Source organism: Pelobates fuscus, chromosome 4 (genome assembly GCF_036172605.1).
Source record: "Pelobates fuscus isolate aPelFus1 chromosome 4, aPelFus1.pri, whole genome shotgun sequence".
Taxonomy (NCBI): domain Eukaryota; kingdom Metazoa; phylum Chordata; class Amphibia; order Anura; family Pelobatidae; genus Pelobates; species Pelobates fuscus.
In genome coordinates, this window is record NC_086320.1 from 83,635,001 (window position 1) to 83,707,089 (window position 72,089).

General features: G+C 42.6%; 2 protein-coding genes across 3 annotated transcripts; one reads left to right on the plus strand and one right to left on the minus strand.

The window, feature by feature from the left end:
• Positions 1-6,200: 6,200 nt before the first annotated feature.
• ADHFE1 (alcohol dehydrogenase iron containing 1) lies at positions 6,201-41,904 on the minus strand. Of its 2 annotated transcripts, none has more exons than XM_063451347.1 (15): positions 41,811-41,904; positions 37,235-37,351; positions 36,619-36,656; positions 36,008-36,045; positions 30,006-30,059; positions 28,920-29,074; positions 27,095-27,291; positions 25,832-25,909; positions 22,718-22,823; positions 19,834-19,986; positions 17,118-17,216; positions 14,275-14,353; positions 10,032-10,128; positions 7,279-7,436; positions 6,201-6,469 (listed from the first exon to the last, which is right to left on the minus strand). In XM_063451347.1, the coding sequence occupies exons 2-15, from the start codon at positions 37,288-37,290 to the stop codon at positions 6,386-6,388; spliced, it is 1,392 nt and encodes a 463-aa protein (XP_063307417.1). In that variant the 5' UTR covers positions 37,291-37,351; positions 41,811-41,904; the 3' UTR covers positions 6,201-6,385. The 2 variants fall into 2 exon arrangements, with proteins under 2 accessions (XP_063307417.1, XP_063307418.1); XM_063451348.1 differs by lacking the exon at positions 41,811-41,904 and adding an exon at positions 39,053-39,324.
• A 13,521-nt stretch (positions 41,905-55,425) lies between these two features.
• Positions 55,426-57,199, plus strand: RRS1 (ribosome biogenesis regulator 1 homolog). The gene has a single exon (XM_063450404.1). The coding sequence runs from the start codon at positions 55,481-55,483 to the stop codon at positions 56,540-56,542; it is 1,062 nt and encodes a 353-aa protein (XP_063306474.1). The 5' UTR covers positions 55,426-55,480; the 3' UTR covers positions 56,543-57,199.
• The last annotated feature ends 14,890 nt before the right edge of the window (positions 57,200-72,089 follow it).

Consider the following 72,089-nt stretch of genomic DNA (forward strand, 5'->3'; position numbering starts at 1 on the left):
TAGTTTGCACCAAACCTTTTTACAGTTCTGGCTCTCCAATTATACTTAAACTTAGAATCTAGAGGCAAAAGGATGAAGGGTGACAGAGAGAAAGACAGAGAAAAAAACAAACCACTCAAATGTCCTAATTTAGCAAGGTTTCTTGGATTATGCTGTTTATCTAGCTTAGTGTGTGCACCTTAACATTCTTGTTATATATTGTACAGGAAAAATGTGACATGCAAGGCCCCACAACAGCTACCTTTGGCAACCAAAAAGAGTTTGTGATCAATCTGTGTGTCTGTCTTTCTCTTTATCTATCTCATGCACAGGGCTGGACCAAGAGGAAACTGTTCTGCCTGAGTCCAAGGATGAAATGCTGCCCCCACCAACAAAACTATGTGCACCAAAACACTTCAACATCCATTTTGTTATGTTGTGTGTGTAGTGAATGCAGTGTGTGTAGTGAATGCAGTGTCTGTGTAGTGCATGCAGTGTGTATATTGGGTGCAGTGTGTGTAGTGAATGTATTGTGTGAGTGTGTATAGTGGATGCAGAGTGTGTATTTGTGTAGTGTATGCACTGTGTGTAGTGGATGTGTGTCTTGCATGCAGTGTGTGTAGTGAATGCATTGCGTTGTGTATAGTGAATGCATTGCGTTGTGTATAGTGGAGGCAGAGTGTGTGCTTCTTTTTCTGTTTCACCTCCCCTTTGTTTGTCTCTTACTCCCCCAAACCCTTTGTGTGTGTCTTTCTCCTCCCAGCCCTCTGTATGGATCCATGGACGGGCCAGCCCGGCATTCAGTGTATATACGTTGTTATATTTTACTGTATAAACAGAAGAACCCAACCACTTTCTAACCCGAGAGCCATATCCCTGTACACCCACCTTTGCATGCATCTGCTATAGAGGTTGGTGATTCTTGGGTGAACTCAAATAAAAAGTGTTTCTCTATAGCAATAGTACTGATTAAACTTCTAGTAATTAACAGATGTAACATATATGACTTCGTAATGATTTTCTACGAGAGAGATATTTAGCACACACAATACCCACTGGCACAGACAGTAGGAAGCATGCTGGAGATGGGCCTATAGCAATTAAAATAATAAAAAGAGTGAATGGAAACATTTAACGAAAATTCCTTGCACCATAACCTCATCAAGAAATACACACTATTATGGTGTTCGTTTAGAGTGTTTGTTTATGTTTAATATTGTTTACAGAGTGAGACATAGCATTGTAATAAATGTACATCAGTACAATTTACAGCACACGGGCTCACTGACGTTACCCAGAATTAAAGGGAAAATCTTACAAAATGCATATTTTAATGCAAATGGTTAAGACATTAATAAAAAATATAAATTTAATGCAATTAAAAATAAAACACTGAGAAAAAAACAAAAAAAAACAAGACTAAAAACCAAACAAAATATGTTTTTTTGCCCAACACTAATCTCCAAGTTCACGTCAGGCATTGTCCAATCAAATGCTTTGCACAGAGAAGCAGGGATGACAAATCACTCATGCAAAGCCATATGCGAGATTGACAATGCTTCCTGTAAAGAAGCCAAGAATTGTCTACCAAGCAATCTCCGTATCAAGTTGTGCAAAATTGAGAAAATCCTAAAACTTGCAACGGCCTTACAAGTCCTAAAGACTGTTTACTTTGCTATTGAGAAATATGGATAAAACATACTGATCTTTCCTGTAACTAGTTTTGTGGCTCTCTGACTGACAGCCAAGGGAGGTGGGGCAAGGGAAAAAAAAATTAAGAGGCCAAATATCAGCTAAAATAAAACTAGTTAATTCAATAGACAGCAGGGATAGGATCTATGCACCATAACCACTTCAGTTAGCTGACCCTTTAATATCACATCAACTCATTCTATTTTATTAATGTATTACTTAATTTCTTTCTGGATATATATTCGTTGCTTAATGTTGCCATTTTCATTAGGCATTTCATTCACTGCTTCTGATATTAAAAATGTATGTTAGTTTTACAGATTACAAAAAATAGATTTTACTACCTTATAAAAAAATGATTTAGATGATAAAATGTAAGGTGGAATTTACAGTAAATAGATGCAACACATTTAAAAAAAAAAAAATATATGAAATTGCTTTTACTGGAAAATCTGTTAATTCAGTGGTATTATTTAAAGCATCTAAGGTTCCATTATGATGGTTTTATATGTCACTAAATCCTCACGGCAATATGTGCTCTATACTTTGTGCAGAAGGTACAGATAATTCTGCATGAAACATAATTCTATTGTAAGAATCAGCTCCATGTGTTTAGCAATTTACGTTCTACGCCTGTAGTGTTTAAGTGCTCCTCCCGAGGCATTAATTAATAAGCTGTGGTCATATATCACATTTAAATTATTTCTGCTTTTAGCAGATCTTTTAGCTGAACTTTTAGATCTCTGCTATCAACATGTTCACAAACACAAAAGCTTATTTTGAATCACCATATTCATTAAACAGCGTTTGACAAATGTAGGATAAAATATCTGAATTGGAAAAACTCCCACTTTATTAACAGTTTTTTTTCCAACTCTTGGTAACTTGGCTATAAATTTATACTGGTCAGCTATTAACTCGAGAAAATTAGCAATTTTTGTGAATTAGATCCTAATAGAGAAAAATGTGGATTATATAGTAGAACATGTGGAATAGTAGTACTTAACAATGAGAAAGTGAATATTTTGTTTACTATTTTATATCATCTATTGTCCTGTAGTTTCTCATATTGTTTTATAATTGATCAGAGTTGATCTGCTGTTAGAAAAAGAATCCCCCTTGGTCTTTATTCACGAGTGAGTAGATGACATCCATCTTGAATGACTGAAGCCAAACTGGATATTTATTGTCAGCTAATTTGTTCTACATTTTATAAATATGTTGTTAAGTCATAACAGTTAAGCGTTTTGTTTATGTTATGCTAGATACCTTATGACACTGGAATGTTAAACTTGTTTTCACAAGGAGACATATATGTCGATCCACTTTCTGTTTTTTAATAGAATGCGCTCATTGCTTTCTTTTTGTTATTGTTTAGAAATCGCCGTGGTAACAGTATGATTTTGTGATTTCAGGTGTCTTCCGATGTGAATAAATATTTTTTTAATTTCTAAGGCGTTTTTTTTTTCTATTTCTAATGAATGCAGCAGTTTTTCCCAATTCAATGAATGCATCCTCTTTGTGTGTTTTTTTTTAATTCAGTTTTTTTAAACTAGAATCCATTTTGCGCCACGGAAAATTAGAAGAATAAAAATGAAAATAAATCGAAACCTCTTGTTATACCTGAAAAAATGTCATATCCAATACAAACATTTTAGACGGTATTCTCTAACAAAGTCATTCAAAATGACTGAATTCCGACCGCATTGGCAAATTGCAGATTTACTAAAGTCAAATATGGTCAGAATTCAGTCGGTCTGTCTGATTCTGTATCATTCATTCAGAAGCGTTAGAAAATTCATTAATATCTGCATGGGAACCAATATGAAGCACAGGAATCTGGCATTCAACAACGAATGCATGGTGACCGAACATGAACTGAATGCATCTGGAAGGATGCACATTCACAAATCGATCACTTGCTTTTTGCAGGTGAAATGATCATTTGAAAAACTATAGTTAATAAACCTTTGGCAGAGTGCAGGTTAATTATGTGGTGGCCATTAATTCCTCCTCCTGAGTATTAATATTAAGGCCCCCACCTGTCACCCATGGGAAGGTGCCAGGGGGGCACTAAGACCCTCCCCCCGTCCATGGGTGGAGGCTTCCGGGAGCTATTTTACATGGAGATTTTTCCAGCGACTAGACAGCAATGGCTACTTTTAACATGTAGTTGATATAACTCCTCATATAATTTCTATTTATTGATTTATTTAATTTTGGCAGCTGGCAAGAAGCGCTGTCCAGCGCCACATTGGTCCTCATGCCGTGAAGGCTTTTTAACTATTTGGATTTGAAACCTCCGGGCCTGGATTTAATAAATTCGGTCCAGTTACAGCAGTCTGTTAGCGTTCATTCGGTCTGGCTAAAATCCAAGCCCGTTCAGGGACTGAATTACAAAATCCAGACAATGTTGGATTCCATGATCAATGTCTAGATTTGCAGTGTAAATGGCCTCGTATGCATCTGGATTGCTTTGCCCACTTTGGTATGGGGCTATTTGGACTTCAGTGAATAACCCTATAAATGGATTACTCTCATTTTTCCAAACCCAACTTCAGATTGTTCTAAATTAACATGGAACTAGTAGCCATCTGCTTATGGAAATTTGCTAGAAACATTTAGTGCCTAACTGCAACATAAACTTAATAAATATACACTTAAACCGCAATTTTATAAATTAGAGCGTGTTAAAAATAATAAATAATATGATAAAACATTTTAGAGATTATGTGATATCCCTCATAACATATTTTGGACAGGGTGTGACATACCAGAATACCACATACAGTGTATGACAAGAAATAGATCAAATATTTTGCTTGAGGGTAGTTACAAGAAACAGTAAGTCATTTTGGGGATGTAATTTTCTAAACATACCACCAAAATGTAATTTGGCAAAATATCCACGTACTATAGGAATAGTTACACCAATCATTAGCTACTGGGGTTCTCATAATCAGTCCAGCACATTACAGTTGGTTAATGGTTTGGTTAATATTCTAACAAGTATTAACACTGTCCATTTAAAACAGTGGTCAGGCTCTCATTAAAGGTCTTGTACGCCCCATCTCTGAACAGGTGCTGCCTAACATAACATTCAATTATGACACGAAGGACTTACTTTTCACGGGGAATATTAAATAACTGTTCTCCATGGGCTACATAATTGAAGGTTTGATTTGTGTTGCTCTTTGTACGTCCAAAATCTTTTGGCCTTAACTAATTACAAAAAAAATGAAATAAAAAATGCCAAATGTAGCACATATTTTTCATGAAAGATAAACCAAAATATATTAATTATTATCCCTTCAATATTTGTATAATGTATATTTTTCAGTCGCATTTTTACTAGCAAGATCCCTAAAATAAAGATTCCCAAACATTGCCTACTGTTCTGCTATACTCTGTATTAAATATAGAAATGGACACATACCATTATAAAATCAAACAGAGAGTATTTTTTATACTTTTGCAAAAATTATTGAAAAGTGGACTTCTAGTTTTGGAGCCTGGGTGTGAACTGCACAGTTGAAAGAATTTGTTAGAAAAAGTGGCACCAGCACAAAGATGGGGACAAGATTGTTAAAGAGGAACAATTATCAGAGGAATAAACAAGAACATTCCATTGGTTTCTTAGGTGCATACCCCCCAGTATGTCATGCAGCCATACATGTAGTTCACATGTGTGAACATATGACCACTGAGCTACTACACCTTGCCAGGGAAGTTGAACGGCATTTTTGGTTAGGTTCATAAAAGTCGCTAACAAAAAGATGGGGCAAAGTAGGCGAAAATGTAGGGGAATCACTAGAATACTTTTCAAGTCTCACACTTAAATAAGGCTCTATACTCTTTTTGAAGCAGCTAGATGCAGTGCATGCTCTGTAGTTGCTGGGATAAAGAGCAAACTAACTGCCTGCGCTAGTGTACCCCAGTTCTCGTCTGTCACTCAGTTGTCTGCAGAGAGAGCCATGAAGACTCTGTGCTGAGAAATGATTATCAGAAAAAGATCTATACTATAATATAGAATTGTACAAAATCTGTATATTAGCTACTAAAAACTATTATCACAAAGAATAAACGATCTTTAAATTACAATTGATCAATGAAATTACCATTGTGGCACATGCCTTGTCCAATGAAGCAGCATGTTATTTCTAAAATTAATATGAAAAAAAATAGATGTAGGTTTCAAAATATTTAATGAATAGGTAATATTGACATGTGAGTCAGATCTGTGTTCTATTGGTGCATTCAGAGATCATATAAAATAAAGGAATCACTTTAAATGAATATAATTTCAGCATTATAAGAGGATGCAGTTTGCGGGTGAAAAACAGAGACAAAATGCTACTTTATAGAGTTGAAATGGATAGATGACGTGTGTGGAAAACATACTACAAAACTTTCATAAATAATGAAAAGTTAAAGAACAGACACATTAATTGGACTATTTTGGGTTTTATCTGCTGCCACAAAGTATGTTTGAATTGTGTAAATGTGAAAAACACGACACATGAGGCATATTAGTTCCATAAAAATCCAGTGGTTTGCTTTATGTTCAGGATTCTTACATTCAACCAGTGGCAGCCATGCCCATTAAAACAGACAATCATTTTTTATATTTCTAATTACAATTTATATGGACATCGAATAAAAATACCACCAACAATATCAGCGGATGTTGATTTCTCAAGTTTTTATGGTCCAGTTAATAGAGTTTCATTGACGCCTCAAATAAGCAAGAAAGTTCATCTTCAGAATGAGATCGTGGAGAGAGCTTTGTCACACGTTCCTAAAATAGAAAGAGGATTTCAAAACACACAAAGCATGTTTCTTATACATTGCAAACTGATGTTTTATAATAATATTTTGTACTGTGAGATTTTTTATCTAATTCATAAAATAGAACATTTTGATATTATTTGTATCTGTCACAATCAGAGACAACGATCATTATGGACTATAAATAGGGCCTCTGCAGTCTGCTACACCACGTTCCTGCATCCCCACCAAAATCCAGATTTAGCGTAATATTAGTCATGTGCACGGTGAGACATTTCCATTCTGGTGAATCACTTTATTGATTTTAAATAAACACTCGAAGCAACTAACCTCCCTTGGCTCAGTCAAGATTATTTACTTAAGAGAGAGTTCAAAATGAATTTCAAATTTGAGGTCGGACTAGCTGAACTGAAAGCATGGTTGAATTCACTTTGAATGGTCACTTTAGTAAATTTTTATAGCATCTTTCCATTAGTGCCTGGGCATTAGATCTCTGTGAAACCTTTTTGGAGAATGGTGGTGCCCAAAATGTAGATTCCCAGATGTTTTAAAACTACAGCTTCCATGATTCTTTTTTATTCGAAAGGCATGCAAAGCATCATGGAAGTTGTAGTTCTACAACGTCTGGGGGTCTACCTTTTGGGCACCCCTGCCCTAAAGTTTTATATTTTACAAACTGTTATAGGCCTTAGAATTGAAACGTCTGCTACTGGAGAACATGCAAGATGATGTACGGTACTTCCGTTGGAACACAGATATTGCATTCTATGTTCCATTACGACTTGTTTGTTTCTGAGTGTGACTTGTTTAATATCTTACCTGGGGCAAAGTTCCTTTTACTAAAGCAGGAATATCTGCTGAAGTGTAGCCAACAGCTGACAAACCATCGTCAACATTCAGATCAAAAAGAAATTTCCGCAATGTGTCTGCCAAGACGAGCCCCGCGTCTTTGATTTTAGCAGTCCGGATGTCAGCTCCTGTAGCCAAATATAAAGAATTAACTGTATTCTGCAGAAGTCAGGAGGAAGACTGCTCTGGATTTAATGTAATCTGAGTCTGAATTATTTATGTGTTCATAAGTGACTCTATTTTTCCTGAGTAAGAGGTTGAGTTAAACCTTCCCAGAATTTTTGTATTTTTACCTACAAAAAGTAAACTATCACAAATAAAGAATATACAATTAACATGTGTAATATGTGACTACTACACTGCTCTCTTTTACAGGGATAGGTATATTAACATCTGCTAATATATTTAGCATATTATAACAGCTTCAATTCTTCAATAACAAGACCATCTATGTATTTGGAAAGTCCATCAAATGCAGAAGAATTTTTAAAGCAAAATTTAGTTTCTACTGACATCTAGTGGCCAAGTCACGATTAAGCATTTGGTTCCACTGCATTTAGAGCAGGAATTCGTTAGGCGCTCTCCAACTTAAAGGTAAACCAAAACAAAGCTGCCATAAACTATGGCTATTTATTAAAAGATTTTTTGTTATGTGAGGACACTGGAGAAGTGGTACATAACATGCCACTAGAGAAATTGAAGAATATACTGATGTTAATTACAATTAAACATTAGGAAAAATATACAGGAAGAAAATATTGAGAATAAACAAAAATATTAAGAATAAGTAAAAGAATTGGTTAAACCATATCAGGGCAGTCAGATGTAAAAAATACGCAGAAATAAAAAATAGTGAAAAAATAAAGGTGGGAGGGAAATGAAATTCGCAAAGGAAAGCCAAGTAAAAAGGAAACAAAAAAAAAAGAGAAGATTAAATTCTAATACAAATGCTAGATTATTAATCTGAAATACAATCTGTACATTTGTTTCCAAGCCTGTTTATTGAATGGGAAGTCACTGATTGGCTGTTCTCAGTCAATTCCTGAATCTGAAAATTCAGAAGACGGATGCCGCGAGGGGAGGAGTGAAAATTACCGCTGGAGACAATTATGGTCAAGAACGGTTTAACCCCTTGAGGTAAGAGTGCCTCCACAGGTTCCTTGGCCCCATAATAAATTCATTTAGATGAAGTTTTTTCGGTGCCTGGAGTGTCCCTATAAGTAGACTTTGCAGACTTTACATATGTCAAAAGTTGGTAATAATGTTCTCATGGACTTTTCATCTGACTTGGGAATTTTAATTGTAGAGCCGCATCGCCACTGAATGAATTTTGCTCAATGTGGCAAAGTGGCACTGCTGCTATGTATTGTGATTGTATTGTGTATTGTGAGTGTGCTTGCTAAGGAAGAACCAGCTCACTTGCTGGTTCTTTGGTAAACAAAGCTGCATAGTGTATTGGAGGTGCTCACTGCTCATAGTGTCAAAGGGGAGCAATATGCATCATTTGTATTGGAAATCCCTGAGAACTGCATGGAAGAAATGATGGTGATATGTTTGATGGATATTCCATGACGAAGCAAAACCTATAACTATTAATACCATTTTGTGTATATAAAGCACTCTCTACTTTTGCATGGTTTTTGTATGATCCATACTTTTGCCGCAGACTCTGAGGGATCATTACCCATACTGTTGTTAAATATTAACAGTAAATTGTTGTTACTACTAACAGATTGAAGCCTATTGCTACTAATGTCCACCTGCTACCAATGTCACCTATTAGTGACTTGAACATAATGCACTTAAAGGCGGCTTTCTAAGTTGTTGCCATATAAATCACTGTGTGCCAGTAAAAAACGCGTAATTCACCTGCGACACAACAGAACAAACAAAGGAGATATTACGTCTATTTGCAGATGAAGTTTGACCTAGCACACGTCTCAGACAGATAAGTACTATGCCAGGTTTGCATCCAAGTTGTCACCATAAAAACAATACAATAACCATAACCACTACACACTAATCTCAGGAGTGTCCTGGCGCCCTCCCATTGCAAAGAGTCAAACCACTTTTGAATTATTTGACTTCTTACCTGGGGTACGCCAGCCAGGCGCCACTCTCTGCCTCCACTACAATAACTAGACAGCCAAAGAGAAACTTCCATTAGTCTTCCTGTGCTAAGGCCTGCTCTGCAGAGCTTAGCTGACTGCATGAAAGCATCAATGTAGTTTAGGGTTTAAATATAATAACTTACATGTAGCACATATTGTTTTCCTACAGCTGTTAACTTCACTTTGTCTCTTTGGATCAGCCTTTAAAATTTTGCTTCTAGTTGGGAAATTAAAGGGATACTATAGGCAGCAAAACAATGTTAGCTTAATTAAGCAGTTTTGGTATTTATAATGCCCGTGCAGTCTCAATGATTAATTCTCTGCCATTTAGGAATTGTAATCAGTAGTGGCTAGTAAAACTTTTGAGAATCAAAACTAAGGACAACATGTATCTCTACCAATTATGCCTTTCATTTTTTTGTAAAGACTGAGCTAAAAAGGTAAATTGCTATTAATATTAATGGTGTGTTTTGTGCTATATGGTGTGATATCTTACTTACTTGAAAAGTGATTTAAACTAATGAAATAAGACTATATAAAATATGTACACAAGAGGAAAAACAAGAGCGAAATTATTTTGAGAAAATTAATATAAAAAGTATGCAGTCTTACCAAGTATTTCTGCTGCCTCTAGGTGGCGCTCTGGACACATTGACGCAGTGAATGAAAACACGGCTGGGGACGTCAGAACAACTGAAAGTCCATGAGGCTGAAAAAAGACAGGCGTTCGGTGACAAGTACGTCAGCAAGTTCTGGATAAGTCTGGCTTGCATTGCAATATAACATACTGCCCATGTTAATTACTTGCTGTTTAATAGCAATGCTTTAATCCTAAGCCAAGCACATTGTTGTGATTCCCTAGGGTAAAACCAAACATGTTATATTTTAGGATTCTAGTGCATGTGCTTTATCTGTAAGTTAACCCCTTTACTACCAAGCATTTTAAAATGTCAGAATTTTTATTTGACGCAAGGGGTGCACAAGCTAGAATATAAACATATTGTGACATAGATTGCTTTGCAGACAAACTTAAAAATATAAATGATATACCTTTTTATTAGTATTTTTTTTTTTACACTTTTTTGCCCTTTCTTTAGGTTTTTATCTTGCATTTTTTCAAACAGGGTCTGACATTTTTGTATAAAAAACAAACAAGACCTTTTTTTTTCATATCCACTAGGTGTGACACAATAAATAAATAAAAATCATCAAATGCGTTTTTATAGGTATTTGCAAGGATCATGAAGACATTGCTAGCAGTGCAACTTACGGAAAATTGCAACAGCATGCAAAAATAATGTCTGCATCTATGTATAATGCTCGTATACATTATTTTAGAAATCTGATTTAACTGCATTTAAAGGCATTTAAAACTGCTATAGCAATCATTATCAATCTCTGGAATGCTAACTTAATACTATCAGTAAAATTGTAAAGTGCATTCATTCCATCTCTGACTGTAGGAATAATATTACCCATTGAAACTATCTTTACTGGTTGAAAGCAAGTTTGCAGTCATTATATTAGTGACGAGTAGCTTCTGGCAGAGAAATTAATTCCTCTACATCAAGCATGTCAAACTTGCACCCCATGGGACGCATGCAGGCCCGCGAGTACATGCTGGTGCTTTCCCCACATTGCAGGTGCCTACTCTGCTAACACTTACCCGGCCGGAGAGGAGGGCCAGCGAGGGAGCTCAGTGTTTCTGCTCTTCACCGCTCCCTCGTGTGCGCCATCTGTAGTGAAGCCGGGCGCGGGAATATGATGTAATATTCCGGCACCCGGCATCACTAAACCGTGCGCAGGAGCAGATAGAAGGACCCCCGGGAGATGCCCCACATCTCCTCCAAAAGGTAGGGAGCAATAAAGTAAAGTATGTGTGTGTGTGAGTGTCTGTCAGTGAGTGTGTGTCTGTCAGTAAGTATTTGTGTGAGTGTGTGTCTGTCAGTGAGTGTGAGTGCGTGTCTGTCAGTGAGTGTGTGTGTTTGTCTGTCAGTGAGTGTGTGTGTTTGTCTGTCAGTGAGTGTGTGTCTGTCTGTGTGTATGTGTGTGTGTGTCTGTCAGTGGGTGTGTGTGTCTGTCAGTGAGTGTGTGTGTCTGTCAGTGAGTGTGTGTGTCAGTCTGTGAGTATGTGTGTCTGTCTGTCAGTGAGTATGTGTGTCTGTCTGTCAGTGAGTATGTGTGTGTGTCTCTGTCTGTCAGTGAGTGTGTGTCTGTCTGTCTGTGAGTGTGTGTGTCTGTCAGTGTGTGTCTGTATGTGTGTCTGTCTGTCAGTATGTGTCTGCATGTGTGTCTGTCTGTGAGTATGTGTGTGTCTGTCAGTGAGTCTGTGCGTGTGTCTGTCAGTCAGTGAGTCTGTGTGTGTCTGTCTGTAAGTATGTGTGTGTCTGTCAGTGTGTGTGTATGTCTGTCAGTGTTTGTGTCTGTCAGTGTGTGTGTTTGTCAGTGTGTGTGTGTGTGTGTGTCTGTCTGTGAGAGTGTGTGTTTGTCTGTCGGTAAGAGTGTCTGTTTGTGAGAGTGTTTGTCTGTGAGTATATGTGTGTGTCTGTCTGTGAGTATGTGTGTGTGTCAGCGGGAGGATCAGATTTGGCACAGGGTGGTAGAGGGGGGTGCTGTAGTTTAGTAGAGGGGGATGCTGTTTTTCTTTGATACTGTACTTTTTAAAATAAACCTACGTTACCTACGTTGAAAATGTAAGGTATGTTTTTTTTTGCGGCCCACATAAACTTAAACCTTGTTTGTGTGGCCTCTGCCAGACTTTGAGTCTGACATACTTGCTCTACATCATTCCCAGAGTATAATGAGGGAGAGTGGCTTTATGGACTACATTTCATACTTCAAAATACATGAAAATGTTTACACTCAAATTTGGTAGTAATTTGCACACATCACTAATACTAATCATTCCTGCATTAATCATCCCACTATGTGTTTGTTTTTTGTTTTTTTATAATTTGAAAATATAGGATGCATTGCATACCTAGCACATGGGATTCATAACATATTCTGCAATAAAAAGATTGTAGTTCAAACCTTATGGTTTCACTTAAAAAGATAACTAAATAAAGTATAAGATAAACCTACAGCTTCTAGAGAAAACTTTCTTTAAAGTGCCACTCCAAGCACCACAACTAATACCCACCTGAAGGCTCGCTCACCGTCCCGATTCCATACCAACCAAAGTTGGGAGGTATATCTCAAAGAACAACTATTTTTGATGCTCAAAAATAAAATCTCCAGCTCGATCCTCACTTTCTACCAGGAACTGACAAGGCCCACGCTTCTTCTCCGCAAGACATTCACCCCGGTCACGACACAGCTCCGTGCAGCAGGACTGACCTACCGATGAGGGATAAACAGCTCTCTAACTGTGACTCGGGACGTGACTATGCATATTCTGCCCTCCATGGCGGAAGCATCAACCTTCCTGGAGACCCTGGGGCTACCACACCCGAACGTGCCCCCCACCTTGGGAACACCGTCAGCGGCATGGGATCCCGCATCCGTAAGGCCATTTGACGTATGAACACGCCGACTATGACTGCGAACGACAAGGCCACAGTCAGTGGCATATACTACTCTCCCCCCCCCGCAAACCCCTTGGTCAGGGGTTCTAAACTCGCATGCATACAATGAATACCACCACTTGCACCTTGGGCCATTAGGCTCAGATCCCGCACTATATGCAATCACTCCCTCAGCCTGACATAAGCACGAAAACTGTGAGCATACCCTAATACACGGGCTACTGGGGCGACTAACCTGGGGCACCACACCTAAGGTATGCAGAACCGGGCCAATCCCAGCATGGACAACATAGATGTGTACCCAGACTGGACACCCCTACCCACCACTCTTGACCAAGCAACAAAATACCGGCGCTTGACCCGTAGGGAAGCTACACTATAAATCGTTAACCAACGGTCCCTCATCTAGTGACATCTCAGTTAATACCTAGTCAATCTCGATCCTAGACAGACAGACCGTATGTCTCATTGCAATGTCTTATAATTTTATAAAAATGTGCAATTGTTCCACTGCCACAAGCTTGTACCCTATAAAGTTTTTGCCATGGCTGTTGTGGCTAGGCAAATTGTTATGACATTACCTGCACTCAAAAAATAAAGAATAAAAAAAAATAAAAAAAAAAATCTCCAATGTTAAAGTGTTACTCCTCACACCATGACAGTTTCATTGATTGGAAGTGGTCATGGTGCCTGGATGCTGTAGGTGCAGTCTTTAAATTTGATTCACTCCTCTGTTGCTGTAAGGGTACCTCCTTTTCCGGCAGCGTCATAGTGGTGTCATCGGCCAGCCCAGAATGACAGTCATGAGCAGAGAGTGGTCAGCCAATGAATATCAACCGCTGCAGCTTCCAGCCTTTTGGTACACCCAGGTAAGGGGGCAAACTGTTACTTTAGCCATCACTGTTCTTTGCCACTGACTATTGTTTGAGTGCATGGCTTTATTTTGTGTGTTTGTATTTGCTTCTGTGTTACACAGTCATGTTACAGTGCTGGGGTTTAATAAGAATACCCCTTTCTTTCTCATTAGAGATTTTGCCTTTTAGCTGAAAGCATCAAGGTGAATTGTTAGTGAAGAGACTTGCCTCGACGTGGCATATGAGCTTACACTTTAATGGCCATTGCAGTGGTACTGAAAACCTTGCATATGGATTTGGATAGTGTGCAGGTAATTATTTTGGTTATGTCCCCTGTATTTGACCTGATGAATACTATAGCAATTGCTGCCTCCCAGAAGTAGTGAGAGTTTGAGCGCAGGGCTTATGTTTGTGTGCTTGCACTGACTATTGTAACCTACATTTCGCAAATTCCACTAAATTCCATCAGTTTACCACTATTGGGTGCTCCACATTATAATCCTTGGCTCTGTAGGTCTTTACAAGGCCTGAAATAGGGTATGACATCCCATGACTGGAAAAAAAAAAAAGTAAAGGCAATATATTATTGAGGTTGTACTTAATGAAAGTTATCTTTTATTTGTATATTACATGTGATGTATACATATATCAAGAGTCTAATTTAGTTCTGTTTTCAATACGAAGGTTCTCTGTGCAGGCTGTACCAGAATATACCAGGTTACAGCTGCATTATTTAGGAAGACATCTAGCAAAAGAATACAGTTGTTGGTTTACATTGAGATGACCTCACAGTTTATCCTAACACATTTTGGCATTTCACTTAATACCCATATTGAATAAAGGTTTATTCTTACATGTAATTGCTGAGCAGCACAGAGTGATGTAGTGCAATGATTAAAAAATATATCAGGATTTAGATTGCACTATATGTTGCATATGATGGAATACTGTTCTTTGGTATGTCACTTTAACCCCTTAAGGACACATGACATGGTGCCACGAATAATATACTAGATTGCCTACTTACAATCAGATGAGGATGGTGGTGGGCTCTAGCTGCAGTCTGGCTCCACTTGTCTGGTGTAGAACAGGCTCTCTGGAGGCTGTTTGTGTTCTGGGAGAACGGAAAGCAGCTCCATTTTTTTAAAGGCCCTTTACACAGCTCATGGTCTGGGCCCCAGGGTCCACCTTCATGTTCCACCAAATAGTTTGTTCACAGGAGTAGGGGATGTCCTGATATGTGTGTAAGGAATGCATTGTGTGAATCTGTGTTTGTATGTGTAAGGGCTGCAATGTGTGTTTCTGTGTATGTACGGGATGCAGTGTGTGCGTCTGTAAGGGGTGCATTGAGTGTGTGTAAGGGGTGCATTGAGTGTGTGTAAGGAATGCATTGTGTGTTTCTGTGTGTGTAAGGGATGCATTGTATGTAAGGGTTGAATTGCTTGTGTGTGTGTGTGTGTCTGTGTGTGTAATGCATTGTGTGTTTTTCTGTGTGCAAGGGGTGCATTGTGTGTGTGTGATGGATGTCAATCTCTCCCTCCTCCCTTGTCACTCTCTTCTCCCCCTCTCCCTACCTCGTCACTCTCTTCTCTCCCCCCCCTCGTCACTCTCTTCTCTCCCCCCTTGTCCCTCTCTTCTCTTCCCCCCTTGTCCCTCTCTTCTCCCCCCCTTGTCCCTCTCTTCTCCCCCCCTTGTCCCTCTCTTCTCCCCCCTCTTGTCCCTCTCTTCTCCCCCCTCCCTTTCCACTCTCTTCTCCCCTGCGTGTCCCTCTCTCCCCCCTCCCTTGTCACTCTCTTCTCCCCTCCCCACTCTCATTCCCCCTCCTAACCCCGTCAATTCCACTCCCTGTCAATTACTTCCCCCCACCTTGTCAATTTATTTCCCCCCCCTTTCAATTTATTCCCCCCACCCTGCCTGTCCATTTATTCCCCCACCCTCCCTGTCCATTTATCCCCCCCCTCCCTGTCCATTTATCCCCCCCCTCCCTGTCCATTTATTCCCCCCTGTCCATTTATTCCCCCCTCCCTGTCCATTTATTCCCCCCCCTGTCCATTTATTCTCCCTGTCCATTTATTCCCCCCCTCCCTGTCCATTTATTTCTCCCCCCCTCCCTCTCCATTTATTTCTCCCCCCCTCCCTCTCCATTTATTTCTCCCCCCCTCCATTTATTTCTCCTCCCCCCTCTCTCCATTTATTTCTCCTCCCCCCTCCCTCTCCATTTATTTCTCCTCCCCCTCCCTCTCCATTTATTCCCCCCCTCCCTCTCCATTTATTTCTCCTGCCCCCCCCTCCCTCTCCATTTATTTCCCCCCCATCATTTATTTCTCCCCCCTCCCTCCCTCCCTCCCTCTCCATTTATTTCTCCCCCCCCTCCCTCCCTCCCTCTCCATTTATTTCCCCCCCCCTCCCTTTATTCCCCCCACCCTCCCTTACCTATGTTGTAGCGTGGCCGAGCTCTGTACTGTCCGCGGGTACAGGGAGCTTTTGTTTCCTGTACCCGGCCGGACTAAAAGGAAGTGAACACTCAGTGTTCACTTCCTGTTAGTCCGTCCGGGTACAGGAGACAAATGCTCCCTGTACCGGCGGATCATACAGGGCTCGGCCACGCTACAGTGAGGGAGTGACAGGAGGGAGCGCTGAGCGCTTCCCTCCTGTCAGCCCCTCTCCTCATGCTGCGCCCGGGCGGTGCGCCCTCATGGACGCACCAGCCCGGGCGAAGCTGCAGCCGCCTGAGGCGCTCTACAGAGCGCTCGGGCGGCTGCAGCATTAGGGGGGCCGGCGCTCCTGGCGGCGCCCCTTCCCAAGGGGCGCCTTAGGCGGCTGCCTAGTCCGCCTTAATGGTAGCGCCGGCCCTGCTGCTGGCTTTGGTCCTACCCCTGGTCCGCCTCCTTGGCTGACATCATCAGAATTGATGTTCTCAACCAATCCAATACTTTCCCATAGGTAAGCAATGGATTGACTCAGATTGTCAATTCTGATTATCTCAGCCAAGGAGGCGGGTTGTGGGGTGGAGCCAAATGCAGCACTGACCAATCAGCATCTCCTTATAGAAATACATTGAATCGATGCATCTCTATGAGAAAGTTCAGTGTTGTGCAGCACTGACCCAGGAAGCAGCTCTAGTGGCTATCTGAGTGACTGCCACTGGAGGTGTCCCTAGGCAGCAATGTAAGCACTGATTTTTTTATGTACTTGCTCTGGTGACTATAGTGTCCCTTTAAGACACTGATTAAGGCATTATTGGCATACCAACCCAATATTGAACACCAAATATAAATTAAACATTCTATAAAACAGATAATGTGCATGTAGCTCACCAGAGGTGCACCCCGGCATTTCCAAACCCAATGCCTGCAAATGAGCTTGCTAAGTGCATGGAGAACCGAGCTTCACGATCATCTGGATTTTTTACGGCTCTGTGGATATTTTTAAAAGAAAGATGGTAAATAGAATCTAAAAACCCCTCAAACAATATGGAAATTATAATTGACAATGGTCTTTCGTTTTCTCAAAAAAACATAGCAGTTCTCATATATACATCCTACAACTGAGTGTTTTGGTTTTTTTTCATGGTAAAAATAGGGTTGTTTAAGATTGATTTAAGAAAAACATAAAAGAGCACTTGAAAATAAACTTTGGTCTGCTTCTAGTGAATGTTGTAATATGGAGGATGAAGTACCAGAAAATTTAGATTCTATAAATGTTGCTGAAGACCAGAATGAGGAAAGCACATAATCACACATGCTACGACCGTATGATGAATACAATAACATATAGTAGGTGATCCACAGTGTTAAAAGAATTAGAAACATCAAGAAGAATTGGTATAGAGCAGTGGTTCCCAAGCTGTGTGCACACAGGGGTGACGCGGAATGTTTCCCCGGTGCTATGATTATGGCACCAGGGAAACATTACTGCTAAACAGGGGCCCAGTCAAGTGCCGCGGTCCTGTAAGACCGCGACTGGACCCCTGTACTGTTGGCCGGCTGGGAGGAAATTACAGCCTGTCACTTCCTCCCAGCATCCTGCAGGAAGGCAGCTCCAGACCCCTCACTCCCACCAGCAGCAGGACTCCATCCACCCCCCTGGCACATAAGGTAAGCTGACAGAGGGTGGCTGGAGATATAAAAAAAAAAAAAAAATTGCTTGTATGTGTGTGAGTGTGTGTATGAGTTTGAGTGTATGTGAGAATGAATGTGAGTATGAGTGTGTGTGTGAGTGTGTGTATGTGTGTGTGTATGAGTGTGTCTGTGTGTGTATGTGTGTGACGGTGTGTATGTGTGTATGAGTTTGTGTGTGTGTATGAGTTTGTGTGTGTGTGTGTATAAGTTTGAGTGTGTATGAGTGTGTGTATGTGTGAGTATCAGTGTGTGTGTGTGAGAGTATGAGTGTGTGTATTAGTGTGTGTGTGTATAAGTGTGTGTATGAGTGTGTGAGTGAGTATGAGTGTGTGTGTGTGTGTCAGGGTGTTTGTGAGTGTGTGTGTGTATATATATGTCAGTGCGCTTCTGTGTCTGCGCACACATCCGTGTATGTGCGTGTGTGTGTGAGGGTGTGTCTTTTTATGTCAGTGTGTGTATCTGTGTCATGGTGCGGGCATGTATCAATGTTTGTGTGGATCTATGTGTATCTATATGTGTGTATGTGTCGGTGTCTATATGAATTTGCATTTATGTGCATCTGTGTGTTAATGTGCATGAATGTCTGTGTAAGTATGTATGTATGTATGTGATAGTGTATGTGCATACATCCAGGCAGTCAAACACCAGCACAACATACAAGCACACCCCTGCATTCAAACAAAAAAATAATAATATACAAACACACCCCTTCACTCACACAAATACTTAAAAAAATGTACATCCGCATTTAAAAGTGAACATTACATTCTGACACCCTCCTGTATTAAACCACAATAACTATATACAAGCACCCCTTCAGACACCAACACTGTACATTACACTATAGCACCAGTAAATGCCGCAGCGCTGTATAGATATGCAACCTAGAAATTGTGACTTGGGGTGCCTTGGAAAAATACTGAAATATTAAGGGAGCCTGGAACTTAAAAAGTTTGGGAACCACTGGTATAATTAAATCACTGGTCACGGTAGTTAGAAAGGTTTCAGTAAATAACCAAAATGGATATCAGAGTAAAGAGGGCCAAATAGAGCCTGTGTTTATATAATTAAACAATTAATAGGGAAAAGATTCTTTTATTTAGTGATGCAAATTACATGTGCAAACAACATTTTTTGATCGACGTTTCGACCCTTATAGAGTCTTTTTCAAGATCAATATTGCAGTCAATATTGCAATATTGATCTTGAAAAAGACTCTATAAGGGTCGAAACGTCGATCAAAACATTTCGTTTGCACATGTAATTTGCATCACTAAATAAAAGAATCTTTTTATTAAGACCTGTGAGTGCACCTTATGCACAATTTTTGTTTATATATATCAACGCTGAGGTTGCAACCAGGCAAGAAAATTTATTATTGCAACAGGGTGAGTGCCAAGATTATCTCTCTTTATATATATATATATATATATATATATATTCAGTTTATTAAGTTTTTACAATGTACAGACTGAAAAATTAGATCATTAACAGGGTAACCTGAATAATAATAATAATAATAAACACATATAAACAATATGCACACATATTTAATGCTATAACAGTAAACACATATAACATGTATCGCAATGGGTGTCAGTATAGTAAATTATATAAAGAAGGGTAAACCAGGAAGGGGGTTCAATCCACAGGGTGTGGAGAACAAAGTCAGCTTAATGTGAGTTTTGGATTTAAAAGTTTGTCCAAGTAAGAGGTAACTTAAGGGCTAAACATGCAGATTTTAATAAAATGTAATTAGAACATTAAATATTTTTAACTTCTCTGCACAGAATACATTATACATTGAGTCTATAAATATTTTATCAATATTAATTTTACATTTATAAACTCTTGTATTACACCCATGAAGCTAATTCTGGTTAGTAGTCTCATACAAAGTCGGGAATTGTACCTCTTTAGGTATTTGGCCACAATCCTCAAGGCATGTATGGCCCAGACATCACTGATTGGATTGCTCCCCTGGTAAGTCGGACGCTCTATAGGATTGGTAGGACAGGGGCTGCGCATGTGATAGGGCAGGGCAGTGTAGGACTCGAGTGAGTGGCTAAAAGACACAAAAGGAAAATAAAGTAAGCACTTTTTAAAAAATGCATATAGCCAAAATCTAATATTATGAAAACAGATACACAGCACATTGTGTTGAAGGTCCAGAAGGGTCTATACTCTGAATTCCAAGTTAGGCTACAATGTTTATTTTCAGGGAAATGTATGCACAGACCCAATTCCCAGTAGAGGGATGTTCTAATGTAGCACACCAATATTTCCATTAAAGTCCGCACACGGTAGTAGCTCCAAAATAATGCCACGGTAGGTAATGAAAAAGTGCACAATTTATAAAAAAAATAGAGGAAAAAAAAATATAACAAAAGTCAGCAACTAGTAGCCCACCTTGTCACAAACGTGGGCTGTGGGCCCAGCCGAGACACTGAGGAGAGTGTGGAAGTGAAAAGGTTAATTACACCAGACCCCTGGTTACCTGTTGCTTGTCCCAGCAACCACTAAATTAACCCCTGCAATCCTTTCTATACTAACACCCTAGTACACACTTTACTGCCACCACCAAGACTTTATATCCGGGCGTCTTAGGTTATCCCCCACACAGGAGAATTATACGATCACAACCTTACTTTACTGATCAGACATATATAATTAACCCTTTTGGTAACATGTTTACCTGACCTTTCCTCAGAAGAGTAAACTCATAGAGAACAAAGACACAAGCTGATTAAGTAAACATTTAATCTGCCATGAAGGATTCACAGTGCTGGGTACAAAAATACAGAAACACAGGTAACAAATTGCAAAACAGTCCATAAAATAAAATAGGAGAAAACACAAGAAATTCCTAACATATATTTACCCCTTACATATAATTATTGTGGGAGATTCAGACGTTACAGGTATCCTAGTAGTTGTTAAAAAAAAAAAGGAAATCTTCCCTGGTGGCATAAGAACCTTACTGGGTTATATACAATGAACATGATCCCTAACACACAGATATTTAGTGCATTCGGAAAAAACGTCTATGATTTTGTGTAAATGTGATTTAACCCTTCACCTGTTGGAGGGTTAAATCATTTGAATAACAGATGAGAGTTCAGCATACTGATTTGCAATACACTGATAATCCTATTAGAATTTAAGAGAGCAGTATAAGCCACATAGCCACTGCATGACTCTGTAGTGGTTAGAGTGCCAGCAGAGCGGTTTGATCAATGTATGGAGTGCCTGTGCTTTACCCCTGCTTGCCATATTGCTAATGCAGAAGCTCCAGAAGTTACCAACATCAATTTGGGCCATTCATTGATTGTATGTCCTGTCATATGCTAAGTCTATCCATGGTGCTCAAATATGGACAAAAATGATATTGCTAACGCATATGTGTAGCTTCTGTATTAGTAAAAAGAGAGTAGGACGTCAGTTCACAAGTAACTTGGGGACCCTTGTGGGACAATAGTCACCATCACCTGGAGCTTCAGACAGACTATGTATGTAGGTCCCAGGACTATTCCTATGTTTTAGTCACCCTGTGCCCATTATAGGTACAGGGTGTGTGTGTAATATGTATTGTATAGTGTTTAATGTTTTGTCTGCTCTCCTGTTCTGCTGAGGATTCCTACCAACTGTGGATTTGGCTACGGAGCCTGTATAGCACCCTCTGTTGGTAGCAACAGCAATATGCACTACCCGAATAGCAAGGCTTGTTAAATTGCATAATCAGGTAGGAGAGATATTTTGTGTTAAATATTGTCTTCCCCAGCCCTTAATGAATAAGTCATTGTGTTATAATAAGTTGCTGTATGTTGTCTGCTATGATTTGGTTAATTGTATTTTATTGAAGTGGTCACAGCAATCTAACTGTAAGAAACATATGGACTAGTCCTGAGTTAAAATAAAGTATTGCATGTTAATTCCTTTTGGAACTGTGTCCTGGGCAGATTTTTAAATATCGCAGTGACAGAGTCTTTGGACCTGTTGGCTGGCTGCACAATAAAGGGATAAAGCAAGAGAGCTAGGCCTGAGATCTGCAAGTGCCTTTGTAAAGGCAATAGAAATCACATTGCAGGCAGAGATGGATACCCGCCTGGAAGAAGGGCTGTCATGGAATAGGTAGAGGGGACAATCCCCGCCTAGAAGAAGGACTGCAGTGGGATAGGCAGAGGGTACGATACCTGCTTGGAAAGAGAGTCGCAGTCTGGTCAGATGGAAAAGCTCCAAAGAGACCTCAGTCTATGCGACTGAGGTTGAAGCGCTCCAGGGTCCCTGTAAGTGGCTAGGAAGCGGATTGGACGGAGGTACTCGGTCGGAGTATGGGAGGTCCGTCACACCTTGGTTTTGGTTTTATTGTATGGCCTTACCAGAGGAAGGTTCCCACAGCCCAGTTGCACCATAACCATTACAGCAGTAGTTATGTTATGGATTGTGTAATAAAGTTTAATAATGCCTACCTCATAAAGAACAGAGTTTATGGTGTCTTAGCATCTTACTAATGTAACCGTACTCTCAAACAACCATTCTAAAATTATTCTAAAATAAGTCCATCTCCACTGAGAACGAATTACAGGAGAAACCAACATAACGAAAGCAGCATTTTAAAAAAGCAAAACTAGTGACTGTGATACTATAGAGACGGCTGAACAGAACTGCAATATCTGTAACTAAGTAACATGTTTATAAAATACAGGAGCAGAATTCTGGTCAGTAATAAAAAACAAAACACACACCATTGGTTTACCTTGAGATTTATGTTGCACTTGAAGGAAATTCATACTTACCACAATACATCGAAACCACTATTCGCAACGACTCTTTCTGGCATATGAAGTGTATGTAGTGGATCAATGAGCCCTAAAGTTGGTTTTATAGCTCTAGAAGCAATTCCTAAAAAATATATAAGGTCTGGTTAATTGTATAGCTGAGAAAAATGTTACTGAAAACATCTAAATAACTTTGATTACATCTTTTATATATATTTTTATTGAAGGTGTAACTTATAACTGAGATGTGCATTGTTTTGATAGAAAAAAGATGTGATACAAATATTTATTAAATAATGTAATTATTTATTCATTATGTTTTAATGTAAATATTATTTAATAATGCATATATCTCTGTAAATAAGTTGCTATTCTCCCCACATTTTCTACATATTGCCTTTTAACCCCTTAAGGACACATGACATGTGTGACATGTCATGATTCCCTTTTATTCAGAAGTTTGGTCCTTAAGGGGTTAAATAAAGAGATGCTTAGAAAAGAAAGAAAAGAAAAGAAAGAAAGTTTGCCCGCCTCCTACCTGCTGACTATGGCCCCTTGAAAATTGGTACGTTTAGAGAACTATATTTGGGCATATTGTATTTTATTGTGCGACTGCTGGCCCTTTAAGCACAGTGAATGGTATTTTATTGTACTGCTGCTGGCCCTTTAAGAACTGTCTGGGGACATATTGAGACTTTGGGTAACAATACCCTTTAAGACTATGGCCCCTGAAAAGTATGAACTTTTATTGTGTGTGTATGGCCCTTTAAGAACCGTCTGGGGACATATTGTGACTTTGCTGAACAATGCCCCTTTAAGACTATGTCCCCAGACCTGTAAAATAACTTGTTCCTGGCTTTCCCACACTTGGTTCAGTAAATAGGGCTTACTGAACCAAGTACCACACAGGCGGACCACCCAGAAGCTAAAGTATGCAGGCAATTTACCTCCCAGGCTGTGAGGTTACTGCAGGTTAATTGCACGTGGCGGCGGCCATCTTTGTTCAGTCGAACGCGGTCAGCGGTGTATGCTAAAGATTCTGTGGAACTGAAATCGGCTACACATTTTGCCGAACACCGCTGACCCTTACCTTCTCCCATACTGAACTTGCAGCCGTTCGAAATGGGACTTAGTCGTTTTTCGGCATGAAATTGACCGGCCGCACAGCCCAAATCTATGGAACTGTTTTGGGCAGGAAATTGTGCTTGCGGTCGGTCATAAAGGGACCTCCAGCTAACTTTTGATTCACTGGGGGGATTTGGCTGAATTTTGGAAGGGTGTATGTTTAAAGTGTGCTGATTCTAAATATGCAGTTTTTAGGAAGATTGGATGTATGGATTTAAAGCTATAGCACATGTATAAAAACTGTATTTTCCCTGGCTGTAATAATTATGTTAACTGGTTATCTGAGGGGAGGGAACTTGTGGGTTGTAACCGTTATGCTATTGGCTGTTTTACCCCGCCCCTGTGGGCGGTCTTTTATGTGTAAGATGGAAATAAAAGCAGACTGGGTGTGCTAGCACCTCAGATCATCTTGTACCTTCATGAAGTTTCGGCTCATGTTTGGGGGATTGGAGAACTACACTCTGGGGATTGCTATAATCACTATACTCCCCAGGGTATTATCGCTGAGCTATGCTAAGAGCTTGTTCCTGTTCCTGCTCTCTGGAATTCGGAGAGGTCCATCTACTGGAAGCTAGTCCCTGGTCTTGGGTCCAGAGTGGGTAGCGTGGCGAGACCCCAACCAAGCTGCGGCGGTTCGTGGGGGTCTACAGTGGTTATGGTGTCTGGTGGAGTGCTTGGAGACCTCGGAAAGCACTAGGAGCATCCGTCAGCGGAGGGTACCCGGTCGGGGTGCCAGCGGTTCCGTTACAGTGATGATGAACTCTTCTCTTAACTTTGTGGACCATTCTTTTGACTTATCCATATTTCTCCCATGCAGTCAAACGTGACACTCAACAAAGCTCTAGTCAGGTCAAGTATTTCAAGTGTTCCAGCTTATGCACATCTGGTGCAACTAATGAAGCCCTTGATTAGTTGCATCAGGTGTGCTTGAGACAACACCTGTTTTGCATATTTGTGCTGTTGTGAGGGATTCTATTCAGGAGGCTGAATAATTTTGAGACTTGAGAAGGTTGAATTTTCAGTTGAATTTGGGGAAACCACTTTAAGCATTCGTTGTGTAGAACTATTTCAATTGCATCTGTTTGATTTGTTGTTTGCAAACAGCTGAAATTCTCTTAATTCTGACAATAAACCTGATTTTCAATGAGGGTTGGCTATATTAGGATAGGGCCAAGTCCAGCTTAAAAAATATAAAGCGCAAAATACCAATCTGACAAAATCAGACAATTAAATCATGCCTGATGAATTGATTTTTAGACATTTGGCCGAGTATGATCCATTATTGTATAAATACAGTCCAGATGCTTGTAAACCCAATTTTATGTCTGTATTTGCTACACATTTTTGGCTAACATTAATAACCACTTCATCAATAACATTTTATTTGTTTTCCAATTTTGTATATCAGACATCTAATTGTTTTAATTGTTAATCTGCTTTTATCTCTGTTAGGCGACCTCACACAGAGCACTCCAGCTTATACTGAACTATAATCCCCATGATCCCCATATAGTGACAATCCAAATGTAAAAAAACAAACAAACAAACAAAAACAAAAAACAGCTACAGAGTGAAGTAGACTGTTATTGATTTGTTGTTACTCACACAGTTGTGGGACATTTTATATCTGCTATATTTAACAGTTGTATTACAGGTATACGCCATGCAGCATGTATCCATAAATATTGATGTATCAGGCTTCACTCTACTTCTTCAATTGGTATTACCATGAAGAACTGCATTTTGACAAGGAATCACTAAATAAGTATGTGTGTGAAATACATGCCCTCTTAGGAATAAATGGTAGATATGTGAAAATATGGGTGAAATGGACAATAATGGAGGAGGAGGTCCAAACTAAGGAATTTACTGAAAGGAGAGCTTTATATACTTTTTATGCATTGCCAATAAAATGCAAAGGGGGAGCGGCCGTTAAAGTTGGTATTTTGACACATGCTTCTAAAGTTAGCAGTCAGGTGATATTCTTATACACAGCCTATGACATACCTGTTTTTGCATTTAGTTCTTCATAATCAAATATAGCGATTCCAGTGGTTTCACTTCCTGTTCCAGAGGTAGTGGGAACTGGGAGAAAATATTCAACATCGTTAGCAACAAAATCAAAAGTAGTCCAAATAGGTTAAAAACCTGAGTCCCGGAGTGTGGATTGTGAAAATGGTCTTATCAATCAGAGTTAACATGTCTTACATATCCTAAATGTTATGGTGGGGTAAACAGCTTTATATACTTTGTTATCACATTTCATTAAAGGGACACTTTTAGTACAATCACCATGACTGCAGGGTTTTGAAGTGGCCATGGTGAAAGTCTCCGCAAGATAACCTGCACATTTTATTAGATACATTGAAGCGAGAGGTGAAACCTCCACCTTCAGCAATGTCATTAGCTAGACTACAAAAATTCTGGGCTGGCTAATGTCAATTCTGTGCATATTCTGTGAACAGAAATTCATTCACTTACTCATACCTCTCCGCAGACGCTCTCAGCCAATGTATGACCATTGGAATTTGCATCTGGTGTTTGCAGCTCTGTGTGTCAGCTAGCATGACACAAGGCTCGGAGCCCAGCGGTACCCAGGTAAAAGGGCATTGCAAAACAGTTTGTCCTATTACTGGGGAACGGTGCGAGGATACTCCAATTATCATAAGCATTACATTAGACTGCAGTGGTCATGATGCTTGGACAAACCCTTTAATGTAGTGGATTTAGTCCATCGATGCTGATCTTTTTCTCAAACAATTTAAAATATTACAATTTCTGAGAAACATCAATGTTTTTATTTCGCCAAAACCATGCCTTTAGTGACTATAAAACACTTAGCCTAGCCACTAAAGGCACTTCCTACTAAAGATCTTCAATTTTCAAAGGATTTTATATTTGCCATCATCACACACAGCAAGAAGACGCTGAACTCTACAAGAAGCATTCTATTGGCAGATTGTAGCAACTTTTCTGTGAAAATCTGATTGGACCAGGGACCAGGGACCATTAGGATTCATGGGTGGATTAGGCTGCGGAGAGGAAACATCTCAGCACTGGGCTACAGGTACGTTTTATGGCTTATTTTACTTATTAATTAAATCCAGGGAAAGTAAGCTACACTCAAAAAAATCTGTCATTATAGTGTTCCTTTAACCCCTTAAGGACACACCTTCTGGAATAAAAGTGAATCATGACGCAATATTTTCGTCATGTGTCCTTAAGGGGTTAACTCATCTGATTGAATGGAAATATATGCTGTAGGTTTACCTGCAATGAGAGGGTTAAGAGGCACAGTCACAGGCTTTCCCTTTCCAATTGGGGCATTAACAAAGTCGAGGAGGTCTGACTCGGGGCTGGACGCGTATAAGTTAGCTGCTTTGCAGGTGTCCATCACAGACCCTCCACCAACAGCCACGTAAGCATCAAACTTTCCTTTCCTAGCAAACTCGATTGCATCCATAAAACTGACAGGGGGGAAAAAGACAAAGTGAATGGAATCACAGATACTGAGAAACTGTTCTACCAGATAATGCATTGTTAGAATACATATTGGAATAGGTTCTAGTCTACACTGTATAAAAACCTCTCCTTCCCACTAAAATAGCTTGCTTTCCTAGACAATAGAACAAGGAAGAACCAATAATGATTTTGTTACTTTTTGTTATATTATCCTCACTACTTCCACAATGCAGATCATGATGTAACACTTACAGGGCTATTTACTAAAGTGAGATTTCAAAGTAAATTTCAAATTGAAGGCCAAAGTAGCTGATCTAGAAGCATAGCGGAATTAGAGATTTTTTTCAGCTACTTTGACCTTAAATTTGAAATTCATTTTGAATTTTCACTTTGGTGAATAACCCTGCTAGATTCAACCCACTATTCACAAAGCACGCTTGGGGTTTCTTTGTGTATTAGTTACATATGTCCCCGGGAGAATGGGTGAGGCTAAGACCTAAGAACCCAGTGTGGCAAGGTAAAACCCTAATAGGCTTACTAAAAGATCTGGGGTAAAGATTTACGCAAGTCAAGCAAAAACATTATTTTTGGAAAATAAGCACATTTCTGAAACTGAATAAATGTGCAAAAAGATTTTCTTTTTGTTAGGGGTCACTACTAAAATAAACAGATGTGAGATGCCCCTTTCATTCTAATTACATCAAGTGAAACTATGAAATAATGCCACTAAGAGACACCCCCCATTTATTTTAAACACAAAGGCAATGGGGAAACTATTACAGTATATATGTAACTCAAAGTATTTAATATTTGCAATCATCACACACAGCAAGAGGACACTGAACATGGCTGCTACTTTAAGCATTAGATTCTAAGTATGGATCTCTTAAAGAAAAAGGTGATTCTAAGTAGTGATCTCTTGATAAGAAATGTGATTCTAAGTATGGATCTCTTAAAGAAAAATGTGATTCTAAGTATGGATCTCTTGATAAGAAATGTGATTCTAAGTATGGTTCTCTTAAAGAAAAATGTGATTCTAAGTATGGATCTCTTGATAAGAAATGTGATTCTAAGTAGGGATCTCTTAAATAAAAATGTGATTCTAAGTAGTGATCTCAATGAAAAATGTGATTCTAAGTAGTGATCTCTTGATGAAAAATGTGATTCTAAGTATGGATCTCTTGATAAGAAATGTGATTCTAAGTATGGATCTCTTAAAGAAAAATGTGATTCTAAGTATGGATCTCTTAAAGAAAAATGTGATTCTAAGTATGGATCTCTTAAAGAAAAATGTGATTCTAAGTATGGATCTCTTAAAGAAAAATGTGATTCTAAGTATGGATCTCTTAATGAAAAATGTGATTCTAAGTATGGATCTCTTGATGAAAAATGTGATTCTAAGTATGGATCTCTTAATGAAAAATGTGATTCTAAGTAGTGATCTCTTGATGAAAAATGTGATTCTAAGTATGGATCTTTTGATGAGAAATGTGATTCTAAGTAGGGATCTCTTAAAGAAAAATGTGATTCTAAGTATGGATCTCTTAATGAAAAATGTGATTCTAAGTAGGGATCTCTTGAAAAATCAAAATCTTGTATCAATCAATGTAAAATGTCCAAGATGCAATTTTACCTTTTATCAGTTGGTTCCACCCTTACATTGTCGTAAACACTGAAATTGATTTTATTTCTGATTAGTGAATTGAGCACGGCCCTCACCGGAGGCAGCTGAGCAAGATTCTTGTCTGTCATCACACAGACATTTTTCATCCCTAGATTCTGTAAGTCCTAAAAAGTTAAATAAATAGGAATGCCAAGTTCATAGGAGAACCATGAGACAAAAACAAGCTGCATGTTATGTATGGTAGTGTGGGGCTCAATATGCAGGTAATTGCAGCGGACAGGGGAGAGCAGATAAGGACTGGCAGGGTGAGTCAAAGGACAAGTAAAACCAGGTGTCAATTTCAAAGGTAAATCCAAGAGACAAAGCTTGACTGAGCAGTGGATGGTCCAGATGGCAAAGGTATGTAGACAGGGGGTAATCCAAAGGTGACAGTAGTACAGTCAGTAATAGAATACGGTAAGGGGGGTAGCAACATTATTACACTACATGCAACTCACAAGATATCAGAGCATTGATTGAGGTGACCAGAGGAAGTATATAGGGGACAAGGTATACTCCATGTCCACTGGGGTAGGGTCAGTGCTAGTCACTTAATAACACAGCGTGGCTTCTTTAATATTTAAAATGTCGCCATTCAGGAGCATGTGGCTAGTCACCACCATTTCTGGACTTTGAAGACCATGCTCAACTCCCTCCGCCATACTGAGGTGTCATCAGAACCCCAGGTAGACAGGAGGCTAACCTCAGCAAGGGGGCAACATGCATACAGCTGTGATGTGGCTGGGAGTATGGAGGGACATGATCACACAGGAGGGGTTTGCAGTAGGTAAGTACTATCAGCGGCTGTCCCGACAGCAGTGCACAACGACAGTGCAAATAGAGGTGTGAGAAAAGCGAGGTTGGAAAAGCACAGGTAGGTTCAAATGGATGAACTTTGTAAATGTATGGAAGAGAGATTAAAGAGCAGGGAGAATAAGCAGGATAGAAGAGTAATAAAAGATAGAAAATAGAGTAAAACGTGATAAAAGTAAAGGCATAGAGTGGAGTATAGATTGGGAAAGTAGAGGGAAGTGATGCAGTATTTTTCATTCTTACCATTCCAACTTCCTTTGTAACATTTTCTCCATATCTGATATTTGAAACAGCCATCTCAATAGCAAAGGAGAAGCACAAAGGTAAATTATAATTCAGCACTGGTAACTGACCGATAATGTTTTAATATTTTGCATAAGAATACGCAACAAAGCAATTTTACACAACATAGACGTTATCAAAGCAATCGTGATCCAAAATACATGGACCATCCTACTGCCGATAATGACAATGAAGTCAGAAAACATTATTGACTGAAAACCAATCCAAACAAATTAATATCACAATATCCAGTTCCATACGTAGATATTGCAAAGTTAAAGGTGGATATAGTGTTAAGAATACAAATGTGTATCCTCATCTGAAGGAAAAAGTAGTTTAACTCACTAGTACTCTCTCAACGGCTGGTCCTGCCTCCATAGATAGATGATCACAGCCAAGCCCTATTTCCCGTAGGGAAGCATTGGAAGTCTAGTACTCCTGGATGCCAGTAGAATGATATGCAGCCTCAATCAGACTGTCTTTATGAGTTTTACTCGACTATTTCAGAGACAGCACCTCTAGAGGCCAGAGGCTTAGCGTGGGGGGTGCAGGGGGGGGCCGGCCGCACCGGGCGCAACATCTCTTTGCCCCTGCCCGTGCCAGGCGTGCGGTGCGGTGGGTGCGAAGAGAGAGCGAGGGACTATCTGGGGGCAGGGGCGTATTAGCCGCGAGGCAAACAAGGCATTTGCCTTGGGCGGCATTTTCCAGGGGGCGGCAAAAAAAGCCGCCCCCAAACGCCCAGGGCAAATGCCTTGTTAGCCTTGCGGCTAACTGACATGCCGTGCGGGCGGGCGGTCTGCTGGGCAGTGCTGGCGGGCGGGCGGGCGGCCGGCGAGGGAGCACTTCCTCTGAGCTGTCTGCTCAGCTCCCTCGCGCGCCGTCATATTCCGGCTACGCCTCCCAGCCTCACTGTGCGGCGCGCGAGGGAGCTGAGCAGACAGCTCAGAGGAAGTGCTCCCTCGCCGGCCGCCCGCCAGCACTGCCCAGCAGCCACTGGACCACCAGGGAGAAATAGGACCCCCCCCCCAGCATTCCCAAAGGTAAGGAGGCTGGGGGGGGGGTAAATTAAAAAAAAAATGTGTTAAATATGTGAGTGAGTGAGTATGCGTGTATATCTGTTAGTGTGTGTGTGTGTGTGTTAGAGTGTGTGTGTGTGTGTTAGTGTGTCTGTGTATGTCTGTTAGTGTGTCTGTGTATGTCTGTTAGTGTGTGTGTGAATGTCTGTTAGTGTGTCTGTGTATCAGTGTGTGTGTGTGTATGTCTGTTAGTGTGTGTGTGTGAATGTCTGTTAGTGTGTCTGTGTATGTCTGTTAGTGTGTCTGTGTATGTCTGTTAGTGTGTGTGTATGTCTGTTAGTGTGTCTGTGTATGTCTGTTAGTGTGTGTGTATGTATGTTAGTGTGTGTGTGTGTGTGTATGTCTGTTAGTGTGTGTGTATGTATGTCTGTTAGTGTGTGTGTATGTATGTCTGTTAGTGTGTGTCTGTTAGTGCGTGTGTGTGTCTGTTAGTGTGAGTGTGTGTATCTGCTAGTGAGTGTGTGTCTGTTAGTGAGTGTGAGTGTGTCTGTAAGTGTGTGTGTGTGTTTCTGTTAGCGAGTGTGTGTCTCTGTTAGCTAGTGTATGCGTATCTGTAAGTGAATGTGTGTGTGTATTTAGAAGGCGGGGCGGGGGAAGGGTGGGGGTGGTGCAGGCGGGAGGGGGGCGCCTGAGTTTTGTCCTGCCTAGGGCAGCACAAAACCAGGATACACCACTGTCTGGGGGAGGGACAGTGCAGCGGCCGCCCAGCGCAGCGCTGAGCGCGGGAGAGAACCACACCAGACCAGCACAGGCAGCAGCAAGAAGAAGCTGGCAGCGGCGGCAGGTGACACAGGCCAGAGAGGAGAGAGGGAGCCAGTGGTGACAGACGCTGCAGGAGGAAAACCTAGGAGGACCTGGAGGAGAAAACCTAGCCTGCTGACTGCTGTGATCGGGTCCGGGACAGCCGGTGAAAAAAAAGGTAGGAGTCAGGACTGACTGTAGTAGTACTGGGCTCAGTGGGCTGGCTGTGTAGTGCTAGCAGAGCATCTCCCAAACTGAAGTTTCTTTGGGATGTTCCCGGTCTGCAGGTCAAGACTGGCATGTTGAGCTGACCAGATGGATTGAAGTTTGGTTGGTTCAACAGTGACGAGACAGATTTTGATCCATATGTAGCTGCTCCAGCTCAACATAAGTTGATGTAAGCCAGTGGGTCTAGCAACCTTTAATTCATTTTATTTTTTTTGCTGAAAGAGTAAGGCAATAGGCATGAAGGTGAATAAACATTATGTTAAGAGTAAAGAAATGGTTATACAATGAAGGGGTGCTAAAAGTGCAGCAAGGCAAGAAAGTGATTTTCTTTTTATTTCTTTTTTTAGAATTTTGACTGAGTAATCTAGCAATACTGTCCATTGAGAGAGACTTTAATGTAGATTTCAATTCCGTTGTTGAAAAATTTGCGCTAATTAAAAGCAGGCAAATTATAATTAATCTGTATATTATAAACAGATTGATATCTTGCACTTCTATTAAAGAATTACAATTAGAGGTACAGGATTGAGGAAGTTGGCTCCATCTAGCCCAGTCTTGGATCATCTCCAGGGTATGGTTCCATTTTGATGTTTAGTTTTTGTTCTTGATATTTTTTGTCGTTTACGATGGTTGTGAGACCACATATAATAGCATGGCCCATGCTAGGTTACTACATTTGTATATTTGTATTCATAGACCTGCTGAAAATGTGGAGAATGTGTAATGCATGTTCGCACTCAATAAAGTGTTGGAAAATAAACTTGCATTTTACTTTAATTACATAAGTATTTTCATAACAAACAATACATGTGCTTGGGGGGTAAGGGTTTCTTTCTAACTAATCTAGTGGAAGAGACTCGAGTGCTAAAATCCACGGGTTAGGGGGCGCAAATTACTTGCCTTGCCCCGGGTGCTGACAACCCACGCTACGCCACTGCTAGAGGCTGTCCTTCTGTAGAAGGATTGTGATATTGGGTCCTTTTACATTGATCTGGTAATGGTCAACGTGTTATGGAAAAGTGTTAAAACAGTGAAATTGTAATTGCTTTGATATTGTTATGACATTTTTGATATTACTTGTTGGCAACAGTTATTATGTCGATAATTAGACATGAAAGGGTAATTTCCTCCATAGTTACATAAACCTAGGCTTGTCAACAACAGCAGTTTAAGTGTTTTCAAAGTGTAGCTCCTACTAAAGTTTTAATTAGCTGAATATAACCCGACTGAAATTGGGAGTAAATTCGAATTTAGAATCCCACACTAATCTCATTAAAATTCTAAAATGATATTTGTTAGTAAAGTACTAATTGCAAAACCACACTAATATTTAGCTGCAATTGATCCATATTGCTACCATGAGGATTATCACTACCACACAGGGTTATTCACTCAAGTCTGAATGGACCTGCACTGACTGTGGCAAAACTATTTAAACTAAAAAAATCTAGACACTGTTCACAATATTTAACAACGTCCAGATTTTGCAATTCCAGCACTGAATGGGCCTGAATTTGGTCTGGATTTCAGCCAGACCAAACAGTGCCGAACGGTTAAAATCCAGACTAAAGTGGGTGGCTAAGCAACTGAACTGAATGGCCGCATGGTCTCAGAGCTCCGGGACACGGCTAGAGATTTCGATATTTTACCGAAGCAAACCCCGATCGAGAAAACTGAAGAGGCGGGAGTGAGATCCACACCACATAATGGGTCGGAAAAACAAAAAAATAAAAGCCGACAAGCCTCACCTTAGCCAGGATATTGGCGCACTCCTCAGACGGGCGCATCAGGCCAGCAGGCCCAATATGGCCGACTACTCTGGGGCCTACTCAGACCTGTCCGACGAACTATCGCTGGACGACGAGGTGGACATGGCGCCAACGAGACCACCGCCAGCCGTGACACCGCTCAGCCCACACAAGGATCCGGTGACAACAGCGGTGCTTAAGGACCTGCTGGCAGGCTTACAACAGACCATACTGTCAGATATGGCGAACCTGCGTGCGGACCTCCGGGGCCTGACAGGCCGGCTGGGTGCTGTGGAAACTACTGCAGGTGCACATACACAGCAAATAACCGACATGCAACACACCATACTGGGGCTCAAAAAGCAAAATGACCTATATGACGCCAGATTTGCAACGCTGGAGGATGCCAGACGCAAGAGCAACTTGAAAATTAGAGGGGTCCCGGAAACCATACAAACTGAAGAATTGCCTCATATGCTGAGACGCCTCGCAGCGGCGCTACTACCCCCGAGACAGGCTAAATCCCTGTCCGTGGAGGACTGCTTCCGCATTCCGAAGGCACCCCAGGCTCCAGCAACGGCCCCAAGAGACTTAATAGTCCACTTACGCAGCGCACGAGACAAAGCATCAATGCTCGTAGCCCTCAAGAACCGAGACCCCTACAGCTTCGAAGGAATGCAGCTCACCTTCTACCCAGATTTATCTGGGGGTACCTTGGCGTGGCGGAGAACCCTTAGACCCTGCACCACCATCCTCCGGCTGAACGGCGTACAATACCGCTGGCGGCACTCGAGAACCCTGCTGATCTTCCAAGGAGAAACGCAGCATACAGTCCACGACATCGCCGAAGCAACGGCCGTAATGCGCACACTGGGACTACCGTTAGAATCGCTGCCGTCAGGTGAACCTCAAAGAGGAGGTATCGCAAAGCAACACTGGGATCCGGTGAAGGTGTCCGTATTCGTCCCACGTCAGTCCCCTGCGGTCCGACAAGCGGAAGGGGCTACCTGAACTCTCCTCACGGCCATGTTATTTAAACTTATAAGCAACCACCCTAAGTTACCCCTCCATGGCAAACTATATTAGCCTTGTTAATGTTTTTCTAGTTTCAGCAACACTGCAGCTCACACTCACTCCCATAACCAGGTTACATGACCCCCAACTTGTTCTTGTTCTCGACCTGTTCTCGACTGACCCCCCAGCTGACCGGCGCAAGCAGCCCCTACACCAGGCGCTGCACCTCTAGTGCCAACGACAGACCAAACTCACCGCACACCGAGGCTCAACAGGGTTCACACTCAGGTACCATGGCCTTGACATGCAACACGAGCTTAGGTACATAGGCTTTACTCGCGACACAACCTGCGATCAAGACTAGCACCTAGTGCACAATAGGTATGTTAGTCATCATAGACACCCAACTCACACCTTATGGGGTAAGCATAATCTCGTAGAGCGACAGTCACACGACCCACACTCATACAAATATAAAAATGTGCAGACCCTCTCAATGCCACTTTGTACATGTACATGTATGTTTAGCCCTGGACTGCTGTTGTGGCACCATGGGCTCGTTTGTTAACCTGCGCACTGCAAAAATAAAGAATATAAAAAAAAAAAATCCAGACTAAAATGCTTTAAATACAAACTATTCTTAAAAAATTCCAACCTATTAGCTTGCTTCAGCACTAGAAACCAAAGGGCAAATAGTTCAATAACCCTCGGTAGTTTAATGGTTAATTATGTGTCGGCTGGCCACTTGTTAGAAAATAAAGAATTTAATAAAAATAAAAAAGGGGTTGATAAGATCCTCATATTACCATACAAAAGGTTTAAAACCTTCCTACACCGGAACTTACCCCATATCTCGTATCCAAAAAGGTATATAGCCTTCCAGCTGAAGTGGTAGAGGTTAACACAGTAAAGGAGTTTAAGCATGCGTGGGATAGGCATAAGGCTATCCTAACTATAAGATAAGGCCAGGGACTAATGAAAGTATTTAGAAAACTGGGCAGACTAGATGGGCCGAATGGTTCTTATCTGCCGTCACATTCTATATTTCTATGTTTCTAGCCATGTTGCTATCCCTACAATGTTCCATTTACACAAACAACCCCCCATTATATTGGTTTTCTCTTACATGTAACTATTAAACATGTTACTAATTTACCTCAAATGCATAGTCTGTTGTTTTCCCCGCTGCAGGAGCTAGAAACAGAGCACAATTATTAGATCAAGAAACATTTTTTAGAGAAGAATTACATTTCTTATCATGTGCATTTATTATAAACATAACATGAGGTATAAGGTAAACATACCACGCTACTGCTATAGCATCTGAATGCATGCATATTGGCCTACACTTCCCATAAGCCACACCATGAACTTGCGTCTTGTAAAAAAGATTGGCATAGTTACATTTCTGATTTATTTATTTCCACCAATGTTCAGTCCTGTACAGATCCCATGCCTACAGCCTCGTTAGCATAAATTAATAATGCAATTTCATGCCTGGGTCCATAGCCAGTGCTGAACGGATAACATACTTTAACATGTAACCACAAGAACTATTTACACAATGAGGAACCTCCAAAGAAGAGGACATCTTCTAAATCCCAGTTTGGTAAGAATACATTCCAGATTAATAAAAGAAGTAGATACCAAAATCCCTGCCCCACTAGTGATTCAGCATTGCACAAATAAAGGGTTTTGTTCATTACACGGTAAATTCAGTTTGAGAACCATCAATATAAAGCTAAAGATATTAAAGAAAGACGTTACCTTGAGAATAGGTGTGAGAGTGGGCTGGGCACTTGCACCTAAAAATCAAATGAGAAAATAATAGACAGCATTCTTGTAGTTTGAGGTCCCAAGCTGTAAACTGTAAAAGCAATCTCGACATAAAACGAATTTGAATGTATATTGTAGGCATGTGATCTATATAATAAGCTTAGTTCTCCCTTGAGTAGTGGTCTACGGATCACTCTGAAAATTACTGAAATGAACAGTTCTTTCGCTTTGCTATTAAATATTCTAATAGGAAAATTACTCTTACTAATTGGATATTACCTATGTACACGCAGGGAAAAACAAAAAGAAGACAATCCAGTTCTGATGCCATCACTATAGCACATCTAACAAACATTTGTATTGAAGATGGGTAGGGGACCACGTGAGTTCAAAGCTCAGCCAAGTCAGTGGATAGGTTGTCCACATGCACCCAGAACACCTCCTGAATAAGTGGATCCATTGACAATTAAACAGGTAAGGCATCAGAAATAAGAAAAATATGGAGTCATCTTTCTGAATCCATCATTAAATCATTACTACAGCTGACTCCCTACTGTACAGTAAATTATTTTTACATTTTTTTTATTTAGCAATGTTTATAACTTACGATGCTCGCTGCAATAGCTTTAACAGATGAATCACCTGGTCTCGTCCCGCACTCATTGTGATGCAGTATTAACGGCTGCAGCTTTTTTACAAGGAATATGGAATGAGGAGTAGACACCTTTAAGGGAACAAAAAAATACTTTACAGACTTATAGCAAATAATTCCGGTATGAAGAGCCATATCAAATTACAGTAGCATCGAGGTTTGTGAACTGACGCTCAACTAGATCGTATGTGATACATTTTAATGCATTCCATATTTCCATGATGGTCTCTAAGATAAATGCAGCTTAGGCTGGCTGAGAGTGATAGGTAATATGGTCCACATAGTCCCACTTTGCCGCTGTTAAAATTACACTCAAAGTAGTATAACTCACTTTAGTAGCTAGGTTGCCTAAAGTCAACGGTTTGAAATAAAGCAGGGCTTTTTCTGGGGCCCAGTGACTGCACCATCCTTAGCCACACTGATAATGCAGAATTATCACTTCCATATTATCAATGTCAAATTTATCAAATTGAATGACACTGATTGGTTTAAAGAAATGGTAGGCAACCTTTGGTACCTTAGATGTTGTGGACTACATCTCCCTTAATGCTTTTATAGCCATAATGAGGTCCATAACACCTGGAGTGCCGACGGTTGCCTACCCTTAGAGCATTGGATTAACCAGCCAGCAGTATTCTCAATAAATGAATAGCTTACAGGTTGGAAAAAATAAACAACAGTGACAATGTGAAAGTGTTATTTCCATATTATCATTGAGGCTGAAGAGGGGATAGTCTCCAGGCACTCGGAATAGCTGTTGTTAAATGGCTTGACATTCAACAGGTGATAGTGTTGGAACTCTCTGGGCAACATAAGTACTACAGCGAGCTGTAGTGGTTATATTGCTTGGGGTGTCACTGTACCCACTGTAAGAGCTGGATTACTTATAAGGTGGCATAGGCAGCTGTCTACAGCCTTTTATCTGGGCATGGAGCTGCAGCTGTTCGGATGCCCTCCAAAAGCTATCAAACTATTTCCCTGCTCAGCCCTGTGCCCCTTCACCACATCGAGGGAGCTTCAAGGTCTGCACCTCTATCAGGTGCAGATCACCTTAAGAGCTCTCTCGCGGTAAGCTCTTATTTAGCATATGTTTATAGAGTCAGTGCTCTGATTCATTAACTGGGCACCAGACAGAGAGTTGACTTTTAAGTCAACCAATCACAGCGCTCCCGCTGAGCACTTAAAGTGTGGAAAAGCCTTTATAAAAGTTTTCACTGCCCTTAATGCTCAGTCTGAGTGGAACACTAGATGGCTCACATGATTTTTACTCTTTCCTGAGTAATTTTATGAATGATATCTTTTTTAATTTTACTATAAACAAAAACCATAGCACACGTCTAGCATATAGACACATAGCACACCTAGACCTAAAGTGTTACTTCAAAAATTTGTATCAAGAGAGTGGAGACCACTGGCTGTAAGAGTTTGTGGCCTAAAGGTACGGGTGATTTAACCCCTTAAGGACCAAACTTCTGGAATAAAAGGAAATCATGACATGTCTCACATGTCATGTGTCCTTAAGGGGTTAAGGGCATGAAACGCGTTAGGACAGAACCAGGTTGTTTTTTTGTGATGTTTTCTCTGCACTTTGCACTGATTTATGCAACAAGTTATTTGGAATCATGAAGATACGCAGTGGCCACATTTAATAATATGGAGAGTTTCTGGATGTCATGCCGATGAATGATATTAGTAATTTGAGGCCCCGAATATCTACTGGCTGGCTTTTAATTACAACAGCTTATGACAGATATTAAAAAATAGGTTGTTTACTTCAGTCTTTACAATTATATTTTTGCATCTTCTTCTTGAAATGTAATTCTTTTAAAAGCTATGTGAAGACGATAGCCCCCTTCTTTTATGTTTTGTTTTTTTGTATCTGTCTTAAAAAGTAAAATATGTTAATTTATAGCTGCAGAGATTATCAAAAATTGCTGAAGTTCTAAGAGTTTCCCTTACAGCGGTAAGTCAGGTAGCCTTTAAATCTCAGTTGTAGGTCACCTGTGTGTTTGTATGGTACGTGACTCTGACAATAGCTGCACATAGCAGTGAACCAGGCTATTTGTAAACCGATAACAGCGACGATATCAGCATAACGGCACGTTACGTATAAACCATAGGCGTGCGCACGGGGTGTGCCGGGTGTGCCTGGGCACACCCTAATCCCCGTGGCACGCCTATGTATTGAGTCCTGCAGGAACAGCGTTCCTGCACTTTTATTTGAGCAGGAACGCTGTTCCTGCAGGCACTCAGCTCCCCATTCCTCCTCCTATGTTCCCCCTGTCATGGGGGAGGGGGGGCAGGTGGTGAAGGACCCCCACCCCCGGTCAAGCGCCGGTCTCCACTCAGCCGCGGCGAGGGAGCTGTGTGCTCTCTGCTTCCTCTCGCCGCGCGCTGTTTGCTGATGCTGGGAGCCGGAATATGACGTCATATTCCGGCTCCCAGCTACAGCAGACAGCCCACGCGGCGAGAGGAAGCAGAGAGCACACAGCTCCCTCGCCGCGGCTGAGTGGAGACCGGCGCCTGACCGACCCACTGGACCCCAGGGACAAGTCCACCAGCACTCCAGGTAGGGAGGCTGGGTGGACATTTTTTAATTAAAAAATAATAATTTGTGTGTATGTGTCTGTGAGTGATTGTGTCTGTGAATGTATGTATGTGTGTGTCTGTGAGTGAGTGTGTCTGTGAATGTATGTATGTGTGTGTGTGTCTGTGTGTATGTGTCTGTGAGTGAGTGTGTCTGTGAATGTATGTATGTGTGTGTATGTGTCTGTGAGTGATTGTGTCTGTGAATGTATGTATGTGTGTGTGTGTCTGTGTGTATATGTCTGTGAGTGAGTGTGTCTGTGAATGTATGTGTGTGTGTGTGTGTCTGTGTGTATGTGTCTGTGAGTGATTGTGTCTGTGAGTGAGTGTGTCTTTGAATGTGTGTGTGTGTGTGTCTGTGTGTGTGTGTCTGTGAGTGAGTGTGTCTGTGAATGTATGTATGTGTGTGTCTGTGAGTGAGTGTGTCTGTGAGTGAGTGTGTCTGTGAATGTGTGTAAGTGTGTCTGTGAATGTAGGTGTGTGTGTCTGAGAGTGTGTGTGTCTGTGAGTGTGTGTGTGTCTGTAGGTGTGTGGGTGTCTGTGAATGTATGTGTGTGCACGCGTATATATGTGTGTGTCTGTGTATGTGTCAGTCTGTGTGTGCACGCATATATATATATATATATATATATATATATATATATATATATACACACACACACACACGTGTATATTATTTCTTTTTGGGAGGTGGAAAAAAAGAGTTCCCACACTTTATTCCCCAGGACTTCACCGGAGATCTCCGGATCTCCCCTGTCGGCTCACGCAGAGTCGGCGCTATCTGAGTGCCGGCTCTGCTCTAAGCCTCCATGGGCTGGAGGGGAGATCAAAGATCTACCTCACCAGCCCACAGCAACATGGAGGGAGGCAGTAGAGGACCCGGGGAGCTCTAGACAGCAGCTCCGCCAGGTTCCTCTCACGAGATCTGAGCTATGCCACGGCAACACTCAGATCTCGCGAGAGTTAACTCTAGCCCCGCAGGCTAGAGTTCACTCTCCACTGGGCCACCAGGGATGGCACATGGCAGCAAGGATCCCCCCTCCCTATATAAGGTAGGGAGGGGGGATATTTACTAATCTGCCCCCACCTCCACAATCCCTCCAAACATACAGCCCGCACGCTCACACACACAGTACACTAACCGCACCCTCACAAACACACACAGCACCTTTACAAACACACAACACCCTCACACACAGCACACTAACAGCACCCTCACAAACACACACAAACAGCACCCTCACAAATACACGACACCCACACACATCACACAAACGGCACCATCACACGCACACGCACACATCACACAAACAGCACCCTCACACAGCACAGTAACAGGACCCTAACAAACACACACACAAACACCCTCACCCACATAGCACACTACCAGCACCCTCACACCACCCTCACACAGCACACGAGCAGCACACACATACACAGCAGTGTATGTGTGTGTGTGTATATGTGTGTATGTATGTGTGTGTGTATATATATATATATATATGTGTATATATATATATATATAACATAAATACACATGCGCCGTGTGTTTGTGTTTTAGGGTGCACACCCTAATGCAATAGGCTGCGCACGCCTATGGTATAAACTATTTATTCCATAAACACACACGGTGCTCTATGCAATGGTGCAAAGTTGTGATGGTTCTTAGAATTACCCTTTATTATCTACCTTGTATCTTTCTTACAGCTTAGGTTTATGTGTTCCCTTTACATAGTGCTAAGTGGTTTCATATTTCATGCACAGTGAAACTACCTTGCTAGAAGTCAATTATACAAAATTACTGATTATGTTCTAATAGCAAGTTGGCTCAGTGCAATACAATACAGCGTTTTTTTTATATGTTTGCCTAAAACAATTGGTGATTGCCTGCATTAAAACCAGCGTCAGTTCAGCAAGAGGATTTCAGCAATAGTTTGTTTTTTACCTTGTGTCGCTGTCTCTGTTTGGCAGGCCTGTGAATGTTGCTTCTCTCCCAGCATTCATTGGAGTACTGCTTTCAAGGCAGCAGTAACTGGATATCCTTCCGACTCCAGCCCAAATGTCCCTCCTCCACACTTACTGCCTAATGCAAACACTTCAGTGGCCAAAATGTTTAATTACAAAGTTATCTCTGTTAAAAATTAAAGCGCTTTTCAGAAGGGAAAGGGGAGGCTCCTGCACTGCATAAAAATGTAATACTGTTTTGGAAATTAAAAATATATAACAAAAACATGATGATAGGTTACACAGAGTTATACTAAACTAAATTTTAAATTTTTCTAAAAATCAGCTATTTATGGCTCATTTTTGAGATTTGGATTTTATTCTCTAAATTTCAAATTTTAATGGAAAACCGATTAAAAAGAGACAGATTTAAGTCTGTCATGTAACGTGCGTTTTACATGCTTTTTAATGTCCAAGCAGTAGCAATCGGGGATGCAGCACAGCATTTATTTTTGCAAATAAATTACTCATATAATGACCGGTTTAGCCATTTTAAGGTAAGCCAGCACCTGGGACCTCCTCGCACCACAACAACAATTGCGTTTAAGTTATTAAGGTGTCTGGAGTGTCTCATTGATCATGAGCAATTAGTGGTTTTGCTGTCACATGCGCTTTGAGCATTTTTAGAAGTATTTGCGGACAATGTCCATGTCTTTTGCATGGATTTTGCTCACAGATGAAATGTATTCCATTAACAGGGATTTGGGGTAATGTTAGGGTGATTTAGGATTAGAGGGCTTGGAGTTTTAGTTGAAATGTCATTGGTTCTGTATCTGGGGAATTGGAATAGAATGAAGGCAGTTAAAATAACTGGCTTGGAACAACCAAACAACATTTGACTTAATTGTTGTCTGACATCTTTACAGCCCAGGTTTCTTTGCTTTAAAGGAACACTCTAGCATTAGGAATAATTACGTTTATTTCTAATGATGGCGTGTTTATTTGGAATGCAGGGCCCTCCCCTTTTCCTGTACAAAAATAGGTTACTTATTTTTAATCAGCAGCCAAACTGTTTCCATGCTGCACTCTCTCATGAGAATCTCCCAGGCCAATTCAATGCTTCTAATAGAGAAGGATTGCGGTCGCAAGGCACATGACTATAATGACTAAGTATTGAAGCCAATGTTTTTCTAACAGGGTCATTCACTAAAATGAAAATTACCAGAAATGTAAAGTGAATTTCTAATTACAGGCAAAAAATAGCCAGCCTGGAAAGATCTTCCAAGTGAAATACATTGGCCGTAAATAATAACCTTGTATGGGAGGCCCTCAATTCTCCTTTGAACGAGTGAGGAAGAGCACCCTCCTGATTAATTTACAGTCAGGAGGCTGCAACTTAGGACATGCATTTTCATTGCATGAATCAGATTATTATCATCACTCATTTGTTCACACACAAAATTGGAGTACACCTTAAACCTTGAATTAAAGGAACACTCTAGAGTCTAGACACATTTTTTTTTACAGTTTATACAAGTGCCAATTTCAGATTTTACTATTTTTTTTTTTTATATTCTTTATTTTTGTTGTGCAAGTTATAACAGATTGGCCCTTGGTGCCACAACAGCAGTCCAGGGCTAAACATTGAAAATTATTTTCAGCGTGGCAAACAATAATTCAGCACATTTTTATATATAAGTAAAAGTTTGGTAGCCTTTGGTCGTAGGGGGTATGTGTGCCATGTCAGAGCTAGTTTTGTGTCTCGGTTAAATCGGACATACCTATATAATATGGTTAAGGTTGTCTGATGTGTCCTATGTGCTGTCACGTTTCTGAGTTAGCATATGGGGTCAGAGTCGCATTGTCCACCTGTCAGGTGTGTATTACGGGTGTGTATCCGTGCTGTGTAGACTATTGCCGGGTCCATGGGTGCAGCGCCTGACTAATGGGCTGCTTATGCTGTGCAGTCGGTAAGCCATCGCTTATGCTAATGTGGGGGCGTTAGTGTGCTATCGGGAGGTCGCTCTATGTGAGTATAGGTGGGTTGCCGAGTGTCCAGTGAGGTTTGTGTTAAAACTGGTAAAACTTTGTTCTGTAACTATTGGGGTGCTAAAGTTACTATGGGTAGACAACATAACATGTCCCAATCAAAAGTTCAAGAGGTAACCGCTGCAGTCTGCGTCGCTGGTGGTTTCCTTGGAACGAATGTGGTCACTTTCGCCGGGTCCCAGCGGTGGTTCGTGGGTTCATTCCTTTGAGGGCCTCCTGGGGGGCAGTGAATCCATCGGGAGTCCCAAAGTGGGCATTAAAGCCCTTGCTTCCATGATGTCGTGGACTGCGTGCCGGGTCTCGCCTTGGAGGATCAGAAGCGTGTGTGATAGTCGCCATTGGTATGGTACTCCTTTCAGACGGAGGAGAGCGGCGAATTGTTTGAAGGACCTCCGCCACGCCAAGGTGCCTCCCGAGAGATCCGGGTAAAAGGTAAGCTGCATACCCTCGAAGTTGTAGGAGTCTTGGTCTTTGATGGCTTTGAGAAGTGCCGCTTTGTCCCTACCATTGCGGAAATGGACTATTAGGTCTCTCGGTGCTCCTGTGGGGGCTTTCGGTGCCTTCGGTATACGAAAACAGTCCAGCCAGTATTTTGTTTTCGTCGTCGTCCAGCGACAGTTCGTCTGACAGGTCGGAGTAGGCCTCGGGGTAGACGGCCATTTTGGGCCCTCTGGCCAGTTTTGCCTGTCTCAGTAACACGCCGATGTCGTGGCTCGGCCGGGGCTTGTCGGGCTTTATCCACTTGCTTTTCCGACCCATATCGTGCTGCAAGTCGAGCTCCTGCTTCTCCGGTCGGCTCAGTGGAGCGGTATTGCGGTTAAACGGAGAAATAGCTTGCAATAACACAGAGCTCTGAAACCGTGCAACCATGCGGCTCAGTCGCTTGGCCACGCCCCCCAGATTTTACTATTTTATGACGTAAAGCTGTGATTTTTTTTAATGACACGGAGGTGAGTATTATGCTGCATTCTTTCTTTTTTTTTTTTATTCTTTTTTTTCACGTGCAAAGGGTGACAAACAAGCTTGAAACGCCACAATAGCTGTATCAAGCGCATTACTAACAATCGGCTTAGGACAGTAACATGGCTTCATATAGACTGCACATTTTATATTTAGTTAACGTTGGACCTGAAGACATTCACAAACTTAGATCATGAAGTAGAGAGTAAGTTAGCTAAACACTAGCGTGTGTGCTCATCTTGCCACTGTGTAACACAGCTAAATGTCCCTGGGAAACATGACATTCTGTGTGCCTGATGTGCGTGGTCTGCCTGAGGCCTGTATGCGTGGAACGCATGTATGAAAGGATCAGGTGGCTTGTGGCCGGTTGTGTGGATTACGATCCCCTGAAACCCTGTGGAAGGGGGGGAGAGCTCTCTCAATGGCCCGGTCTCTGTCCAGACGCTATGTGGTTGCGGGTATGTCTGTTGCAGTGGGACTGTGTGTTGTACCCTTCCCTCGGGCCTGTGAGACTAGGTGTGCATTGTGTTTTGGTCTCTCTGCAGCCTAATATAAGGTGTCTAAAAAAAGAATAACAACATATAAACCAAAATATAAGGGAACAGGTAACTTGTGCACATTAAACTGTTGTGCGCTTAGAGTTCCTCCACAAAAGCCCTTGGGGCTAGTCCTTGGGCCTGGAGACCCGTGGAGAATTAGATGTGGCCTCGTTAGCCATCAGAGTCCCATCAGGTTGTGGCTGCTGTGCTTCTCTGTGATTCGAGCCGTCGGGGGACAAATGGTAGTGTCGTTGCTGGGTCCCCTATCCCAGGTGAAGCGGGTATGGTGCGTTGTCCCGTCGTAGGTATGGAGTCCTGTCATAGGCCCAGTGTGGGAAGTAGGTCTCTCGCGCCCTGCATATCTTGGATGGTGTACCGGGAGTCTCCGTGAGAAAGTTGTAATGCGCGTGAGCCCCTCCACTTATAGTTGATGTTTTGCGCGCGGAGAAGTGCCGTGAAGGGCTGAAGTGAATGGCGCCAGGCCATTGTGGACCATGAGAGGTCTGTATAGAATGAGAGCGACATATTCTCAAATAGGTAGGGAGAGTGGTTTTGTGTTGCGTTCAGCACTGCTGTTTTATCCCTATTATAGGGAAAGTGTACCAGTAGATCTCTGGGTTGCGTGCATGGGGCTGTGGCAGGCCTTGGGAGTCGGAACATCCCCTCCAGGGTTATCTGTTTGGCATGTTTAGGTGTAAGTAGGGCCGTGAGGAGCCTTCGTGTAAAGTGAGGCATATGAGCCTCCGGTATCTCTTCTGCGATCCCCGAGATCTTAATGTTTTTGCTGCGCCTCTGGTCCTCCAGTACCGCAAATTGGTGTTCAAATGTAAGATTCTGTTGTTGCAGTTCGGTTACCAGTTGCTGTAGATGCTTGGTGTGCTTGCTGGTTTGTAGGGATCTATGTTCCAGGGTGCTAATGCGGCCTGTCAGGCCCTGCAGGTCTGTGCGTATTTGGGCCATATCCGTCTGAATAGCGTGTTGGACCCCGGCCAGCAGGTCCTTCATAACCGCTATGGTGACCGGGGGTGAGTCGGGTCGTGGGGGAGTGGAGAGATGGGCCTTTGGTGCGGGCAGGGGCTCTACCTCCGTTCCGGTTATGAAATCATCGGATATGTCAGAGCTTTCATCATGGAAGGCGGCCATGTTTGGACTCATTGCACTCTGGGCCTGTCTCCAGAGGTCTCCGATGCTTGCGTTCTGCCTTGGCTTGTCCAGTTTGGACTTTTTAGTTTTTCGCCCCATGCCGTCTACCACTGCCTGCGCAACTGGTTTACGGTCGGTATGCAGGGTCTGGGCGCTGCAATTAGGGTAAGAGTGGCTGCTTTGTCTGGAGCTCAGACAACGTGCGGCCATTCAGCTCCGTGGCTTAGCTCCGCCCCCCTGCACTCTTTCTTTATTTTCCTCAGCAGCAAATAAATATAACATAAAAAAAAAAAATCATCAAACAACATATATTTAACATCAGAGATCCTAGTAACCGGAACAGCCAATCAGCATCCAGTCCTTGGCATAATAGGCGGTAGACATTAGATCACTTCCTCTTTCTTGCAATCCCGAAGAGAAACAGAACATCCAGAACCATGGAGAAAACAAATCCACAACAGGAATTTAGTACGGTATCACCAACGTGGCCTAAAAGTTAGGCTGTAAGATAGAAACAATATGGTAATATCCAAGCCGTAACTGGATGTATGCATCGTAATTTATAGCAAAATATACATCAATCATAATATATATATCATATAAAGATATAAAGGTGTGTAGGCGCTACCAAATTGCAGAATACAAAATGACTTGTGTAGTGAAAGTGTATCCCACAACACTTTAAAAATAGACAATGGAAAACTAAAACAAATACTGCACCAGTCAGCGAAATACAAATAGCAGGATCAATCTAGAAAACAAAAATATTAAAACATAGTGCAAACTGTGGGTACATATATTAAACCCCTATATAGGATGGAACTCACAGGATGCAGAGCCGTCCCAGGCTCTATATGATGTGCAGGAGGGTACCTAGTAAGGCTAGAGCGATATCCTTGAAGGACAGCAGCACAGGATACAAATAAATAAAACAAAAAATCTATTGATAAACTCTTAAAAGATGAGGGACAATAAAGCAATAATGTATAATAAATATACTGGGCAAAAAAGCCTAAGTGAAGGCTTTTTTGCCCTGGGCAAAAAAGACTAAGTGAAGTAAAAAGTAACGCAGCTATGTCATTTCCGGTCCCTCGGTCATTGAGGGGCACACTAGAAACAGTCCCATATTAAGTGTGGGCAAAACTGCCCACAATCAGAGTAGATTGCGGAACTCCTGGGATTGACCAAGGTTCCCTGAAATCATTCACACCACAAGACGTAGAAGCCCTGGAGGATTAGTGGGTGAAACTGACCATCTGGGTCTTGGAGGAGAAAATCGTACAATGGGAGAAGGCAAGGAAAATCTACAGATGGTTGTGATGGCCATAGGGGGGTCACAAGCAACATAGTTGGCGACATAGCTGCAATAGGCAGCGATGAATCAGTGCAAACTGGGGAAAGGCGTAGTTCGTTTCCGTAGACCGATCTTGGAAAAAGGCGTTTGTTGCCAGAGGGTCTGGTCTCCAACTGAAAATACGAGGAATTTGAGCATTCAGATGAGAGGCGAAGAGATCTATTCCCAGCGGTCCCAGGGGTCTGTGATTTTCTGGAACATTAAAAGGGTCCAGATGCCAGTCGCTGGAGTCTTTGAGATGATGGGAGTACCAATCTGCCGTGGTGTTGGAGAGGCCAGGGATATATTCCGCTGTCACCATAATGTTGTGCATAAGGCAATATTTCAAAAAATCACGTGCCATGTTCGCCAGGACTTTGGACCTCGTGCCTCCTAAATGGTTGATGTATCTGCTGAAACATTGTCCATCTTCAGTATGATTGTTATTGGGAGTGAGTTGGAGAGAGGCTGCACATGGCAAAGGATCTATCCAGAAGCAATCCAGGCAATTGATATGCAGTGTGGATTCTAGATTTGACCATCTGCCTCCTGTGGATTTTTCCACAACGCGCACGGCAACAGTGTAAGCTAGCGTCCGATTCTATGGTCAGGTCTGGGGTGGTTCCTAAAATAGTGCGTCCATTCCAGGCTTGCATGTGGAGAAGCCACCAATGAAGCTCGTCTTTCGCCTCTTGGTCTAACATCACCATGTCTTCGTATAATGCTCCGCCTCTGAGGTAGGAGGCCTGTAGCCGGGAATATGGCTTGGGTGAAAGCCGCAAGGAGTCCAATGACTCATGCCAAATGTTTGAGGGAGAGTTGGGGAGTAGCCAACATATGTCTGATTTCTTTTTTGATATTTACCAGTTTCGCTCTTGGTAAATGTAGAGTCTGGAGAGTGGAATCGGGGGGAGGGAGCCAGCACAGATTTTTCCCAGTTTATAATGAAACCTAGGTTTGTTAGCAGCGTCAGAGTCCACGTCAGTTGTGTGTGGAGAAGACTGGCTGACTGAGCCAAGATGAGGATATCGTCTAGATAGATGATACATCGGATGCCTCGACTCCTTAATAGAGCAACCACGGGTTTCATAGTCTTGGTGAAACACCATGGGGCTGATGACAGTCCGAATGGGAGGCACCTGAATCTTCATTTTCGACCTTGCCATGTGAACTGGAGAAAATGTTGATGTTGCTCTGCTATAGGTACCGTGAGGTAGGCGTACTGTAAATATAATTTGGCCATCCAATCCGCAGGTGGGAGTAAGTTGCGAAGACAATGTGCACCTTCCATCTTGATATGGTGGTAGGATAAATAACTGTTCAGTTGTTTTAGGTTTATGACTGATCTCACCCCACCACCTTTTTGGGGGACCAGGAATAGACTGCTGACATAACCCGGAGCATGGGTCGGGATCTCTGTGATGGCTTGTTTGCGCCTCAGTTCTAGAATCTCCTTAGATACAAGAAGAGCATCTTGTTGGGAAAAAAACTATTTCTCTGGGAGGAGATGTTTGGATCGGGAATGATACAAAGTCTATCTGATAACCCGACACGGCATGAAGGACCGAAGCATCTGACGTCAGATGCGACCACACATGAGGAAAATGCATGAGTCTGCCCTGAACTACCAGTAGGGAAAAAGGGGAAATGTTGACACTTGCTATAAGGTTGTCTTCCAAAAGGAGCTCCTCGAATGCCCCTAGCGACCCAGGGTCTGCCTCTCTGCGGGAAGAATGTTGGTGCTGCCCTTTGCTCTTGGAAACCAGCTCGCCCTGAATAGGAGCCTCGGTTCTGTCTATAAAAACCTCTTTGTATACGGCCAGACAGATGGCTCCTTCCTCTTCCGGCCCTGGCAAAATTTGGGGGGCAAAAATTTTCCTCATATTATTTTGGGCTTTTTTCCAAAGCCGTAAAGGTGTGGACAAATTACCTCAACTCTTTAACAAATGAGTCACCAAATAGTAACCCTTTAGCTTGAACACCTGGCTCATTAAGAGCTAAATTTACTAGTTTAGGTTAGATTTTAAGGAAGATGGACTTGCGGAGCTCTGTAGCAAGTGCGATATTTACATTGCCAACTAGGCAGATGATACATTGGATCCAACCACAGATGGTGTCTCGATCCAGATCCCGATCGTCTTCGACCGCATCATATATTTTGGCAGCAGGGCCTAATATGTCCAGGACCTTGTCCTGACAGTGGGTCAATGAAAAATCCAAACCCTTTCTGGGTTTCCATCCAGTTTTCCGTGTAGCCTTGTCCAAGGGTTAACGGATTCTAGAGGCAATATACCTTGCTACATGCTCCAAAGGGCACGACTCTGCTTTATGGTCTTGTGGAACCGGTGTTAGCATGGATGCAGTCGACAGGGCAGTCTGCTGGGCAGACTGTTGAGCCTGTAATAGGGCTTGCATAAAGGTGTGTGACAAAGAAATCAACATCGTTCCCATAGCAGACATCAAAGCCTGCATTGTAGACCTGGACATTGAGGTGTCCAAAAGCGCCTGCATGTCTGCAGTAGCCAGAAAATAAGGGGACAAAACCCCGTCCCCCACCGGGTTATCGTATGGGACCTGAGGGGTTGCATGAGACCCAGAGGTAATGGGAAAATCTCTGTCAGACTGCATGATAAGTACAGAGTATAATATGATAGAATAGAATAGGAGGAAACCTACAATAGGGTTGATTACCCCAAAAGGGAAAAAAGCTGAAATAAACTCACAGTTAAAGGACCACTATAGTCACCCAGACCACTTCAGCTCAATGGAGTGGTCTGGGTGCCAGGTCCCCCAGGTTTTAACCCTTCAGATGTAAACAAAGCAATTTCATAGAAACTGCTATGTTTACATTGCAGGGTTAATCCAGCATCTAGTGGCTGTCTTCCTTACAGTTGCTAGAGGCACTTCCCCGACGCTCAATGCGAAAATCGCATTGAGCATGCAGAACGTCCATAAGAAAGCATTGAAAAAGCTTTCCTATGGGCGTTTTTAATGCGCGCGCAGCTCTGGCCGCGCTTGCTCACTCGGCTCCACTCGGGAGCTGACGTCGGAGGGGGAGGAGAGGACAAAGGTAAGGGGTTTTAACCCCTTCAGCCCAGCGGGAGGGGGATCCTGAGGGTGAGGGGACCCTAAGGATTATATAGTGTCAGGAAAACGGGTTTGTTTTCCTGACACTGTAGTGGTCCTTTAAGTGAAACAACGCAGAGAGAGGATAAGAGCTGTCCGTTTGCCAAAACTGCTAAACCCCAAAAAGGTTTAGACAGGAAGAGGCAAGGCTATCAGCTAGAAGGGAGTGAAATTTCACCAAATGGTAAAATTTTGCGAAACGAACGCGAACGAACAGTTGTTCACGTCAAAATCCTATTCAAAGTAAAGTTGAATAAATGAGCGGTAAAAAGTACCAAAGCGTGCGCATGCGCAATTTGCAGCTCTTGATAGAATACCCACGAATAGAAGTAAACTACCGAATGGGGGGCAAACGCCGAAGATAGTTTGCGGGCATTAAAATTTATTTAAATCCACAAACTGGAAAAACTAGCAAACACTCCGCATGCGCGAACGCTTCTAGTTAGAAAAGGCCGAAAATGGAAAAATAACCGCTAGAAAAGTGACAGGGTAAATAAATATCCAACAAAATTACAAGTTATAACATGGAAAAAACAAGATGAGACCCACCTCAGCCCTCAAAAGGTTTACCTAAAGGGACCAGGGGGCACAGGTAAACGTAAGGAGAGCAATTATTGAATTAGTAATACTTGGATAAATATAAATTTGAAAAGAAATGAATAAATAACAGTGAAATACCAGTAAATAAATTACAATGGTAAATTAAAATGATAAATAAACTACCATGATAATATAAACAGTATTATATCAATATCCCACAGTTAAGCCAACTTTGGGAGCAGTGTACTTAAAGGGACACTATAGTCACCAGAACAACTACAGCTTATTGAATTTGTTCTGGTGAGTAGAGTCATTACCTTCAGGCTTTTTGCTGTAAACACTGTCTTTTCAGAGAAAATGCAGTGTTTACATTACAGCCTAGTGATAACTTCCTGGATCATGGCTGCCTAAAATCCATCCAAACATTCAGTATCTCCTCCCTCTGCATGCAGACACTGAATTTTCCACCTAGAGATTCATTGATTCAAGTCATCTCTATGAGGAGATGCTGATTGGCCAGGGCTGTGCTTGAATCATGGTGCCCCTGATTTGCCTCTTTTTCAGTCTCAGCCACTGTGATTGGATCAGGCTACCCCTTTTATGATGTCAGCAGACTGCTTGTTTTTTTTAAGGCAAACAGCATGCAGATCTACAGCTTCAGGCTTGAATACAGTAAGATTTTGCTATATTTATAGAGGCATGAGGGGCCCAGGGGGGCTAGATGGTGGTGTTAACACTATAGGGTCAGGAATACATGTTTGTGTTCCTGACCCTAAAGTGATCCTTTAACTGAGGGAGCAGCAAAGAAAGAGGAAGTGACCTAATGGTTACCGCCTATTATGACAAGGACTGGATGCTGATTGGCTGTTCCGGTTACTAGGAAGATTGAATGTTATATTTCTTTGCTGCTGAGGGAAATAAAGAAAGAGTGCAGCATAATAGGAGCCTCCATGTCTTAATAAAATCAGTACTTTTAAAATTAGGGGCAGAAGCACCACCCTGGCTGTCACTCAGACAGACAGGGAGTTATTCTTCCCTTTCTGTTAAACCCACAGAGTTATCTTTTCTAGAGCGAGCCTACCTTTCGCCCTTCTTAATGAGCTGTACTAAAAGTCATTGCGAAGCACTGGAAAGCTTCTCAGTGAGAAGCCTCTCACTGGTCATTTTTCCAGTGCAGATAAAGAGGGAAGGCCGTGCATAGGCTGCCGACAACAGGTCTGCAGCTTTTGCAAGCTGTTTTTTTTTCCGAATACCAAAAAGAAAACATAAAGTGGAAAATACATGCATGTTTTCTTTAAGGATATATCTTAGAGCCTATGACAAATAATTGGGAGAGTGGGTGGGACAATTATCCCTGTACACTGAGGTAAGAAGACTAACCTGCGAAATTGCTGTCCTATATAGGCTTCTGGAACAGCAGGTGCTCTAATAGAGAATAAACAAAAAAAGAAAAAAAATGCCATTCTACCTGTGTATGATTTACTGAGAAGATTATGGGCTTAAAAAGTTACTTTTAATAAATAAATCTAAAATAAAAATATATTAAAGAAAAATCATATGAACAACAGGAGTGGGTGGAGACTATACAGTGAGTAAAACTCTGACTACTTATACAAGCTGTAAAAGTGTATACATAACACTAATGCTGAAGCAATACTGTTTTGCTACAATATAACAGCAGTGTATTCCCAAGTAATAGAAGTGATACTATATTATATATCACTAATAGCTGTAACAAGAGGGGGGAGATAAGACGACTGCTAATGCTCTAATGACAATGCTAGTCAATTACATCGCTTTTTTTTGTTTGGTTTTTGCACCACCTGTACTACGAAAATACAGTAAAAACATAGACATGCTTGCATCTTTCTATCCTACCTTGACATAACCTCACCCCCCTGACTTAACTATGTCCAGAAATGGACAGTTACAGTGATTTCCACAATGAAAGTACTTTACAGTTCTCTTGAAATCTGCATATTTATAAAACGAAATGAAGGTGACACTCTGTTAAACCCGGAAGCTCCTCAGCAGACACCAGAAGTGCTTTAATGGTGGAATGGTCCTTTAAATTTGCAGTTCCCTAGTGGACCCTGACAGCTCACTGTTAAGTGAATAATCCTACAAGAATCTGCTCCTTTAACACGTGTAGCCAAATAAACCCGTGAATTAATGGGTATAAAGATTTATTTTGAGCGGAAACAAGATCAGCTCCTTTGTAACAAATAACTGGAGTAAAATTAGAATATATATTAAGTAAACCAAAGCCTTCAGTGTGAAATGATTAATGGACAATAGCCGCCAGTCATGTTATGACCGCACTAGCCCTAGCATGTCCAAAACGTAGATCCACCAGATGTTGTAGAACTACAACTCCCATCATGCTTTGCGTGCCTTTAGAATGACAAAGCATGATGGAAACTGTAGGTTTAAGACATCTGGGGATCTACAGTTTGGGCACTGCAGCCCAAGGGATTCATTTTTAAAGGACCACTATAGTGCCATGAAAACATACTTGTTTTCCTGGCACTATAGTGCCCTGAGGGTGCCCCTACCCTCAGGGACCCCCTCCCGCCGGGCTCTGGAGAGAGGAAAGGGGTTAAAACTTACCTTTCTCCAGCGTCGGGCGGGGAGCTCTCCTCCTCCGATCCTCCTCCCATTCGGCTGAATGCGCACGCGTGGCAAGAGAATCACGCAAGCGCCTCTAGCGGCTGTCAGTGAGACAGCCACTAGAGGATTTGAGGGCTGGATTAACCCATTTATAAACATAGCAGTTTCTCTGAAACTGCTATGTTTATAAAATAATGGGTTAACCCTAGCTGGACCTGGCACCCAGACCACTTCATTAAGCTGAAGTGGTCTGGGTGCCTAGAGTGGTCCTTTAAGGCAGTGTTCCCCAACCCCCGGGCCGCGGACCGGTACCGGTCCGTGGATCAAACGGTACCGGGCCGCCCAGGGGTGTGCGAGCCTGCCGGCTAATGCAGGGCTGGCATTGCCCAAGTGCCAGCCCTGCAATGTGCCTGCGGACCGGAGGGGAGATCAGAGATCTCCCTCCCCGGTCCGCAGGCACTGTGCTGACAGCCGGCAGCGGAGGGAATGAGAGAGGACCCGGGAGCTCTTACCTGCAGCTCCTCCGGGTCCTCCTCTCGCGAGATTTGGAGCGTTGCCGCGGTAACCACGGCAACGCTCCAAATCTCGCGAGAGTGAACTCTAGCCCTGTAACTGGGCTAGAGTTCATCTCACCACCACCGGACCACCAGGGAATCCCCACCGGACCACCAGGGACTAAGAAATGTCCCCCCTCCTCACAGTAACGGTAAGAAGGGAGGGGGGACATGGATATATTAAGTTTAATTAAATAAATAAATAAAAAAGCCTCCCTACCCTCCTTACCCCCCATACACACACTGCCCCACAAACACTGCCCCATACACACACTACACACACTGCCCCATACACACACTACACACACTGCCCCACAAACACTGCCCCCCATACACACACCGCCCCAAACACACACACTGCAACTCTCACACACACTGCCACCCTCACATACACACTGCACTGCTCACACACACACTGCACCGCTCACACACATACACACAATTTTGAGTCTATGTCTTTATGTGACTGTGTTTGTGATTTTCTGACTATGTATGTGTCTGCGTGTTTTTTTAATATATGTGACTGTTTTTTTTTTTTGTCTTATTAAATCAAAACAAGCGGGCCACGGAAAAATTATCAAAGGTTTACCGGTCCGCGGCGATAAAAAGGTTGGGGAGCACTGCTTTAAGGTATTACATGTTTGTTCATAATGAGAGGTTTGTATTGTTAAGAAAGTTATTGAAAAAAAAAAAAAAAAAAAAGCCAGCACACACGCATCAAAGCCCACGCCCTCCCAGGAAGTGATCGTCTGACCTGCCCCGTGCTCAGGCAGTCCCTTGCCGACTCCACGTGTTTCCGCTGTGGCTGCGAGTGAACATGGCGGCGGTGTCGATAGAGCATGTGTTGGCCCAGGCTGAGAAAGATGAGGCGGAAAAGCTGAAACTGATCACGGTGCAGAAAGAGCTGGACGTCCAGTTCGACCTGGGCAACATGCTGGCCATAGACCCGAACATGCTGAACACCCGAGCTGTAAACCAGCAGAACCGAGAGCAGTTCCTGCGATCCCTGGCCCGGGGCAACACGCAGCTCCTCATTAACCAGATGTGGAGCCTGCCCACCGAGCGGGTGGACGAGGCCGTAGTGGTGAAGCTTCCCGATGCCACCACACGGTTGCCCAGGGAGAAACCGGTGCCCAAGGCCAAGGCTCCCACCCGCTGGGAAGAGTTCGCCAAACTTAAAGGCATCCAGAAGAAGAAGAAGACCAACCTGGTGTGGGATGAAGTGCATAAGAAATGGAAGAGGCGATGGGGCTACCAGCGGGCAAATGATAACACGAAGGAGTGGCTGATTGAGGTACCTGTCACCGCAGACCCCAACCATGACCAGTTCAAGAAAAGGCTGGATGCCAAGAAAGAGAGAGTAGCTAAGAACGAGCTGAACCGCCTGCGTAATATCGCCCGAGCCTCCAAGGGAGGAAAGGTGCCCGGCGTAGGGCTGACTCCTACCGAGCAACCCTCTAAAACGGAGCTAAGCATGGCTATGCATGTGGCCAAGCGCTCTACCGCTTCCGCGGGTCGTTTCCAGGACAAGCTGCCGAAGGAGAAGGAGCAGAGGAACATGGGCAAAAAGAGAAAGTTTCAGCCCCTCATCGGGGACTTTTCTGCCGAGAAGAACAAGCAGCTGGAGATCCTCAAGATTATGGACAGCAAGAAACCTACGATGGATATCACCAAGGCTGTGAACAGACAGATGAGGGAAGAAGACTCAGAGGCAGCTGCCAAGAGGCGAAAATCTTTCAATAAAGGCAGAGGGGGCAAGCAAGGGGCTAACAGGAAGGGCAAAGGGCCTGGTAAGGGGAAAGGACCTGGCAAAGGGAAAGGACCTGGCAAAAAAGGAAAGGCTCATGGGGGTAAATTCGCTGGAGGAAAAAGAAAATAGGTTCTAATATGTTTACTTCCAAAGAGACTGTCTTTATGGAACACAATAACTGTGACCTATACGTCCCTTTACAGTGAAGGGCACTTATGATAAAATATATTGCCCACTGAGACTGTATAGAATTCTCACCTCTGTCGAAATAATTGTGTTAAAGGTTAGTCCATGTTTTTTGATGGACCCTCAAAGCCCTCAGCTCACATGCCATAGATCTTCTTTAAGTGCCCTTCTGATTAAGTATAATAGAACTCTATTTGAAAGTATATTTTGTTCTATTGAAGTTTGCCTGCCCTTATACCTTGCCCATAATGAAATAATGTGTATAAAACATAAAGCATATGTATTTTTTATTCAATTGTTTTGGAGGAAAACTGCACAACTACAAAATACACGAAGTGCACATCTAGGTGTCGGTATAATATTAAAGAGGTTATCTAATTTTTGACTCAAGTGTTATATATTTTTAAGTGTTATGTAAAGAATGAATTCAGGTAAGGAGACTCTTTTTACACCAGGGTAATGTGGTTCAGTTAGGGGCATTACATTCTGGCAGAGGCTAATCATATCCACTATTTTATTTTTCCAGCAGCAGATTGCAGTGCAAGTAATTTACCCCCAAATCAGAACATCATCTTATTTTAACAACCCATAGACTTGCTAGCAGCCATACTGGCTGTTTAATGAGCTGAGTTGTTCAATCAGCCTTATTTATTGTGTATACACATTGTGGGTTAAATTGATTTAAGCAGTGTTTTGGGCAGCTGACTAAAGCACTTCCAACAGGTGCTGTACGTGTATGGATTGTCTCTTTTTGTGAGCTCTTATCACTTCCTGGTTTACTGACAGGTCTTGAATACACAGCAGAACCTTAACATTTGAGGCAAATGCAGGAACTTCAAATAGGCCTATTTTGTTTTCAGTGTACATTTTTCTATATTTTAATGTGCAAACAAATCCAGCCTGGAGTCTACTTTTAACTGCCAGTATGTCTGGCAGAGAAGGCAAATATATTTTATCGTTCTAGAATTAATAAAGGGGCCTATAGGTACCACAACCACTCTGGCTTGCTTTAGTGATTATGATGCCAGGAGTCCCCAGGAGCTGGCCGCCAATGAATTGTCATAGTGTTTCTGAATGGTTTAACTCACTTTGCTGCTTCTGACACCTTGACCTGTCTAATCTAATAAAGTGGGAATTCATTCTTCCACATTATCATACCAGGTTTATACAGTATGCATTGGCTGAGAGGCACCAGCAGACACTTGGAATAAATTAATATTGTTTATACTTGGAATGGTATCATTTAAGAATGAACTTATGCATTATCAGAACTCAGACTAGAAAGCATTGTGTGGGCTCAACAAGGTAAACATTAAACGGTTCTGTTAATAGTTTGATAGATAACCAGTGGATGTCACCCAATAACTTTTGGCGCGGTGTAGTGATTATGGAATTTAGAGGGTCTTTTTAATAAACACAAAAGTAAGGTACTTGTATGGTGTATAAGTGAAAAACAATCAAACAGAAATGTTACCGTGAATGCTTATTGGTAGGTTTGTCTATTATTTATAAAGCGCCAACAAATTCCGCAGCGCTGTACAATGGGATACATACACTTCTTTATGCTTTTTAAAGTGATATAGAACAGTATTTCTTAAATCTTTTTTAGACAAAAGTAAAATGTCACATGTACTCAAAGCTTTATTCGAGATCTTTAGGTACTTCAAGCTAAACTGACCATTTTAATATAGTTAACAGATGGGAATCCCAATTCTAATATGGCCTTTTTATTTATTTATTTTAAGGATTGTATTCAACCTGTCACGTCCCTGACATCAAGGTGTTTGCCGCATGTTCAGAAGGCTAGGGGCACACTAGGTAAAACCAATGCACTAAGCACAACACGTACTAAACCTCATAGTTCAACCTGGAACAGCCTTGCTGGTCGGAACTTAAATTCGTATATGAAAATAGAGGAGAGGAAGAAAGCTGGTAGTGTTGTGCTGAAACCAACGTACAGGTAGGCCTGTATAAAGAGGGCCCACCAGGGATAATGTGATAAGTTAGTAGAGGGAGTGGTGGGTGGGAAAACGGCATAGGTATGTAGAGATGGGGTGACTTTAGATAGGGAAAGTCCTCCCACAAATTCAGGCCTGTGGTTGTAACTTAAATTCGTAAATGAAAATAGAGGAGAGGGAGAAAGTTGGTAGTGTTGTGCCGAAACCAACATACGGGTAGGCCTGTATAAAGAGGGCCCAAAAGGTATCGGTGAAAAACACTCCTCTAGCATGCTTACAAAGATAAAACTTGAGCGATTCCCTGAGCTCTATGAAGCAGAATCTAAGAACTGAATATTGGGATAGCCATTTATCAGATTTAAGGATGTGGACTGGGCTGAGTGGATGCCTGTGAAGGGACTGCAACAGAGTTAGGTAGAAGTGGTTTCGTATGGGTATGCGTGTCTCTAGTATTAACATGGGCCAGATGTTGAATGGTTGGCAGTTTTTTTTTTTGTTTTTTTTTTAAACTATCCTGTAGAGCCTTGGTAGCTGTAGTGTGTATCTACTTTCTTTTAAAGTTAATTTAATCATCGTAATCAGATTTTTGAAGGTGGAAGATAAGTGTGCATATTAGATTTTCCTAATATTTAATATATGTGAATTTATTTTGTTCAGTCTGGGACTATGATGACTTTATTTTCATACTGTGAGTCAAGAGTTGAGAATAGAATGGGGTTGACATTAATAGAATGCACACCTGTTATCAGCGTGGGTGTTCCCATTTGAAACCGAAAAAAACTATATATAAATAAAAATATGTAAAACATGGGCTAGCACTTACGGTTTTGTAGTTAAAAGGTAGCAATCTTTATTGCGTTATCCCATAAAATCGTTTCAGCCCACGTCCGGGGCTTTCCTCAGGATCAACAAACAATCCTTGGGGCTGAAATGTCAATTTTATGGAATAACTCAATAAAGATTGCTACCTTTTTTTTTTTTTTTTTTTTTTTTTTTTTTTTTTTTTTAATTCTTTATTTTTGTAGTGCGTAGACAGGTAACAGTTGCATGTGAGGTACCCCAAAGGCAGTCCTCTAGCATAATAGAAACAGTTGAACATAGGGGAACAAGGTAAATCAAGCACAATTTTTTTTTATATATATATATATATAACGATATAACTACGTTTTGTTTAGGTATTGACGTAACATAACATAGAGTGATAGCGCTGAACTTTCAAGGCTTGAGATTATGGTGCAGTGGCAAAAGCTATTGAGGCTATGAGTGAAGCTATGAGTGGGCTACCACACGCGCTGGAGTAAGGGTGAGTGGTTCAGAAGATTAGTTATCGCTAGGGGCATCAGCTGGAGAGATGTTTACACGGTATATATAATCTCTATTTTTGAGGGTGCACGTTGTACAGATAATCTTTCAGCGCCTCAACAGCACTGACTAGGCAATTAGTTAGACATCGCGTATAGTGGGTACTAGATATTTGAGTATTCGGCACATTTGTCTGTTAAGCAGTGTAAATTACAAGCTAGTAGAGCATGTCCAGGTTACATAGGAGACAAGAGAAACTAGTCGATTCAAGAACCCAGGCAGTTGAGGGAAGCAGGAAAAGAACATGGGGAAGCAGGAAAGGAACATGTATTCGCATTAAGTCAGGACATGAAGATAACAATTATGCTAGACTGGATACGGTTTCAAAAAGACATGGATATTAGTTAGCCTGATCTGCTACTGCTTCGTGGAACGTAGCAGGCACAGTTTATTTGTCCGCCTCTTTCTTCATGGCGATGAAGTAGAGCGCTGTCGGTATGCTTGGCTCACTGCTCATCCGATCCCAGTGAGTGGCGAAAGCTGGGTACCGTCCGGGTAGCATGCGTAGGCTGTTGTTCCAGAGGGAGATCTGTAGTGTCCCGTGTATGAGGTACCCCTTGGCTCACCAGTCGCTGCTCGATGTCCTGTAAGTGGTTGCTGCCATCTTCTTAGATTTGTGGTCACCCGTGGAGGTGTGTTTTGCCCAGGTGTTGTTCCCTGTTGGGAGACCTTGATCTTGTCGTGCTGGGTATGTTCCTGCTGCGGCTGGTAGCTTAAGTCGGATGTGCCGTCTCCTGTGCTCCAGGTTGCGTTGTGGGCCTGAGTCGGTGCGCCCTGGACCCGATTTCTCCGGAGGGAGTGTGAGATCTTTGCCCCTGCGTGTAGCCTGGGTCTGTGGCGGGTTGCTTGTATCCCCCTGTTCCGTGCGTGGGCAGGGGGGCCCCCGCTACGGCTCCGAATTCTGCCTGTTTGGGTAATGCAGCTTTTCCACCTCTGATTCCTAAGTTTCGTTGCCCTCCGCTGGTGCTGCAGGCCCCCCTCTGATGCCCTCAGTGTGGCAGGGCCTCGAGTTTGGGGCTTTGTGGTTAGGGGTGCCGATTTGTCTCGTGGGGGGTTCCCAGGTCTCCCCTTTGCGTGATCCGTGCGCTTTGTAAGCTCTGTGTTGCTCAGCCTGGTTGGCTGTAAGAGTGCCAGCAATCTAGCCCAAAAATCTTCAAAGATTCTATCGATTGGGTCTCTCTCAGCTATGTTTGTGCCCAAGCTAGGTAGTGGATGCTTATGTTTAGCTAGTTCGCTCTCGTCCGCCATTTTGGAGGCCCCAAAGCCCGCCTTGCTTGAGAAATTTGCGGGCGTTGTCGGGAGGTATAGGGCTCGAGGTCCACCGTCTGGCGGGGACCGGGATATCCCCCGCCGGTCCATAGGGGGGGGGGTAAGTGTGTACTTGCGTGCTGCTGGCTGTATTCGGAGGGAAGGCGGCCGTCCTTCTCCTCGGCCACTCTTGGTAGGCCCCGATTTGCTGTAGCGGTGCCCGGTCGTCCCGGGCGTCGAGTGTGGCACCATCCGATTCCGGCCGGGTTCCCCCGTGCCGTGGGCCAGGTCCCCGGTTGATTGGGGCATTGTAGCTTGTGTAATCCGCAGATTTAGGTGTCGTGTGGTGGGAGCTCTATCAGAGCACGTCCAGCCAGCTCGTTGGTTAGGCTCCGCCCCAGATTGCTACCTTTTAACTACAAGACCGTGAGTGCAAAGATTGGAATGAATAAATATATGTATATATAAAATTCAGTGAGTCTGGCACTCATCCTCACAGGAAAAATCAATAATATATAAACCAAGGTGCTGCACAGCGCAGGAATAATATTTAATATCAAAAATTGAAAGCACTCACTGGATTCCAAAATCAAAGTAGTATATAGTGTTGCAAAAAAAAAACAATACTATTTTGATTTTGGAATCCAGTGAGTGCTCTAATTTTTTATGTTGAATACATATAGATATATTAGGGATGCACCGAAATGAAAATTCTGGGCCAAAACTGAAAATTCAGGATGCCCTTGGCCAGAAACCGAAAATGACTTTTCCCCCTAAATGATTTGTGTAGGTTATGTAGTGTGTGTGTGTGTAGTAAACATGGTGTGGTGCAGTATAGCGATGTGTGTTTGTGTAGGGAACGAGGTGTGGGATAGGGATGTAGTTTGTAGGTTATGTAGAGTAAGGCACATAGTGTGGGGTGGGCTAGGGATGTAGTGTGTGTAGAGCACATAGTGTGGAGTGCGATAGGGCTGTTGTATGGGTAGGACACATAGTGTGGGGTGGGAGGGAGTGGCATAATAAGGGAGGGGGTTCCTAGTGGCAGAGTGTGGGATCAGGGGGGTGATAGTGGGTGACTGGTGGCAGAGGAGGGAGGGGGTGACTGGTGACAGTGACTGAGGGAGGGGATGACTGGTGACTGACTGAGGGAGGGGGTGCCGGGGAACAGTGACTGAGGGAGTGACTAGTAACAATGACTGAGGGAGGGTGTTAGAAATACCTTTTTTTTTCCCCTGGTGGTCCGGTGTCCTGGCTCCCTGGTAGTCCGGTGGTCTGTCTCTCCAGTCTGCAGCTCCGCTGGGTGTGAGCTGCCGACCGTGCTGTATCTCGTGATATTCAGAAGTCAGGGCGTTGCCGTGGTAACCAGCGGCAACGCTCTGATTGGCCAGAGATCGCGGGATACAGCACAGTCTGCAGCTCACACCCGGCGGAGCTGCAGACTGTACTGGCTCTCTCCCCGGGCAGACAGGAGGGGCCTTGCACCCGGCAACACATGGGGCAAGCCGCCGGCCCCCTCTTGATGTCGGGTCCTCGGTCATGGACCGAGGACCAGACGAGCCACTCTGCCCTAATGCACTCTGCTACTAGCCTGTAGCAGGGCTGAAAATTATAAAATAACTACCTGCCTGGGAGGGATGTAGTATGGGTAGGACACATAGTGTGGGGTGGGATAGGTATGGCAGAGTGTGGGGTGGGATAGGTATGGCAGAGTGTGGGAGGGAGGGGGTGACAGGTGCCAGAGTGAGGGAAGGAAGGGATGGCAGAGTGAGTGAAGGGGTGACATAAGGGAGGTGGTTCCTATTGGCAGAGTGTGGGAGGGAGGGGGTGACAGTGACTGAGGGAGGGGGTGACTGGTGACAGTGACTAAGAGAGGGGCTGGCTTGTGACACTGACTGAGGGAGGGCGTGACTGGTGACAGTGACTGAGGGAGGGGATGACAGTGACTGAGGGAGGGGCTGACAGAGTGACTGAGGGAGGGGATGACTGGTGACAATGACTGAGGGAGGGTGTTAGAAATACAATTTTTTTTTCATTCCCTGTTGGTCTGGTGGCCGTCTCTCCAGTCTGCAGCTCCGCCGGGTGTGAGCTGCAGGCTGTGCTGTATCTCGTGATATCCAGAAGTCAGAACGTTGCCGTGGTAACCTGCGGCAACGCTTTGATTGGCCAGAGATTGCGAGATACAGCACAGGTTGCAGCTCACACCCGGCGGAGCTGCAGACTGTACTGGCTCTCTCGCCGGGCAGCACACGGGACTCGGCGGCACACGGGACAAGCTGACGGCCCCCTCCTGATGTCTGGTCATCGGTCATGGACCGAGGACCTGACAAGTCACTCTGCTACTAGCTCACAGCAGGGCTGAAAATATAAAATAACTACATGCCCGGCGCCCGGAAGTGCATGTCCCGAGCCCAAGGCGATAGGAATTGTGCATACCTGGTAATTTTCGGCAGATTTGCCCACATATGCGGTTGAAATGGTATAGGCCCATTTTCAGACGAAATTTTGGTGCATCCGTAATAAATAAATAAATAAATATATATATATATATATACACCCCCACCCCCTGCACTCCAGATACTTAATATTACAAAATATAAAACTCATCAGGATTAAAGCTCTTACTTGGCAGCTGAAACGTCAACATTTTATTAGATTATGTAAATAAAAGCTAAGTTTTATATTTTGTAATATTAAGTCTGTTGAGTGTGTTTTTTCCTTGTTTTCTGTACTCGTTTAGCTAAACCTGCACCGGGCTTTATTGGTTATAACCAGGAGTGCAAGTTTTTGGAATATATATAATCACACCCATACTTACACTTTATATGAACACTATAAACATACCTGTATTCCTAATGCTGTAGTGTCGCCCCCTCCCAGCCACCTGTTTCCCATATAAATTAGTGAAATAAACGTTTCAATTACCTTTTCTTGGCACCAAGCCTCCCTTGGAAGTGTTGACTTTTTACTCTGTCAGTGCAGCAGTCCGCTAGAGTTGGATAAAAAAAAAAACAACTTTTTTTTTACATTGCAGGGTTAGAAGTACAGGGCCACGTCACATAGACCAAATCTCTGAGAGGAAGTGATTTGGGTGACTTTAGTGTCCCTTTAAAGGATCTGTAAGCTCCATAAGCACTTTGCATTAAGTTTTAAAGGGTGACCTAGGGTGGCGGTGATTGGTAGAAATTGCTGGTGCTATAAACATGCATGCACAAGCTGTTTTTAGATATATGCATGCTCATTTTCATTGGGGTTATATCAATGAAATTGTTTTTAAAAAATGATAGCATATTCTGAGCAGACACATATCGTACACGACACTAGTGGACAGACGTCACCATATGGGCTGGGAATTCCTTATAATAGATGCATTCTGTGTATACTTCGCTTTTAAACTAAAAACAACAGTGCAGTATGTATAATCTTTCTCGTTTGCCAATTGTCTATTATAGAAATATACATGTATATACCACAATAATTTATATACTCTCTGCTGCACTGTCAAAAATAAAGAATTAAAAAAAAAATAAAAAAAAATGATCGCATATTCATTGCACTGTTCCTAATTTTTGGAAACAATTCTGTTCTTCTCCCATAAGTAGTGTTTTATGTGCACAGCAAAAGCTTGTGCTAGTTGGATTTAGATTGTCTGCTGAACAACAGTTCCCAAATCATGACACAAACAGTATTGTTTTTGATGCAGAAATAGAAATGCTTACGTTTGAGAGGTAGTCATAGAAAGTTTATTGAAGGATGAAAGTTTTTTTTTCCTTTTTCTAAAAGTACACATTAAAAACACAGAGTGTAACATATGCATTATGTGAAATGTAAGGCCCATTAGCCCCATTTTACGTTGGTAAAATTTCCTTCATTTCTAGAAACCGTAAGAAACTTGGTTTGAGACGCAGTAGGCTAGTTACTGTCACCAATATTGACAAGTTAAAATTCCTCTCATTTCTGGATATTGTAAGTGAATCATGACTGAGTCAATTATTTAACGTTTCTTATTTTGTAACCTTATAAATATTACCACATGCCAGTTCCATCTAGGGATGAAAATAGATACATATCTCTTAAAAAAGGTCCTGGCAGTCGTGCCTCATTTCCTAGGGTTTCATTTTCCGAAAGGTGTTAGAATTGGTAACTGATTGTTAAAGTTTTCTGATTTTCAGCTGTTATCTCACAACGGTAAAAGTGATCACAAACTAAATTTCACAAACCTTTTTTTCTGCTGGTAACTGCCAAAGTCAGAAAACATTCTCTTAAAACCCAATGTAAACTGTAACTTAATTGTTAATCTTGCTATTGTGAGGTTTCAGACAGCCAAAGTAGATTTATAATGCCAATAGGTGACAAATGTCTGGCAGACCTATTATATTGAATATCGACATTGCAGTGTGTGTGTACAGACAAGTCCGATATTTTGATGCAATGTGTTTAGTTCACTATAATTTGCTGTTTAACGAGTAAACCCACCCGAGATTGTTTATATGCTCATTATATTCTATTCCTTTACTTTACTTCATTGCCTGTAATAGAATGCAATTTTGTTTGAATGCTGTGTTTGCGTCAAGCTGAAGAGAAAGGAGGTTTTCACTTCTTTTATCAGTAAAATCACTTTTATCAAATCTTTGAACATTGTTCAAAGCTACAAATAAATGCAGAATGCAGATTTGCAGATGCTTTTATTTAGCAATTTGTGTCTGCTCTGATTAAATGCGGCACTTCTCTGGAGATTGCACATTTGATTAAAAAACATTGTTAATCACTTATGACTTGTATCAATTTTTTTCTGATGCACTGTGTTCTTTAAAAATTAAAATGCCAATTCAGATGGTTCCAGGCACATCGAAGGCAAACATTGCAAATTCACAAGAGAAAAAGATTCATTGTTTTATTTCTCTTCTCTCTGTGTACACTGAACTAAATTATAAACGCAACACTTTTGTTTTTGCCCTCATTTTTCATGAGCTCAAAGATCTAAGACTTTTTCTTTCTTTTTTTTTATTGTTTATTTGTGATGTGGCAGCATAACAATGAAGTCGACATTTTCAAATTAGCCACAGTTTTAGATATTATATAGTGTCTCAAGTTCCAACAGTAATAGAAAATATTGCAGAACAAAACATGTGGTATCATATCAGTGGTAGACATGGTTATCAGGTATTATACCCTGATGCATCCCCTTGGTTCATTTCCTCTTTCCCGTGTCCCCACATGCTTCTCATTCATGCTATTGCCCTTGATATCGCTACGCTGTATCCAGGGTTCGGGTTGTTCACCTTCCCACCCGCCTGGTCCCGATGCTACCAGGAGTTGGTTGTGTCCCTCTCAGTTTTCCTCGCCATCACCTGTGCCATACACGCCTGTCTCCTATGCTGTTATACATTGCTCGATTAATCCATTGCACTGCTAATGACGTTATCTGAGTCTTAAGCTGCCCAGTGAAGCACCCATGGGAACTATGTTAACTAACCAGCGTATATTGCTCAGTAAAGAGCTTGGTTGTTTCTGATAAGTAAGTGATTCCTGTGGGTGTCCGGTTTAGTTTGTGTGTCCGTGGGTCAGTTCCCAGTAGGAGATGGTTATTTGCGCATCTCTATGGAAGGTCCCTTCCCCTCTTTGCTTGGGTCTGCCGTGTCCCTCACTTTCCCTCTACCCCTCCTACCTTAATTTATCATTGGTTCTTCCCATTCATTCCTCACAATGCAGGCTAGGGCCCCGTGTTAAAGCTAGTGGGCGTGAAGTGCCCGTCTCTGAGGAGCCAAACGTGGCTTAATAATCAGCTTGCTTCTGGATATTAGTTAAAAAAGAAAAAGAAGAGAAAAGAGCAACAATATGTGAAATAAAAAGTCAACATTGGAAAGGTTGTAGGTCTAGTGTGGGCTTGTCTCTCGCAGGGGCCTCAACTAGTCCCTGTTAGTAAATGTGTGGCCAGCACTCCCGTGCCTGAACAAATCTATGGGGGGTTCTGCGGTTGCGGTTTTCCCTGTATCTTCTCCACCTCAGCGCCACTCTCCTGCTCCTCGTTGCAGCCTGTAGTGTTCGGGATCTTGCTGCTCCCCTTTCCCGGGGCTGCGGTAGCGGAAAGTCTTTCAAGCATCTTGTGGGATCCTCCTCTGCTGGCAGCGAAAGGACTATGTCTATGTGTGGTACAAAAAATATCAATAAATTCAATACCGCACTCAATATCAAGGTTTTGTAAAAATGAGTTGAGGGTCAATTGATATATATGCAAAAAAAGGAGAAGTTAATTTATTATACAAATTCTATGTATAAATTCATGGGTAAGCAATCTGTTGATATCCTTATAAATTCATAAATTTTACAAACTTCATCGTATATACATCCCAGAGTATGTACAATTATTTACAATCTATGTACATAATATGAATGGAGTTCGACAGTTCATAGGTATTTTCAGGTGGATCCACCACTAAATAATTCTTTATATTAGGAGTGATCCATAAGCTTCTCAGAAATGCAAAACATAAATAAAAACTGTAGAAAAACGAGAAAAAATGGGAAATATAAAATATAAAAAAGAATCAAAAGAAACGGCACCAAAAGTAAAAGAAAAAGTAAAAATAGCAAAAACATTTGGCAAAAATTAGGATAATAAATAGTTATCCTAATTTTAGTAAATGCGGCGTCCAACGGTACACAGGCACCACGCCCGGATGACTGACAGAAGGGGAATGCACCGAATAGCGCTCCCCTCCTGCCGGTCTCTGTATGTAGCATTGCCTTGCGGGGACTGGGATAAAATAGCTTGTTTTCCTCTAGCTGACTGGTCTGACAGGAAGGGAGGGCAGAGAGGGGGATTAATAAGACGCATGAAGGGGCTGGGGGGTTAATGAGACACATAGAGGGGTATACAGAGGGCTGGGAGGGAGAGACAAACTAAAGGCTTAGGGAAGACAGGCACACAGAAGGCTGATGGGGGTAGAGAGGCATACAAAGGGCTGATGGGGGAGAGACACACATAGAGCTGGTGGGAAAGAGGCACACAGAGGGCTGGGGGTGACAACAAGACACAGAGAGGACTAGAGGATGACAAAGAGATACACAGAGGGATTGGCGGGAGAAGAAAGACCCAGAAAGGTGCTAGGGAGAAAGAAACACAAAGGTACTGGAAAAAGAAAGAGACACAAGGGGCTGAGCCTGACCGCGGAGCCACGAGGACGTTTATCTCGGCGGCTCCTGCTGAGCTGGGCACACTAGGCTGAATTATGCTGCCAAACCGGCACTTAATCGAGGCTAAAGGGCCACTACGTGAGAGAGGGCACCGAGACAAACTGACCTACACCACACAAGCGAAAAACGGAGCTCAAACCACGGCGCGGCCTACCAGCATGGCGGACAACGGGGAGACGGCCGCTCCCTGGGGCCGACACCAAGCCGGGCGCTCGGAGGTGAGCTCTTGTCCCCCCCCCCCCTGGACCGGTGGGGGTCATCCCAGTCCATCCCTACATACCCTTGCAGCACCTCAACGAGCCAGCACAGGCTCCAAGGGGTCCCAAGCCCAAAGTCCCTGCAGCCTCCAAAATGGCAGACACCTGCAGCACCGCTGACCAGTTCAACGCATGGCGGGAAACCGAAATGCGACTGAATAAAATATTCACCGCATTTTGGGAGAAGCTTGAAGCTAGGGGGACACACTAAGCCGCTGACAAGAGCACCCCAAGGAAGAACGAGCGGAGCGTCGAAGCAACCCCCCAGCAGCACACAACCCCAAGGGGTAGGCAGGTGTGGAGGCCTCTCTCAGGGACAGACCCGGGAGGAGACCAAGAAAGCCCACCAAGCGACCGAAACTCACCCCCAGGCCACACACAAGCACCGCCCGTAAGGGATACCACAGGCAGGCAGGGCCGGCGGGTAACACAAGCTGTAAAGCGGAGCCCACCACAGCAACCGCCAGGCTGGGCCCCCGCAGCAACCACAAGGGTCCGCATGAGCCTACCGCACTTACCTACTGGGACCCAGCGGCGAACCCCAAGACCCGTAATCGCACAGACCAAACGGTGCACCAAGGGGCGAAAGCATTCTACCACCCACCGCACGAGCAGGCCTACCTCTACTAGACAAGGGAAGCAGGTTGGGAGATTATCTGACCAGCCCCAGCAACACCTCAGCCAGCCGCACCGGCCTAAGCAAGGCTTGACGGGCCGCACCTTGACAGCCGCAGGACAGTCTCTATGGGCCGTATTAGAACCACGTTCACACAGCATATGGTCCCTCAACACCCCAAATCGTACACTGCCGACCAGGAGCAGACGTTCTACACAAGGCAGGGGGAAGCCCAGCCAGGGAATCGGCTAACTATTTAACAGTGGGAGCTGGCTACCAGCCAGGATCAGCCGCCGGACAGGGACTCTATCCTAAGCTGCTGATAACCTAACGGCACAAGAACAACACAATTTCACAAAGTTAACGCTGTTATTATACTGCTATAACGTTAGCCCGGCTACATCCCCTCAATTTATCATATAGACTAAGCTCAGACAGGTGACCCTAGCTTGTCCCCTAATGCTTAATTCCTACAACCCTGTCTAAACACACACACAGCACATCCCGCTCAAGGAAAGCGTAAGCCTAAAAATCATTAACGTACGCTTATTAGTATCGATCTGCTAACATTTATTCATCACCAGCTTATGTTATACTGTTATACCGTTGAACCACTACTATCCGGCTAATTTAGAATTTGCTAGCACTCTCGATGGTTTAATGACATGTATGAATACGTTTGTTGACATGTTTACCTTATCTTTACTGCTGATGCATCGCTAAGCTAAAACTGTTTATATAAAATTGTGCTGATTAATCTAATGTTTACGCTATTCGAGAACCTATATTATCGCAATTTTGCTCTCTCTAACCTAAAAAATGTGCCTGACTATAGTTTACCACAACCTGTACAGCAAATGTTTACTACCATACTTTGATGTCGCTGTTGTGGCGCACCAAAGCCTACTGTTACTTTTGTGCACAACAAAAATAAAGAATAAAAAAAAAAAAAAATCACAAGTAAGAAAGAGACACAAAGTCGGCAAATTTCTTTTTTTGAGGGGGGACGCAAGTTGCTGGTCTTGTCTAGGGTGAAAAATTGTCTAGCACCGGGGGGCGGAGCCGACCACGGAGCGGAAGGCCGCAGCATAAACGAGCTCCACATATCTGTGTGCTGAATCCGCTTACATTGGGCGAAATAAACGATGGGACACCCTAAGTGGTCTGCTTCTACTCCTCACACCCCTTGCAAGAAACCGACTGGTAAATCTAGAGCCCTAACTAGATATTTCCGCGACACCGTGGAGCAACAATAAGGCCTGGCAGGCTCAAATATGGCGCCGGACTCACCTCTCCCCACCACACCACCATCAAGTCTGGGAGACTCAGAAACGTCCAGCACGCCTGCGGACATGGAGGTGAGAGATCTCCTACGAAATATGCCATCTAAACAATACCTGGCAAATATGTTAGGTAAATTAGAGGTATCTTTCCAAGGCAAGCTAGACGCCATTAGTGCCGACATCTGCCACATGTGAGATAGAATAGGATCATTGGAGGAAGACAGAGATGTGGTACATACACAGATGCAGTCCCACCAAGACACTGTGAGGGCACACACTTCCCAGCTGGCAGCTATGCAAAGCTCTATGAATGATTTAGATAACAGGGGCCGAAGGAACAATCTCAGGATAAGTGGACTCCCTGAAAGAGATCAAGAAGACATCACATAACTTTTCAACTTAATTCTGGACAGACCACTTGATTCACCAATACTGCTGGACAGGGCTCACAGAGTTTTGCAACCCAGGGGACTGTCAAATGACAGGTCCAGGGATATAATTTGTAGGCTTCAATACTACTGGTGAAAAGAGGATATTCTAGCAGCTCTGCGCAACTCTACACAACCACTACTCTTTCATAATGACCCAATTAACATGTATCCAGATTTATCATGGCTCACTCTGCAAGCTAGACAATCTCTAAAACCAATCACAGAGCAATTGAGAGTGAGAGACGTCAGATACAGATGGGATTTTCCGTTTGCACTAAGTGCCACATTTAAAGGAAACCTACACAGCATTCATACAATACAAGATTGTAACATGCAACATCTACACCCTGTTCCAAATTATTATGCAAATTCTATTTAAGTGTCACAAAGATTAAATATTTAGTTTTTCAGTTTAACTCATGGATGGCATTGTGTCTCAGGGCTCTTTTGATCACTGAAAACAATCTCAGACACCTGTGATAATTAGATTGCCAGGTGAGCCCAATTTAAGGAAAAACTACTAAAGGAGGGTGTTCCACATTATTAAGCAGAGCACCATTTTCACCATTCTCTGCTGCCGAAAAGAGTGAAATAGTTCAATGCCTTGGACGAGGTATGAAAACATTAGATATTTCACGAAAACTTAAACGTGATCATCGCACTATTAAGAGATTTGTGGCTGATTCAGAGCACAGACGGGTTCGTGCAGAGGAAGATATCTGCCAGATCCATGCATCGGATCAAGAGAGCAGCTGCTAAAATACCATTACATAGCAGCAAACAGATATTTGAAGCTGCTGGTGCCTCTGGAGTCCCACGGACATCAAGGTGTAGAGTCCTCCAGAGTCTTGCAACTGTGCATAAACCTTCTGTTCGGCCACCACTAACCAATGCTCACAAGCAGAAACGGTGTTCTATCATTCTGCTGTACCCCGTCAGATTTCTATACCCTCGTCACTTCCGGGGAGGGGAATCAGCTGGATCCTGTGCTGCACATGCGTGCTAGCACTCCTGCTACTCCTCCACCCTAACATTAACCCTAAATGTCCCATGTCCTAAGCTTAGTGAATGCACTAACTATAATGCAAGTGTAAAACTAGTTTTACTTACCTTCCAGGACCTGGCTGTGGAGGAGTAGCAG

Excerpts from the sequence above, each read along its gene's own strand:
- ADHFE1 (XM_063451347.1), bottom strand. The coding sequence starts at position 37,290 with ATGAGTGCGGGACGAGACCAGGTGATTCATCTGTTAAAGCTATTGCAG. Across the intron at positions 30,060-36,007 it reads CAACAGACTATGCATTTGAG|ATGGCTGTTTCAAATATCAG; the intron begins GTAAATTAGTAA and ends TTTGCTATTGAG. Across the intron at positions 17,217-19,833 it reads GTGGCCAAATACCTAAAGAG|AGCCGTAAAAAATCCAGATG; the intron begins GTACAATTCCCG and ends AAATATCCACAG.
- RRS1 (XM_063450404.1), top strand. The coding sequence starts at position 55,481 with ATGGCGGCGGTGTCGATAGAGCATGTGTTGGCCCAGGCTGAGAAAGAT.